The 72,089-nt window shown below is 43.6% G+C and overlaps 2 protein-coding genes across 3 annotated transcripts; one reads left to right on the top strand and one right to left on the bottom strand.

The window, feature by feature from the left end:
- Positions 1 to 19,479: 19,479 nt before the first annotated feature.
- LOC117265412 (teashirt homolog 1-like) lies at positions 19,480 to 57,276 on the bottom strand. Of its 2 annotated transcripts, none has more exons than XM_033639887.2 (3): positions 57,123 to 57,276; positions 54,538 to 55,096; positions 19,480 to 24,321 (listed from the first exon to the last, which is right to left on the bottom strand). In XM_033639887.2, exons 2-3 carry the CDS (start codon positions 54,575 to 54,577, stop codon positions 20,783 to 20,785), a joined length of 3,579 nt encoding a protein of 1,192 aa, XP_033495778.1. In that variant the 5' UTR covers positions 54,578 to 55,096; positions 57,123 to 57,276; the 3' UTR covers positions 19,480 to 20,782. The 2 variants fall into 2 exon arrangements, with proteins under 2 accessions (XP_033495778.1, XP_033495777.1); XM_033639886.2 differs by lacking the exon at positions 57,123 to 57,276 and adding an exon at positions 55,296 to 56,136.
- LOC117265413 (prostaglandin reductase 3-like) lies at positions 56,285 to 60,609 on the top strand. Its single transcript, XM_033639889.2, has 2 exons — positions 56,285 to 56,941; positions 59,346 to 60,609. The coding sequence occupies exons 1-2, from the start codon at positions 56,658 to 56,660 to the stop codon at positions 60,274 to 60,276; spliced, it is 1,215 nt and encodes a 404-aa protein (XP_033495780.1). The 5' UTR covers positions 56,285 to 56,657; the 3' UTR covers positions 60,277 to 60,609.
- The last annotated feature ends 11,480 nt before the right edge of the window (positions 60,610 to 72,089 follow it).

Below are 72,089 nucleotides of genomic sequence, written 5' to 3'. Positions count from 1 at the left end.
TATATGAAGTAGCAGTGTGTGTTCTCACTGGCCATTTAATGGCTTTGTGAAATGAGGGTTGGTGTTCCTCTGTGAGGTCACTGAAAATGACCTGTCACAGCAGAGTGTCAACTTAACAGAAGGTAGGTCTGGACAAAATTGATGTAGTCATAGTGATGAAATATCCATCAAGTACAACTTAGCGATGCTAACTAAAGATGTCATACTGAGAATCTGAGTGTATTTGAATGGCCAAATTAGAGTATAAACTGCCACAGGTGTTGATAGTGTTATTGCTGTGTCGCTGAGGCAAATGAGACAATATCTGGTATTTTCTCCCACAGTGACAACAGGTAGAGTGGGTAATCAGAGCAGTCACACACACACACACACACACGGACTCACACATTCACACTCAGGCATAGAGCATTCATCTCTCACTAATCTAACCGCAGGGATCCCTCACAGTTTTGGCCCCTAATAGCAGGAGCTGTCAATATGGACAAGGTTAGTGAACCCAGGGCCATAACAAGCCAGACCCCCACCACCGGCCACCATAGCACACACACTCCACATCCACACAATAAACACAATAAACACACTGCCTGGCTTTGATCACATACATGAACATCATGAGTGTAATTTCAGAATATAGCGATAAATGTGTGCACTGCACACGCCTTAATACACCTCAGTCTGGTGCTAATTGAATTTTATCCATTATACTCCAGGCTCCACGGTGGTATAAGGCACAACATGGCATATAATTAACCATTCATTTTCAATGGCATAATATTATATGGATGTTATCACCAGGCCTCTATCAGGGGACTTGTATTGATGAGCTCAATACGCTCATCTGGAGTAAAAATCTAAATGTATAGAGGAAGTGCATGTGTTTTTCTCTGCCCATAACTGAGATTAAATTAGAGTAAAAGAAAAAAAAAGTCAAAAGAAGAAGAATCATCACGCCGATAATAGGATTATTGTTTGTTGTTTGTTTGTTATGGATGGCGGATTAAAAAGAAAACCAGGGTTAAACGCAGGGAAGATTAGCACAGGCTGCGTGGTTATCGCCCTGCCGTTTCATAAAATTAGCAAACGCAACAGACTGAGAGCTCATTTGCATGAGGAGATAACGCTGGCATTGTTGTACGAGTGTTGCCGCTAATTAGAGGTTGTGCGAATACTGTTATGATGAATTAAACCCTTCATCATTAACACTGAGAAAACTCACAAATGATTGGACAGAGGGGGGAATAGCTGAAACAGGAGCTTGAGAGAGTATTTACAGGGTGTCAAGTTGACTGACATCCCCCCCAAAAAAGCGTCTAGGGAGGGGCGGCTTTCCCTTTCGAATATTATCAAAGTCAGTAAAGCCCCAGATTGAAATATTATGGGGTTTAATAAGACTTGGGGGGTGTGACCTGCTTCTGTGTGATGGGTTTGTGTGTGTGTGTGTGCCTTCTGGATGTGTGCACGTGTGCTTGTGAGAGTGTGTGTGTGTGTGCGATACGCGTTTCTGTACCATACTGTATGTGTGTTTGCTTTATCTAAAGTGGTTAATTAAATAGGAGAGTGGAATTGTCATTTAGTTTTAATTATGTGCCATAAATGAGGAGAGCAGCCGGCTCGCTCTCCCTCTCTCTATGAACTGGTCCTTCAAAAACATCAGTGAATAAAACCTAATATACGGTTCAGTTCGGAGTTATGCAATATGACGAGGGGAGGGTGGGGGGGTTGGAGAGTGGGGGTGGTGAAAAGAGGGGGGGGGGGGGGGGGGTTAAAAAGAGAGACGGTGCTAATTAAAGTCAGCTCTCTGTCAGTTCTGGTGGATAAACACTTCAAGAAGCTTTGCAGATAGACGAGAGATGCCTTTGTGTCAGGGAAATCTCTCTTACGTGGAAACGTACTCCGCAAAGGGTGACAATCCCAAGGGAGAAAGCGTCTGATAAGGACCTTGTCTCAGTTTTTAAAAAGCCAGAACAGGCCTCATTAAGGACCAAAGTCATATAGATATGCCCTTCGTCTAGTTTCTATAGCCAGCTACCAAAAAACAATGGAGACACTTGGAATGCCAATTGTGCTGCCTACAGATGAATGTTAGGTTTTGCCAGGGGAAAATATAAATTAGTGATATTTTGTTGTGACTAACAAATAGTGATCGCTGACTGATTTGATTAACTGTAACATACAATGTAGACATCTAATTTCTGGCTTCTGTTAATAATAATTAGCATCTACTTAACAGAGAACTGACAAAGTGCTTCCCATTTGCTGGGGATGCCTTCTCTTGTACAATAAATTTGTTTCTAGCAGCACCTTGCAATTGTATAAGATGTACTTTTTGACTAATAACCACATCAAAAAGTTGTACGACACCAACAGTATTTAAGATCTGAGCTCATTTCAAGCTCCGAACTCTCAAGACAAAAACATCTTATTACAAATTTTAGTATTTTGGTTTGCATGTGGGATAATTCTCAGTTTGTTCATGAAGTGTCTAATTCAAGCTTTAGTCTTTTGTTTTGCATAAGTTAATCTTTTCTGACTATCACATTCCACCGGTGACAACAGTGCTTCATGTGGTTCACACCTCATTCAGCTATACAATTAAAAAACAAAACTCTAGTCCCATAACAATCATTAGCCCTAAAACCTTTTGCTAATGATGACAGTCACATCTGCTAGAATAGCACATAGTGTAAATCTTAGGCAATGATTAGATGTGCCAGGCTAAGACAAAATGGTGTAGATGCTTCATCAGAAAGAGGACAAAGTTTGGAGCTACTTTGTTGCTTTGAGCTAAATGCTAACATCAGCATGCTAACATGCTCACAGTGACGGTGCAAGTAATGAACACTAAGTGGAACAAACACTCATTTGTATGTCATTAGTTTTGAAGAGTATTGGACAAATTTAAATTTTGACCTGACCTGGGGAAGATTAATATCTGAACCAAATTTTGTCCCAATTCATCTAGATGTTGACATATTTCACAAGATAAGAAATCTGTTTCCCCTAGCTGGAGAAACATTTTACCATTCAGAGCTGTCTATAAAAGATTCATAGTTCAGGTCATCATCTTAGTACGTAGCTAATTAGCTACCAAGCTACCTTAATGACAGATAGCGTACAATATCTGGCTGAATAAAAGAAGCAAAACAAAATGGTCGTGTTTCTTTCTTTGCGTTTAACTAGAAAATGTTGTTTGTAGAGGGCCACAATGTTACATTAAATTAATTCCAAACTGGTTGTTACTGCAGTTGTGATTTTGTACATGTTTTCAGAAGTGTAACAATGAGAGACACTAGAAGATGTGTTATGCTGTGTTGGGGTCATCGGCAGCAGTGCTCAGTGGTTGGATCGTGCAGCGTTAACTCTCTTTCTAATAATGCTCAAATGAGCACCTCTTAAAGTGTTACCAGATTTTTTTTAAATGTCATAAATGTCTCCTCCACATACCATCAGAGGTTAATGGCAAAGTAACCTCTTTCATGTTGCCAGGCGTTGATCCTGTGCTCATTTGTCTGCTTTGCTTTGCTGATGTTATTGTGTTACTTCCTGGTCAGCAGATACAGCCGGGGCCTCTGTTCTCGTAGATGTTGGTTGAGGGATGAAATGAGCGGCTGCTGCAGCTCCGAGGGGCCCCGTGCCTGCAGGCAAAGCTGACCCCACTGTCCTCCTCCGACTGTCTGTGATGAGGCGGTGATACTCGCTTCAGGCTACAAACGTACAAGGGGGGGTGGATGGAGGGAGGGGAGTGGGAGGGCAAGCCTGCATGGGGCAAAGGCTTAATTTGCCTGTTTTGTCACTAAATTTAAAAAGGGAGCTGCTCAGAAGTGTAACATTTTACACAGTGTTTAATCCCACTCTGTCATGGCAAACAAGGGGCTAATGGGGAAAAATGGGGTGAGGGAGTCGGGGGTGGGGTGGTTGAGAGGTTTTCCCTGAAGTGTGTGGAGCCAGTTGACTGGTGGAGATTTGCATCCTCTGCATAGCCAAATCTGCACCCATTAATGACAGCACCAAATGTATTTAATTTGTAATTTAAACAATGTACTCTGCACTCAAGATAGTAACCTATCAATTTCATAAAGGATGATTTTCAAAACTGATATTTTAAGCATAATTTTTTTTCTAAAACTGTCCCCACTGAAAAATTACAGCAGTAGTTGTTTGCCTTCAAATGATCTGTGTATTTACATTTTTCTCTTGCAGTAAAGAGAAAAGGACAAGAGACATATTGACCTTACATTGCCACAAACCTCTTAAGGAGGACGGATGGTTGGCCTTATAAATATTAGTCTAATATACAAACCGATTCAAATCCGAGCACAGAAATCATCTAACAAAAGGGTTCACGTGTGATTCATGGAACATTCTTATCTTGCCAGGAATGATCGGGCATTGATAAGTGTGGAAGCTGAAAACAACTGTCATTTAAATATACCAGCCCAGTATATTCTCAGTTTAGAGGCTTCACTCATTGAGTTTACAGTATGGAAAGGCGTAACATGGCCAAGAAGAGAAAGTTCTCTGCGCTAGAAATGAAAACGTTGGCGTCCCAGGTCCAGTTGAACTAATTGCTTCTGTTTGGCTGCCTGAAAAGTGGCATCAAAGGAAATTGAACTTGAGGTTGGAATAATTCATGAATACATTATATATACTAACCTATAGATTACATGTATTAATAACATTAGCCCTTACATCTCATAATATTGATATTGTTATAATATTTCAATACATTCTCACTCCGACCTCGTCAGATGTCATTGCCTGGACTTTCGTGGACTTTCCATGTCGACATTTGACATGCAAGGTAGTGTCTGTTGTTGATGTTCTGGGACGTCATGTCAACTTCAGCCTGTTACATGCATTGTCTGTTTTCAAAATACACTTCCCTTTTCACAGGAAATGTACACTTTGCATTCAGTTTCTTTCAAGATAAATGCGCTACCTGGGTACAACACGTCAAAAAATGAAATCATTGTGGTTTTTTTCCTTCGACAACAAACGTATGTGGTTACCTTTAGCCAACACACATGTGATTGGGTTTATGCAACAAAAGCATGTAGTTAGGTTTAGAAAAATATTAGCAGAATTCAGCTTTACATTCATACAGGAAGTGAACACCAAACTCCTGTGTGAAAGTTGATGAATGTTGGACCCATCCACCACTCCTCAGATGTACTATTTGGCCCTTACTTATGCTGTTGTTTGGCCATGTTTACCCCTGATGACCCTTTTAGGTGCCATTACTTGCATTGCAAGTCCACACTGACTCAAACTCTCCCTCACGTCCACACTAATAAATGCTGAGCTTTGTGTAGAAATGACCATACCCCCAGTTTTCTGTCATACGGTCATATCATAAATCGGGGCCAAAGTGTGTAACAACATCAGAAACTGCAGTTTGTATCCTGTTTCCTTCCTGCAGTCAACACTGGTTTCTTGGGGTCATGACATGCTCATATGAGTTGCTTTAGGAATATTCACATGGATCAATTTGAGAGGCAATGGCAACCAACCCATTTTGTTGTCTAAGTAGTCTGTGACAGCTAGTATTTTCTTGTGTTAAAATGATTCCGTTCAAAGCAGAACAAAAATGATGACCCACATTAACTGTGTTTACCCCCTTTCTAAGTTTACTTGAATTATGTCCAGGTGGTATTGGTGAGCTGTATCCTATGTTAAACAAGGATTCTTCATTAATCATTATCCTTCTGATTATTACCAACAGCTGAGTTTACTCACCTTTTTATTTACTACAGTAACACTGTGCATCGCGTCCTAGTGGCTGCAAAAAGGAGAGATAGCAAACAAAAAGGTATTTGGTGAAGGGGTTTTTTGGAACTACACCACATTTCTCTTTGACTGACAGCCAGCAGTATTTTCAAGGCTTTCCTTCCTAGTGTAGCCCGGGCGACAAACTGCACATCACAAGCCGGCCAAGATGGCATCCATCGCACAGCCCTGCCACTGATCTCACCGCCATCGGCCGCCAATCAGACTCATCACATAGCTGCCTTCTGCTTGCTGACAGCAGCCAGGGCCAAGAAAGTTAACTCTTCCTCCACCAGTCTGGACCAAAAAAATACGAGAATAACTGGCTCTGTCTGTGTCTCGCTTTCTCTTTGTTTCTGGTCAGATTGTATCTGCAGAAAACAGGACTGAACCACAGCAAGCGATCACTCTCTCCAGGATCCACCTCAGCCTTCTCACTGTCACCAGGACAGCAATGCAGCTGTTTTTTTTTCCAGTCTTTCTTTTTTTACAGCTAGGCCAGCCTTATCATCTCAGTTTGCATACACAACACTGTGGTGAATTATTGTGTGAATGTGCATAGTGAACATCTCTAACTTAATTGGGAATATTGAATAGCAGATAATTAGATATTTGATGTGACACGTGGCGTCTAATGGGCTTGATGCAGTGGTCTCATGTTGTTCCCATAGCGAGAGAGATTTTTGATGTGTTGTCAGGCCCCAGTGTAAAAATAACTGAAGTGACAGCAGTGACTTGGTTGTCAGTGTTGTCGAGGCTGGTGCGGATTTTCACAGCCGTGGGTCCTGTGTATGTGTGTGTGTGTACGCCTGTGTATATGCGTGTTTGTGTTGTGTGTGTGTGTGTCTGTGTGCATGCCCACACTTGTATACGTGTGTGTGTTTGTGCACGGCAATGTTGTGGGTGACAGTGCTGATCGCTGTGTGATGACAGCCTATCATTGTCGCTGTGCAAGAGTGAGAGTGGCAGGGGGGCCTTTTTGGCATGTGTTTTCTCCACGCCTTCATCTGTGTCTATGGCACTCCGAGCTTGGCTTAACAAAGGAGAAGCAGGGTGGTGAGGTGGGGGGGTGGGGGGGGGGGGGGGGGGTATTGGGTGCCGGATGTCGGAGGCTGGGTGGGGCTAGTCGTGGAGAAAATGTGTTGGTAACGCAGTCACATGGTGTCACTTCCATCCACGGTTCAGGAACAGGAAGCAGAATTCACAAACTCTGGGGGGCAAAAAGTCACCATGGCAACCAGCATCTTTTTTAAACTCTTCTTCTTGTGTGTTTGCATATTACTGCTGCAAAAAACACAGCTTACTGATGTTTGACTATCAGTTACATTTAAGGTGCTCACAGTAGTTGCCTCCATTGCTGCACATTTGTCAGTTTCATGTGGCACATGAGGATCCAGAAACCAGATCAGTTGCATGAATTGGTTCAGCTGTATTTCACGTGGCAAAAAATACCAAGCAAACCTGACATTATCAACAAGTGCCATGCGAGAGCAACCATTTCTTTCTCTGGTCCGAAATTTGGTATGGGGAAGGACTTTTGTAAAAACTTGCCTTAAGCCATTATTCACAGTGTGTTTCAAGCAGACGGATTACATGATTCTCTGTCACAACAAAGCTCTGCAGCACTGGCCTGGAAACACTGTGAAAAGCCTCTTTCTTTGTGCTGTTATTACTGTGCTCATATATGGAAACCTAAACAGCATTCATATTGGAAACGGCTGTTGAAAATACACACACATACACACAACGGGTGAAGTAAAATTATCTTGGTGCAGTGACAAGGAAGTGACAGGCTGTCCATTAAATCAACACCCAGGAACTGCAGCTACCTACCTTCCTACAACTACGGTGATGCATGGCCATTAACTGGACTGTCTGCCCATCTGTACTCTCCACATTCACCAAAGCTTTCACTCATCCGCAGACTCCTCCATGGGGAAAGCGATATAAAATAGATCATATACAGTAATTGTACTCTTTAATTATCTGACCTGTCAATCCTTTTTTTATATTAATAATATAAATAATGTATAATAAATGTGAACATCTTTATATTTGCTATTTTCTAACTTCTCAATCCTCCGCTTTAATTTCTCCACAAGTTCAGGTTGAGTTTACATTTTCTCTCTCAGTTATTTATACCAGGCGTACTGTGACAAAACCTGTCACTTACTCTTTTATCAGAGGAGAGGACAAACTTTTCAGATGCCTCAGAGACAATCCGCTGCATGTTGTAAACTCTGAGGATTGTGAGAAACGTACGCTTGGTAAGTGTGGAGGCAGTTAACCTTTGATAAACAGATGGACAACTCCAACTGGTGCTGTGAAATTAACAGGCTCGAAATAACAACGGGACAATTACATGCAAGCTGCCTACAGTGGCAGTCTGCTTCATTTTCCCTTGATTTTACTTTTTGTTTCTTATAACTGATACTGCAGTGGTCAATGTTCGGACCTGGGGACACCTAAGGGTCCTCAGCAAAGTGAGGACAGTGACATTTTGAGAATATAGAAATGCCTAATGTAGTAAAAGGTTTCACTTTATTACCCTAAAACCTACAGTGGTAAATTTGAAGAAGAAATCTACTGCCATAGTTGTACTGAGTCATATCCAATTTTGCCCGCAAATAAGAATTAATCTTTAATACATGGAATCAGGAATAAAGACCACAGCATTCATGCCACACAAAGTCCGTATGTCAGTTATTTATCTCGGTAACAAAAAGGCCTCTCTTGATAGTCTTCTGTCTTCATTGCAGTCCAAGAAACCCCGTCAGCAACCTCTGACTACAAAAACCAATAATGTTAATGGGGGGTCACAAGGGAGCAGTGATTGAGCTGGTTGGGGGTAATGCAGGGATACTGCTTCCAAACAAACACACTGAAGTTCTTTACAGCAAGGGAATGAATGTACAATACATGCCCGTGAGGTCCAAATCCTCTGGGAAATAATCATTTTATATAAGTCTTAGAAAAAGCATTTAGAGCTTTACAGGACACTAAAACTCTCCATAAAAAAAGCTTTCATTGCAGGTTTTCCCAGACTGTTGAAGAAATCCCCCCACACCACACTGGAGGTATTTCTGTTGCCACATGTCTGATTTTAAAGTAATATTAACAAAAGTGATATTGACTAGTTGTGGTCAGGGGGGAACCACCACGAGGCCCATGGAGATTAGAGCGTCTGTATTCTGTCCAGTGTGAGATAGTGTCTTGTCTGTTGTAATCAGGGTCTGACACTAAATTTATATTATGTCACCACATTTTTGTATTTCAGCACAAGCAAACGTTTATTCTGTTGGCACCAGTTTCAAAGACTTAGTTCGTAGCTTGAAAAGCCTAAAGCAAATTTTTAAAATTCTGGTTCAATCTGGTTTCAATTGATGTGAATGTCGTTGCCTTTGAATCACCATTAGCCAAATATTATAGAAGATTTTCTGTAGAATAATAAAATAGTCCATTTTAAAGGAGCTGTATGCAACACTCGGAGCATATCAGTGTCTGAGCCGGGATGGTCTGTAAACAGATCTCAACATAGAGGTGGCTGAACTGGCTAGCAGCACACAGTGCTAATAGCATGAACAGTGCTAACAAGAGCAGCAGTGCTGACAGAGCTAACAGTGCTAACCTGGGAGGGAACTGGAGGCTAGCGGTTATGTTTTCTGGAAGTCGCTGTCACCATTACCAGAAGTAACTGCCTGTAACTGTTTTATAAGCACAGTGCAGAGTGGCGGTGATTAGCCAGCCAATGGGATACAGACACAGGGTTTTAAATGCACTAACACGCACACGCAGTTGGACCAGCATTAGACATAAGAGCACAGATTACAGCACACAGAGAGGTAGCATGACTTTATTGTCCGCTCAGTAAACCACTACTTCACAATATCTTTATATAGCAATGTAATTGTTGATACTATTTTAATGTTCTGAGTGTCTTATAAAGAACCTTCAAGAATTTATTCTAGATTAAACTCGTTGGAATTCATGGAACTCTTGATGCATCGTTCTGTCAGATGTTGACTGTGTATTACAGTCTGCGTCACATTTACAACCCTTGTATTTTACTTTGCTTGCCTTTTTTCAAATATGCGAATACAATGTAGATAGAAAATAGGTTTGCTTTTGCATATGATCACTTACATGGTAAAAGGTTGTCGTGATTCTAAGGGTCCACTGCTGGAGTGGGTCCGCAAACATTAACACAGTTCCCCATATTCTCACTTAAATCCATGTACAACCCTATTGCCAGTCAGGATCTTGACTCTGCAAAATCCTGTCCAGTAGCAACTTTTGAAATAAGTTTGTCTTTTTTTCTGCAGTATCTGTGCAAGGCCATGGTATGGGTAAGGTATGACAAATAAACTATGATTAAGGGATGGTTAGGATTGGGCATCTAAAACTCTTGGTTACGGTAGGGAATGACTGTAGTTAGGTTAGCAAAAAGAAGTGGTAAACATTCACCGTAGCGTTGTGATGGTCTCCCATATGAAAGTTGGATGGGCTACATGCCAACCCACCACCACGACCTCCACACCTTTCATTTCTGCTTCACTACATTAAGGGCACACATCTTCCTGCAGTAGCACTCACTGTGCATTCCAATACCCGTACTACCATGCTATATGGTATACCAGATGAAGATTGAGTATGTTCCAATACATAATTAGTCAAATGCAGTATGACAAAAATACCAGGATGTTTTACTACATCCAGTCTGATTTTGCTGTTTGCAACCTACCATGCTTTTTTGGCTATTCTGACCCACAATCCTCTGTGCAGTGGACAATAAGTCACATCAACTGAGCCGCAAACAGATGACAGCTTGACAGCTCATTGACAGCTGTTTGACAGCTAATTGACAGCTGTCAGATGTTGCAATGACGGATGACCAGTTGAATAGCAATAATAGGAATATTGATTGTTGAAGTGAACAAAATAATTATAAATATTACAAACAACAACAGGAAATATCTTTAAAAATAATAATGACTGAGACCTGCTGTCGTACTTTCACTGTCGCCAATACAATATGTTAGAATCTGCAATCTGTGCAGTTATAAATTTTAAGTTAAACTACATACATTGTAAAGAAACTACATACATTGTACAGTAACAACAGCAGAGCTGTCTCCGTCTCTGGCAAACTCAGTGAGTGGCATTTGTTTTATCTCCAAGGTAATGGATATACAAGAAAGGGAGTCAAAGTTCAGGGCATAATATTATGAGAACATAGTATGTCTCAATTGTGTGCATACTGCATGCAACAGTACATACTTTCTAAGGGCAGCTGCAGTACCTACTAAAACTAACAAGAAAAAGTATGTGATTGGGGACACAGCCTAAACGTTAGTACTGGACTTAAATGGTGTGTTGCAGATATGTAAACACATTTCATGAACAGAATTCCTAGGGTACAAGGTGGTTATGCTTTATAAAGATGTGTCAGGGCATGGATTTCCATGGAGAACAAGACAAGCAAAACCTTTCTCCACAATCACAGTCCAATCTTACTTCTGAATCCCATGATTGTTACATAAACCTGCACGGCAGAGTGTGGTGAAACACTGAAAATGGCGGTTGGAGATGCTCTACATACTCCATGCTCCTGATTAATGTGAATCAGTTTGGTTGGATCACAGTTATGTGTTTGACACATAAGTGTTTTATAGGTTGAGGGGGCAGAGAGTTGTAGATTGCATCTTTAATGGGGGGTCAAAGAGAAACAGGTCTAACATGGGAATGTGTAAAACATACCTATTAAATCAGGCTTGTTAGTGAACTTTGAAGCCTTGTTTAAACGTTTGATTAATGTGATTATCATATCACAGCAGTCTCAAGAATACAGTTTTAGCAACAACATGTAATGTTGCGCCTTTCTTCCCTCAATGGGGCCCCATAGGTCGTTTGTACAGCAGCTAATTGTTTATGTTTAGTAGCCACAGGCAGCGACCTCGAGGACGTCAGGTGACATAGTATAAGGAGCAACAAAGTCCATGTAGGGACATGGTCAGGGTGGTGGGCGGGTCAAAAAACACAGGACTTTCACCCAGGACACTGCTGTTCATGTCTCCTGTGAAACCAAAAGTCAACTATGACTTATTTTTAAGTCTCTAACTCCATAAACAGTGCTAAACAACGTCAACAGTGCTGATATCCTACAATAAGCAGCCAACAAATCACATTACCTTCTTAATGTACAGTTACATAATTGACGTAAAGTTACTGAGATTAGGTTTAGGAAAGTTCACTCAAAGTTCACATGGTTCCTAACATGCAACTCCAGTGGAAAGTCCCGGGAAAAGGCTGCATTTTATGTGGGAACACATGACCTCATGGTTGTATGGGTTGGAGGACTTGTTGGTAAAAAACCTACACTTGCTACAGGGTGTAACATATCCTTTTATAGCAGCCATGAAGGAAATTGGATCGTGGAACTACTCAAACTGTAAGACAGCCCACCAGTAGTCCAAGACCCAGATAGCTGGTCGTTCAGGTGAGTAATTCGGTGTTGTGAACCCTCTCAAAATGCACGTCAAATAGTGACTGATCAGTACGAATCCATACACTGTCTGACCAGCTTTAGGGTTCGTGGCAACAGACTGAGCTGAGATTAAATTAATATTTCCCATCAAGCACCAGCATCAGTACAGTAATATCAGTGGACAGGTGACCAACAGGCCCTCAAGACCTACACATCCTCAGCCATGCCTGCCCGAGATGAGGCCTGTCCAGAAAAAGGCCCAGAGGGCCCATACTGTACCTCACAGTCATGTCTAATTTTGGTTACTGCGGCAACGGCAGGGATTAGGAGCATGATGAGGGAGGGGCTCCTCTAACAAGACTGGTCATATGCATAATTCATGTAAACGAGCCAGGCAAGAAGGCGGGGGCAGGAGTAGTTGATGCATGATGAGCACTTCCCAAAGACACGCACACATAGCAATTCACAAATAACAGTTAACGCTAACCATAAGTTAACTGATATTACACTGTTAATGTTCATATTAACTAATTTGTAAAACATCAACACACATGCACATCTACCAAGTTTAGTTAAACATGGTCGTTATCTACCCATATGTGCCGTGGCCTTTATAGCCACACCTACTTACTGATTTACCAAAAAGCACCAGTCAGCGCACAAACATGCCAACATATAACATATCTAATTAATGCTTTATTCACTGAAGCAAAAATCATGTGAAGCTGATGAGAAACGGTGTCAGCGGTGCCTTAACACCACGCTGCAGCTGAAGCTTGGAAAACAATCCCATCTAATGAAATGACAGAGGGTCATGTCAACAATATTAGTCATTTTTACTCATGAACAGATGTCTTAAGGGACAAGATTATGGCTGTGATTTCACTGTGACTCAACACGCATATCACCAAAGCGTGAATGTGTGTGTGTGTGTGGGTGCGTGTTAGAGCCTGGGTGTCTGTATTAGTGAATTTGAATGCTCTTGTTTATGTATATGTAGCTTCTCAGTGGACATGACAAATGTGTCGCCCCTTCAGTGTGTGCTACACCAAGATGCCGCCATCCACCGCCCCTCAAACACACACACACACACACACACACACACACACACACACACACACACACACTGCCACCTCTGCGCCCTCGCTCTCCTCTTCCCACCCCCCCCCCCCCCCCCCCCACCCCCCCACCTGCATAATAACCCCCCCTCTGTCTTCACTGCCAGAGCGCCCATGTCCAAACCAAACACAACAGATCAACAACTCGGCATGCAGATCGTGTCACAGGATAAATTATGCGCAGCGTGTCAGCTTCATACGTGGGCTCTCGGCTGGCTGTCCGTGACATGTGTCAGGGTGCCCCTGCATCTCCGCCGTGCAACGCTAATGACGTGATGCCGGGTTAGCCTCCGCTGCACCCCACCCCACCTCTCCGCCTGCCCTCAACCACCCCAACCCTTCTACCCCTTCACCCACTCCCCTACCACCCCCCACCCATCACGCGACGATGAGACAGTGTGTCACCTCCAGGAGGGCGGAAGGGGAAAAAAAACTCAGGTTTTAAGGGGATAAAGATGGACAGCAGTGTCGGGTCCAGTGTGAGAGTGTGGTGGTTGACGACTGAGGGTCCTTAGATAGAAGAGTGGGACCAATATGGTCACTAGTATTACTCGGTATATGTAATACATCAAATATGTTGATTTTTGTGCTTTAAAAAAAATTAAATAATCTTCCCTCCAAATGTTACCTGTTAAAATGAGAAAATTTTCAATTAAACTTTTATTTGAAACCCACATAACATATTTAATTGTCAATAATAACAATGATAATATTACTTTTGCCAATACAAGTACATTTCTTTTAAGAGGTATACAACACTAAACCAAATGCCAAAGGCCAGTATCAGCTCTGTATATCGGTCTAACCCTTTTACATACACAACATGACATGTAAGACCTTTTTAAAACAATTTACCGGTCTCCCCTTCCTCCCTCCCTCCCCTCAAATCTCTAACTTCTCTTCCCGCTCAAGATGGTGCATTTTTTATTTATGCCCTCCTTTTTTTCCCCCCCTTTTTTTTTTGTTTTTAGTCTTTGTATGCAAATCCTGTCTGACTTGTCTGAATTATGTGTGTCTGTCCGGGAGCCTCTGTGATTCGGAGTGACTGAGGATTGCACACACGGTGATTGCATCCACTGGGCCTACTCTGAGCCTTGCATAAGTAATTGAGATGTCAGTATGTGTTCTCATATTCCCACAACAAAACTGTAGGAAAACATGCACTGTTGAAGGTCATTTGAATAATTCCTTAATGGAAGGGAGGCCTTGTTTTTCGGGATGCATGAAAAAGCAAATGTCAATGATCAAAATCAAGCAGCATCATATCTCACGGAGGCAGCACTGATTCCTGGAGCACTTCACCCTCTATCTCCTTCTCTTTCTCACTGAAAAGATAGATAAGGGATAAGTGTCTTTGTGCATATCAAACACAACACAAGCCACTATTTCTCAAGGGTCTTTTTGAAACACAAATTGGTTTTGAGACATTTTCTATGTTGACCTCTTTGATTTGAAATAGGAAATGACAGGGACATGGTAGTTCTCATATTCAGAAAACCACTGGGAGGTCAATGACTGAATCATACATATACACACAGGATAATGGGAAATGTGTCATTAATCTTTCATATGTGGATTGTTATTGTAGCTATAGACACGTCCCCGGGTGATCAGGCAAATAGAGATGGATTAGCTGATATGCAGAGAGAAAAATGTGCATAGAAAAATATGTAACATATATTTAAAGAGGAATCTCAGAGATATCAACATGCATGGTTTATTATTTGTCTAAATACAAGTCAAAGAAATGGAGAAGCAAAGATACAAAAAAGAGGGGGAAAAAAGGATGAAAGAGAAACAAGGAAAAAATTACAGTGCAATGTAAGAGGAGAATGGATAGGCATCACGTCTTGTTTTATAAAACCACATCCCTCATCCACCAAGATGGAGGAAACATTTCATCCCCCCCTGTATTCTTTGTGTTTTGTCCAGGCTTGTGATGGATGAAGGGCCTGGCGACACACACCTGCAGTTCTCATCCACCACCACATCATAACTAAAGGTTTGGCAGACTCAGATGATCTCCTACATCCGTTAGCCTGCTGCTGTCAAACACCATCATTCTCCAAAGACAACTCTGTCACATCAACCCTCCCACCACAAAATGAACCCACCTTGATGAAAGACTGCCGCGTGTCCATCAAAGAAATACAAATACACCGCTACTGACACCAGCTGGAGTGCTGCACTCTCGGTAACAGAGAGGTGAGTATCACACTGTAGTGCCTGAAATGACGTAGTCTTCTTCAGTGTATCTGAATCAAAAAGAGGCAAATGGATAAATTGATGTAAACAAATCAGACAGCTTTTTGTAAAAACAATGTGTGCTGACTGTAATGGACCCCATCAGGTTACCTGTATAGTTAATGCAATGCCCAACAATAGAGGGCCTGGTTTAAGCGATGTAAAAGTACTTAAATCTTTGGTGGAAAAAAGAGTTCAATCTTTTATTGTAGATTCAAAATGTCATTATATCTTAAATGCTTTTACTGAGCCATAAGTGCTATGTAAAGAATGTAAAGAAACATGCATCCATCACCCCTTTGGAGACATTTCCTGTGCAGAACATAAATGCAAAATTATATACACTTATATACACTTGACAGAGCAAAGACGCCCCCGCAGACTGTCTCTTTATGCTTACAATAATCAGAAAATTATTGGGAACAATGTGTCAGCGCAGAGACCTTTATAATGTAAAAAACTAAAATATTAAAATATTTATTATTCAAAATTACCTGATGAAGTTTTTTCCACCAAAATGTAATGATGTTGAATGTGGACATTCGCCTAAATTTCTGATCATTGCAAGTGTAAAACACATTATGCAGGAATTCTTTGCTCTATTATAGTTGGCCCCTCCTATGCACCTGTCATGCTACAGGTGTGCAAAAGTTTTGCTGTAGGGAAATCTTTGATAAAACTACATACTTGGAAATAAGGCTTTAAGGACCCAGGTTTTCCAGTACCCTGACATCTTTAACAGCTAAATTAATAAAAAAGAAATCAGTTGTAATATTGTATACACCCCTTTTCAGTGTCTGTGATTACACTGTCTCCAAATCCAAAAGAAGGTTGCGGCACAAACACAACCTTTATGACACTATGCAGGACATGTTTTGGTTACTGCATATGTAGAGTAGAATTTTGCAGATCCTGTACATCTTACAGTATGAAGCAGAGCAACATAATTGAATCAAGCCTTCAAACTGACTCAAATCAACATAAAAATAGAGGCAGGTATCTTGTGCAAAAACGTGAATACTGATAACTCCTTCCTGAATGGAATTTCCACAATGAGGAGTTTTATCGGGATCCAAACAGATTTCTCCGACTTTAGTTTCTGATCCAGTGCAAAGGCTCTCAGTCGTCGTGGCTTTGTTTGGTGATTCCCTGTCAGACATTGTTTGTTTGGTTTGAGGTATTTTGGAAGGGTATTAAACCATACGTCGGAGTTGTGTGCAAAGTTGGAGGTTTTACAGACGGCAGACGTGCGCACTGGGATCCTCAGCAGGCACTTTGTCTTTGTTTCGCGCTTGACAATGATCTTCATGCCGCTATCATAGACGAACCAGGAACAAGGACCATGAACATATGAAGCCTAACAAAAGACTTGTTTGAAACCACAGGTGTGAGTGTGTGTTTGCACTGAGCATACATACATTGGGGGTAATAAAGCACCTTGAAGATTTAGAGGTGAACATCAAACATCAGAAGCACTGGCATCAATATGCCCTCCCTGTCTGTGACTCCTAACTACAGAGTGGCACCTCTCTGTTATTGCCTCTAACAGATGACACAAATATACACAGTATGCTTGATGTAATGTACAGAATCAGAGCGTGAAGTAGAGTACACATTCCCATGCAAACGCCAATACACCTCTGTTCTATCTCGGCAGAGGCAGATGCGAGTTATGCAGGTTAATACTCCCTCCCCGTGTTCCCACCAGCCCAGGTAATTTTGTTATTCCGTTTGTGCCCTCTGTCTACACCCACCCCTGTCTGCTGTACATAATGGTCCCAGCCCTGAGAGGAAGCAGGCATTTACTTATACAAAACCTTGAGGAAATCCCTACCAATCCTCAGGGCTCACGTTCAGCAGCGCCCAAAACACAAAGGCTATGCAAATCTGCCCAGCCTGCGTTTATCTACCCTCGGTTTCCGTTTGCACCACGGGAACCAGCATTGTGCCGTGCGTGGCGATTATCGCATGTAATTTACATAGAATACGCACAGGAAACAGTGCACTGATCTCTAACAAAGCAGGAAAGAGTCTCTATCGGCTCAGCAGCTATCTGACGGCACAGCAAAATTACAGGTTTAGCTGTGGGGTATTAAACCTACAAGGTGTTTTTTTATTTCTGGTGTGCAGGGAACACTATCTCCTCCAAATGTTGCTTGTTTATCTGCCTTGTTTGTTTTATAACCCAACTCTAGCAGCCCCTTTTCCGAGGAAGCTGCATCTTCAGCCGGGCTAATCTGCCCTCTGCCTGTGTTTCCTTTGTCACTGAATCCATGTATCAACACAGCGAGGTGCAGCCAGATCGAGGAGGTGTGTAATTGCACAAAGACACTCGCGCTAATATAGCCGGGAGAGCGAGTGTGTGTGACTGACTCAGCCGACACGAGACACGTTGTGAGTGTGAGGAATGGAAGTCATAACACTGCAGCATGGCGTCATCCATACAAAGGCTGGCACTGTAAGTACTCTATCAGAAACTTGAGACATGAGGGCGAGATGAGAGATCAAATTCCTGATGCAGACGCTTCACCTGCAGGGCTGCCTGAGGAAGAAAACCCCACAACTTGCTGGGCGGTCATCCAGAGGTCATTGTACACAACGAATCACTTTCAGTTTTCGCTAAAGCTAAATGTTAAGGCCGTGGTATACACTGAAAGGAGTGAGACCTCAAGCTTAAGAACATAAAACAGCACACAAAGCAGAGAGTGCTTGTAAGAAGTGGTGAGAAAAAGCAGTGGCCACAATGCAACAGAAGAGATTGAAGGACTTGGATGATGTACAGTAGAAGCTGCTTGATTAGCCAAAAAGGTGCAGACATCTTCTGTCATGCTCGGCAAGCAACTATGCAAACAATCATTTAGAGGAGACAGGAACAAAGTAAATGAAGTGAGGAGGAAAACGGTAATGGTTTACTGCACATTTTTTCACTGATCTTAGACAATCACAAGCTGGCTGTGGAAATCAAAAAGGTTCAGCCAATAAACCTGTTTGTGCTAACAATGCTGAAGTTACACTTCATCCTGCGAAGTTGTGTTATCTGAAGAAACCTGCTAAAGTACAGACAGGTGTGTTGAAAATGTGGCATGTACTGCACACATGTGCATTATATTCTGGCTCTGATGAATGATGCAAGCAACTTTAAATTTAAGTAATAGCTCTGTTTTGATTACAGTCTCCATCTTGCCAAGATTCACAGTAACACCTCTCCACTGCCCCGTCACGAAAATCAATGTCACTTTTTAAATGCACAGTGTTAAGATACGCAGGGGTTTCTTGCTAGCAGCATTGCAGCTTCCTCCTGTATCAAATGAACAGTTGTGTTAATTATTGGTTGGTACAGTGTGGCCAGTCAGGAGGCTGTATCAAGCAGAACAGACACCCATCTGATTTTGTTCCAAGAAGACAAAAAAGTACAACAGTACACTGCTGTCATTAATATAACACTGATTCTTTCAGAACGGGCCCTCCGAAGGCCAGTCACAAGCCTAGCATGAGTTTCTTACAGTACAATAGGCACCCTTACAGGCTTATCATCCCCGTCATCTTCATCATTATAATAATCATCAGCAGTATGATGTGGCTCAGTCATCAGTTACAAGTATGACACAAGTGACTTTTCTTCTCCTCTTAAAATTTTTGCAAACATAAAAGCAGGCCTGTTGCAGAGTATGTGCTAACAGTGAGACAGGGGCGTTTTGGATCTCACCTCTGCCATTCTTAAGTTTAACCCAAAAAGTAAATCCTATTACACTGAGTTAGGATTTGACATGGGTATGATTGCTTTAATCTGTCGCCATGCTACAGAGTCAAATTTTATGTTGAGTTGGGTGCACCGCCATGACAAATGAACACACAACCACAGATGTATGACTGTTAACAACTGCTTTGGGGTTTATTTTACAATTGAGAAAGAAATGAAACAAACTAATCGGTGCTAAAAAGTTTTTTTTTCTTTTTTTTTTACAATATTGTCGATAAAACATTGAAATGTATAGTCATTGTGCATCGCTTATTTATTTTCCACACCATTTCATGCATCAAATTGGATGCAAGTATAATTAAAATCATTTCTGTAAACCAAGCCAAAGAAGCTAAATTTGTATTTTCTTTAAAAAAAGGACATTTTGTAGCTCTACAGCATATATCTATATACACCATCTGTTTTTATTTTTTATCATTTTTGTATATAAAATGACAATATAAAAGTTAGAGAATGCACACACCTTAAGATACAAAGAATGTTGAGCCGTTTCAAATGGTAAGATATGTCTTATGGAGTACTGACATTTTCACTGGTAATCATTTACATGTAACGGACTGTTCTCTTTACAGTTGAATAAAGCGACACAATTTAGAAAGAGAATGATGTAACAAACCATACAACTGGAAAATTGCTATAAGGTGATACTTCACAACAAGGAAAAGTTTTTTGAGCAAACTTGCATACTGACGGCCATTCATTTTTCACTGATTGACTCGTAACCAGAAGCAGCATTTCAGTTTTTCCAAATGTTCACATGTTCTTTTTTTTCTAATACACTGACAGATTTATGAGCAGGCCATTCATCATCAGAAACATTGCAGTGACAGGAACCCAAAAAGGAGAAGGGGGGAAATGATAATCCTTGATCTTTGAAATCAATCTGATTTTGACAAATGCAAGATATTTCAAAACATGGTCTCTTTACAAATTCAAAATTCAACTGTCTAAGGTGCTACTTCAGTCTTTCAGGGTATTCTTTCATTCTTTTGGTGTATACATTTAATTTTTCACCTTCTTCATATCAAGTATTATACAGTTTTCTCTTCCACTAATTCTTTTTCCACTCACCACTCTTACCATTGAAGCAGTAGTTGTATTTTTGCCATGAAAAGATTAAAATCTTGTGTTTAACCTTGATTCACTAAAATACATGCACAGATCAGACAAATAGCATATAAATATATTACAAAATAAGTGTAAAAAAGCTTGGCAGAACAAAAACAAATCAACATGAAAAGACATGGTCCAGTCAGGCAGTTATCACAACAAAAAAATAATAAGACCGATTTTTTTTTCTGGCGGCTCAGTTCGGCCCAGTGCAGTAACTGTGAACAATGTCATTTTAGTGCAATGAAATTCTAGTCAGTTCCACAGCTGTCAGTCTCTACGCTCAGCTCGAGACCCCGCTTAAACCTTCTCCATCTTGTCTAGCTTCTCCAGTTTCTCCAAAGCAGTGACAAACACCAGGTGGTCCTCCGGAGACTTGCCATGGGTCTTGCTGAGGTGCAGTTTGACTGCGTGTTTGCTGACGAATGTCCGATTGCAAAGTCTGCACTGGTACACAGAGCCTGTGTCGTCCTCTGCCGTGGTCAAGGCTGACAGGGGGCTGCCGAATGTCATTTTGTCTGTGATCACCTTTGAGGCAGCCTGCTGCTCCCGAAGGTGCTCAGCTGACAGCTTGGACAGGTCCTTCAAGCTGAAGCCCAGGTGAGACTCCAGGTGGCTGATGTAGGAGGAGGGAGTCCTGAACTGGGAGGCACAGTCACCACAGAGGAACACGGGCTGGCACGAGTCCATGTTCTTGAGAAACTTGGTGCCCCCAGTCCGTCTCAGCTGGTACTTGACATTAGCCAGCCAGTGGGATATGGTGGTCATGGAGAGGCCTGTGAACTTACAGATGTGGACCCTTTCCTGGGGGCCCAGGTCAGTCATGGCATAGCGGCCCTCTGAGGTCTCCCTCAGGCTGGAGGCAAACTGTGCCTGGAGGATGAGGAGGTGCTGGGGATTCCAGTTGGACTGCCTCCCTTTCCTCTTCTGCACTGGGGAGAGGTCCTCTAGGGCATCCTCAAACGCACTGCCGTCGGCATCCGACTTCTCTGAGATGGAGGAGGGAGTTGAAGATTTGGGCGTCAGTCTCCCAGTGAGGTTTTTTACCATATCGGAAATGTCCATCAGAGCATTCTCTCTCAGAGGAGAGGACACTGAGTCAGGGAGGGAAATAAGGGGTTTGTTACCATTTACATTATTGTTGGTCAACAGCACATTGCTGCTGCTGTTGTTATTGTTATTGTTGCTATTAACAGTGGATTTATTTTTACTCAGGTCTATGGGCTGGTCACTGTTGTCATACAACTGATAGTGGTTGACGGGCTCAGCTGGCTTGCCCTGAGGAGTTGGGTTGAAAGCTGGCTTATCCATCATGCTGTTGCTGATTTTGTAAAGCATAGATAGTGGGTCTGCAGCTGGGCTTACTGGTTTGGAGGCCTTACCCAGGTGTGTGTTCATGATTGACTGGAGTGCACTGAGAGGGTTAATGAAGGGACTTTCTGGTGAGTGATCGGTGATGATGCCAAGACTGTTGCCGTTAGTTACTGGGGATTGGCATGCCTCAGAGCCGTTCTTAGAATGGTTGTTGTGGCCATCTACAAGGCTCTCTTTGGGCTCCTTCTTGCAGATGAGCTCTGAATCTACACTGCCTGGGCTGCTACTTCTCATACCGGATGGTTTACCTACAGAAAGGTCATTTGGAGATGCTAATTGTTCTCTCTGCTCTCTCAGTGCAGGAGAGGGGGATTTTACTAAGGACGGGGGCCGGCATCGTTCCAGGCTCACCATCTTCTCCTCTTTTTCTTTCTTCACAGTGGCAGCTTTCCCTGTCACTTTCTCCACAAGCTCCTCCATGGCAGTGACGTTGCTCCTGAGGGGGGTAGGGGAGGAAGGGCTCCGAGGCGAGTGGATGACTGAGTTGGGGTCATTTACCAGGCCTCGTAGCCCACTGTTAAACATTGGCTGCATCTGGACACTCTGGACCATTGGGGGTAGAACAGTAGCAGGGCTCTTCATGGCACCTTGCAGCTGGTAGGCTGCATGGATGCTAGAGTAGCCACCCCATGTCGGTGTGCCTGTCTGGGCTTTGCTGATGGCACTGGATACCGTGTTCTCAAGAGATTTAAGAATATCTAACCCTCCTTTTGGTGCCTCCTCTAGATCTTCTTCTCTAAGGTATTTATATGATGTGGCATCAGACTCAGATTTCTCACCTGAATCATCTCTCTCCTCCTTGATTTTTCTCTCCACTGGCTCACCTGCTTCAACCTTCTCATCCTCACCTCCTTCCCTCTTTTCCTCTGAGCATGAGGAAAGGGCAGGGGACACCGGCTGGGACTTAACACCACTGGGAACAGGGAGTCTGGTGGTGGTCGGTGGCAGTGGGATAGACTGAATCTTCTCTTCCACCACTGGATCAAAAACCAGCTGTTTGCCCTTCTTGGATGCAGAATTTGTAACCTTCAAAAAGTGACCAGTAACCATCATGTGGGCAGTCAGCTGTTGCAGTGTATCATGAGAGCTCCCACACTCCATGCATTTGAGGATCTGAGCTTTACGAGCTTCAAACTGCCATGTGTAGCTGGCACCATTCTGGTAGCCGTAGCGGTTGTTTGGCGTAACATAGGGGTTAGCTGCAGATTTTGCGTCTTTGCCAACATCCCCTAGGGATACACTACCACCACCACTACTAGCATGGATAGAGTCTGGGGAGCATGGGGAGACTATAGCATCTTGAATCGCTCGTTTTTTAGCTGAAGTGGGCACCAGTTTAGTGGCCAAGGCTGGCACTGGTTCTTTGAGAGGCACTTTCTGGTAATGCTTGGTCTTGATCATATGAACACTGAGATCTTGCAGAGACTCAAATGAGTGGCCACAGTACATGCACTTCAGCACCTTCTGGGCATCCTCTTTCCCCTCCATCTCCATCAGGGAGCGCTTACGTGGTTTGGACCAGCGCTTTCCCTGATCCTCCTCTTTGTCCTTGTTGTCATCTCGATAGTGGCCCGTCTCATTCATGTGGACTGTTAAACCTACCAGTGTGTCATAGGCAGCGCTGCAGTCTTTGCAGCGAAACTTGCTTGCACCAGTGAAAACAGAACCATACAGCTTGTTGTTCTGCCGGTAGAGCTGCACTGTGCTGAAGAGGCTAGGCTCTGGTAAAAGGTGGTAGGGGGTCTGCTGAAGAGTTTTGGCAAGAGCTGCCTGGTGCCAGTCATAGGCTACACCACTACCATTACTAGCCCCACCACTGCTGCTCCCACTGCAGCTGGTTGCACTGTGGCTGCTAACAGAGCTAGCTGCTGTGCCATTAGTGTTGCCACTCGCACTGCTTGTGTGGTTGACAGTGGTGCTGGAGCTCCTGCCGTTATGGTGACTGCCAGCCAAGTTGACCGCACTGCTCTTGTTTGTGGTTGTAGTCGTGGAGACAGAAGCAGTGGGGGCAGGCTCTGGAGTGGTGAGGGCACTGTTGACACTGCCAGCTGCAGCAGGCTTGGATTTCATGATGTCCATTGTGATGCTGGACCAAGAGGCATCTGAGATGAGGTTTGCATAGACGGCTTTCATCTGTGCCAGGCTATCCTGGAAAGAGAGGCCGTTGTTGGGGCGGAAGGGCAAAGCCATGCCTTCCCTCTCCTGACCATCCCTGGAAGAGGTGCTCTTGAAGTCCGTCAGCCGATCGCTGGTATCACTGAGCGGGGACCCGTATCCAGCGTCAGGGTTAGTGCCATTGCTGAGTGGAGAGTCTCTGTAACTAGGCGGCTGGCCTCCATCCACATCTTCCTCTTCCTCATTGCACAGAAACTCAGTGTCCTGGCCATCTAATGAGAGGCCGTCATCCTGCAGGTGCTCTTCCTCATCGTGAACGTCTGCCTTAAGCTCGTCCTCGGGCATGTACGCTGGAGAGAAAGAGAGCAAGACAGAGAAGACAAAAAGGGGGAGGAAAGAGGAAAATAAAAAGAGGTCAGCTCAGTGAAATTAAAGATTTACAGCACACCAACAGGACCACAGTCAAAATAACATGGAATGAATACTCAACGATGGGAAACGTAGGCTTTTACTCTCATCCGTTGTTGGTGTGTCCATGTGTCTGTATGCATGCATGCATGAATTTGTGTGTATTTCACACACATGTGGCTCTGAAAGCCAGTGGTGAAAAAAGCCTCCAAGGGAAAAATAAATCACTGAGCTTCTGACAGTTGTCCTTTTCCTTCCCAACTCCCTATTCCTCTGCACATGCCTCATGTTCCCCAGGAAATGACTGGCTGTTTGGCCTTGTTAGCCAGCTGCATGCTTGCATGTTCAACTCCCCCTTTTCTCTTTTCTTTCTTTCCTCCCCAAGCTTTATTGCCTTTCACTCATCCAGTCAGTGAAGTTCAGCTGCTCACATGTTCAGGTTATGCAACTGATCAGGGAGGGAAAGAAACAAAACGCTAATTTGGAGATATTGCAGCTTTTCCTAAACCCACTCTGACGAGCTGAAGGTCATTTTCATTTGTGCTATTAAGCAGGAACTGGCAAAACAATGGCGCTTGGATGGAGAATGTCACAATGATTGTTGAAGGAAGGAGTCTGGGGCATTCAAAAATACTACAACTGTTCTGTGATCCAAAATGGCATGGACTGTGCTTAACAGAAAGACGGATTAAAAATGGAAAGCAAAAGGGAACTAAAGAAGGCTGAGATGTAACAGGTTTACCAGTAAAATTTATAAAGGCAAATTAGAGAGGAGGCCAGACCATGTGTACGTAATGTATGTGTGTGAGTGTGTTCGCATGCTAGGGAAGACACAGCAAGCATCAGTAAGTAGGAGAGACAGGAGGTGGTTAGGGGAAGATCAAGTGAACGAAAAGATGTGGGGGAGAAAGAAAAAGTGAGCAGGAGGTGGTGGGCTTGGTGGGTGGGGAGACGGGGTGTAAGAGAAAAGGGAGAAAAAAGAGAGAGGGAGAGGGTGAGGGAGGCAGGGAGACAGGAAAGACGGCCCCCTAGCTTCTTCCTTTATCTCCTTCCTGCATGGTGAGATGTGTGTCCTAGATGCCAGTATCAGTCTCTCCTGATGAAACAGATGTGCTGTCAGCTTCAAACGGCACGCTAACCTGTCATATCATAATCTAAGTGGACATAATACCTGATATATATACACTGGCAACATTTACTGCTGCCTGAGAGGAGATGGGTGGAGGAGGTGGGGGAGGTGAGCAGCTGCACCGTCGACTGTGACTGTGCGATGATGTGCATGTGTGTGCGTGTGAGTGCCTCGGTAAGTGCCTGTTTGCCTGCATGCTCACCTCCCCATGCCTACGTGTGTACTTTACGCACTCTGCAGCTCATGCATGTTTGCTCTTACAGTGCAAACCTGAACCCACCGACCATAATATTGCCTATAAGTCTGAGTTCGCTGTGTGCTACTGATACACCCTTCTCCAAATGAGCAACATACTCCCCTAACGCCTGACAGGATTTCAGTGAAATGAGAGCACTACAGGAGAACCTGGCTGCGCTTCAATCCCACTGACAGACTGAGACCGAGACAGTTTCTAAAACTCCTGAAAATCCCTAACACAGCAGATTAGCATTATGTGCTGTACTCTCTACAACACATCTGCAGAGTGTCTTCTGTTACAGTGCCTTCCCCCTCGCTAACCCGTTTCCAGAACAGGATGCTATCAATACATATCAGCCATTTAATATACAAAGCATCCTGCAGGAACGGCTATTCGTTCCTCACGAGCCCACACGAACAGTGCAAACATACAGTAGGAATTACCTATGTGAGTCACTCACAACGGCTGCAGCCAAAAAATAGCTAAACCCCGATAGCTGGCAGTGCTTAATACATACACTCACACTCACACACACACACACACACATACACACACAGACAGCAGGAATGAGAAGCAGCAGATCAGAAATATCACTGGGTGAGTGACAAAACAGACTGCAGCAGGGAGGGGCTTCGAACAATGAGCAGGTCGCCAGGGAACCCTTTGACGATCCCTGTCAATCAATGCCTGTCCTGCCATGTTGTCATGGAAACAACAAAGAGGGAGATATCAAAAGCACACAGACAAAAGACTGGCAGAGACAGACATCTGTAAAAATCACAGGCGGCAAGTGGACGGTTTCGCAAACCATAAATGTACAATATTAGTGATTAAACGTGAGTCTGAAATAAATGATCCCCCTCGTCTCTTTTGAGATGCTGCATCTATTCTGACAGGATGCTAAAAATCTGAAGCATGAGGAAGAGCAAAATATTAAGAGCCACACATCAACTCTATCTGTTCAGTCACTGCAACTTGAAGATGTGTGATTCTGACTGGCGACCAGATTAAGCTCCTTCTCTCGTCCTGGACGCACATATGCAGAGCAACACCAGCAGCAAAGGGGCGGGCTCGGGAAGGGGCAGGGCTGGCGTGCCGTCCCTGGCGGTTTGGTTTGCCGAGCGGGTGATGGCTGTGAGCAGGGCCATCTGCACGGGCGCCAAAGCGCCTGTCACTTTTGCTCGGGGACGTGCCGCCATCAAGGAGACAGGCGGCAGCGTGGCCAGGATAGCACTGCAGACTCACTGTCAGAAGCAGGCAGCGATCAAGCCCGCCACCAGCCATGCCAGATCACCAACAACACACACCAAGGAAGCCAGAATTAGCATTCAAGTGCACTGATCTCACAATACCTACACATATAGTTAATACACTGTTAGCAAAAAGGGATCTCAAATATGTAAAGTACCAAAAAGGGTTGTAGGAGTCCCTTTGGATGTTATAAAGAGCCTTTTTAAAAATGCATAATGCACAAATGGATTGACACTTTACGGTGCTGTAAAGCAGGTGTTATCAAAGATTTTCATGTCTCAGGCTACCAAATACACTTTGGGACAGGCCTTTATTTTATTAGAGATAAGAGCTCAAGTGTGTTTTGTTCTCTTCTGCCTCATTATTATTATTCTTATTTAAATAAGAGAGTTCCCGAAGGACCACCACAATTTAAGTACTCATGAAGCACCCTTGATTCTGTTATGTACCTAATATATGAAGATGGCAGATTTTGCATTTGAAATCTGTGATCAGGTTTGTGCATTTAACATTGTTTCAAGAGACCAGACCAGAGCCTATTCTGCAGAACAGACGTCACTTTGATATGTTTTTTCTGACGAAAAGTCTGTGGTGAACGCCCTGTATCCTGCCTCGACACAACACTGGGCCTCACAACGGGACAACATGATCACCTAAGAACAGATCATCTCTAAAACATTCCCCCTCACACACTGCTCAACTTTGTGTATGGACTTTATTTTTTGTAAACGATACCAAATGAATACAACCAGCAGACACGTCAGGCGTTTTGGCAGCGAGCAAAGCAGAAACATATCACTCCTTTTCAAAACTTTGCTATCTTCCCGCCCTACCCATTTTTTGCCTTCTCCCTTTGCTTTGCTGAGAGTCTGCCGGTTGTTAATCAATAAAACTCTCTGTCAGGCTCGCGGAGCTTCACCATTTGGCCGATGTCAAAGCCAAACAAACCAGATAAGAAAAGGCAGAGAGGCGATTGAACCGAGAGAGAGGAAAAGAAGGGGATGAAACCAGTCAGCCTCCCCTCACCACCACCCTCCACCACCAGCCCCATTTCTCCAACACCCCTCCTTCTATTTATTTACACACATTTCTTTATTTATTTGATGTGAGTTTGGGAAGAGGGGGCAATCACGGCAGTCATTTGCGGCACTAATGTCCAATCACGGGCCCCTTCACTCATGTGATTTAGGCAGTGTAGGAGTGGGTTCGCAGCAGAGAATGCTGGGGGGGTTAGATGGTGGGTGTGGGGGGGCCGAGGCCGTTTAGGCCGGCCCCTAATAGGAAACTGGCAGTCTTATTCCTTCCCCAGATTCTGTTTGTCACCCCGCTCTCCATTACGTGCCTCTCAACCCTGATGGCTTTGGACAGGAGCTGATCAAAAAGCCATCGCTTGACCTACACGCCGTGGCAGAACGAGACTCGCGCCCTGCACAGGGAGAGTGGGAGAGAGGGAGATGAGATAGACGAGGCGAGGGGGAGAAGGAGGGGTGTATGTCAGTGTATGTGTGGAGAGGAGAAAGAGTGTGGTGAGGAGGGAGGGGAGGATGGAGGAGGAATGAGGAGGGAGGAGGGGGGGGTGATAGCTCTCGGACCGGGACAAGAGGGCTGTAAATAAAATGACATTATTATTTCCTCTGTCCCGTCATGTAGAAAAGCCAATTATGGTAATGCTGCTGCTGGCGTGTCAGAGGGAATGCTGGGATGTGCTTCCCGTGAAGCGGCTAACATGAGAGCAATGCCCTGATCAGGAACACAGGCCTCAGTTTGACAAGAGACTGTACAGATAGGGAGAAGAAGAGAGAGAGAGAGGGAGAGAAACAAGAGAGAGAAAGAGATATGAAGCTAACAACAAAGCTGCATCTGGGCCTTGTTTAAGGTAAATATTAAGCTATCAGCAGAAGAAAAGATTTCTTAAAATATGAAGTTTGAGGATCCAAAGTCTGTCTAAAAAGTCTAAAACATTCCAGTTACATGGAGTTGTGGACATCCCTTTTTATTTTTGGAAAAATACAACAAGCAACAAATCAAACACCCATGAGAAGGTGTGCCGTACAGAATCAAGTGCAGCGCCACGATATGAACATGATTGAAAAGGCCTAACCTGAGGAAAAGCTATCAACCTGAAAAGTTCAGGAGTTCATGAATTATACTCTGTCACACCTCAAAATTTGACGAGATGAATTATGCAAAGACGACGGTGAGAGAGCCGGATATTGAGGGTGAAGGCGATCATTTACGTTAGAAGCTAATTCGTTCTCATCTCATCTCAGGCTTCTCCAGGTATCCCGTTCTCAAAAAAATTCCTCCTACGCTTGATAGGAGGGCTCTCCTTAAAATAATACCTCAGCTACCTTTTCTCCTTTCACTCCCCTCCATCACCCCCTCTTTCTCTTTTTCCTCCCACCCTCCTCCTCCTCCTCCTCTCTCCAGCCTTGCTCACATGCCCACATGGGCCCCTCCCAAGCGGAATAATGGGAGCATATGGCCTAGGCAGCACCTACAGGGCCTTAAATAACTGCTGCAGCATTCCAGCTCGCTGTACCAATTTATCTCTCACCCCCCCCCCCCACCCCCCACCCCCCCCACCCCATTTCAAAACACTTCTAGCCTGAGTTGAGCTCAGCAGACAGCAGGCGGATGGGACATGTTGTTCTTGAGACACACAGCTACATTATGGACTGATGTAGAAAGTGGTGTGAATGTGAATAAGTGCTGTGCCAACAGGATTAGTGGTGGAATTCTGTATTATTGATATTCATTGAGTCAACCAGCAGCCTTTCCGGTGATCGTTTGTGCCGGTGGCTCCGTGCAAACACTTCAAGTCACGTTGAGTTACAGTTAGCCCGTAGCATTATGTAAAGTCACAGCACTGATGTTTTAGAGAGCAGTTTGTTAGTGAGTTTTGCCTTGCAAGCAGGATGGCAATGTTGGATTGCCTGCCAGTCTGAAGCCCACATCTCGACAACTAGGGCTGCAACTAGGGATTATTTTGTTGTCGAGCAATCAGTTTATCGATTAATCGATTAGTTGTTTGGTCTATAAAGTGTCCCAAAATCGTGAAAAAATAATAACAATGCATTTTATTTATAGGCGCCTGTCAGAGCACTCAAGAACACCTTACAAGACACAGCTGAAAAAAAGCAAGCACTAGACAGAAATTTTAACTATAAAAATTAGGTATAAAATCATCATCATAAAGTCATCATCAGTGCAGTGTGTCTCCATTAAATCAGACCGAGTAGGCCATCTTGAAAGGATGCCTTTTTAGACGGGATTTGAAAGTAGAAAGGGAGTCAATATTGCGAATGTCGTGGGGATGAGAGTTCCAGAGGCGGGAGGAAGAACGGCTGAAGGCTCTGGAACCCATGGTAGTCAAGAGGGCAGATGGTGATGCAAGTTGGACTGCAGAAGAGGATCTAAGAGTACGTATGTTTTAAAGTGTTTCCCAAAGCTCAAGATCAGGTCCTCATTTTCTTGTTTCATCCACAAACCAAACATATTCAGTCTACTGTCATAGAGGAGTTAAGAACCAGGAAATATTCACATTGAAGAAGCTGGAATCAGAGAATTTTGACCCTTTTTTTTAACTAAAAGAATTATTAACACCAATTGAATATCAAATGAGTTGGCGATTAAGTTAATAGTTGACAACTAATTGATTAATTGTGCAACCATTGCAGCTCTGTTGACAACTACTGGCCAGGCAGAGATGGGAGAGAATTCTTCCTGAACTCAGAGGGACTGTTCTGTTACTGAACGGGTTCAGGTTCAATGTCTTTATCGGCTAATGCTGTTTTATCACCACTTTGGGGAGAATATCGATCGTCTACTTGCTAATGTTACTTTGAATAAAGTATCAGCTAAATACCAAAACAAGCACACTTTTGTAAAGTAAGGTGAGGTCAGAGGTCAGGCAGGGAGTCAGCGCTAAGCTTGTTCAGGTCATGCTCTCATGAAAATATGTCAATACGACCCACAGACATCCTTCTATCTGACCCCCACAGAGTGATGTATGAATTGATGGGAGGTCTAGGTGAGTATTTATGCATACTATGATTGTGTACGGGCAGGTGATACAAGAGGCATGTGGGCAGGTTTGAATGTGTGTGTGTGTGTGTGTGTGGTAAGTGAGAGAGAGTGAGTGTGAAAGGTGCTGCTGTTTTATTTATAGAGCAAGCGCTATTTATACCCAACTCAAAGATCAGTTCAGAGAAGCAGCTTGTGGGCCACAGCCAAGATCACTCTCCATTACTGTGCATGCACAAAACCAAGTCTCACACACACATACACACACACACACTTACGCATACTGGAAGCTGGAGCTGCAAGCTCAATTGTCTCCGCTTTTTACACATGCATGCAGTAACAACACAGGGAGACATTTACAGTATATCCAGCCGTGTGTTAGTTGGTGAAGGGGTGGAGGAGGGTGGGGAGATGGTGGTTGAGGGGGGGGGGGGGGGGGGGGGGGGGGGGGGGGGGTGAGCCCACACTGACTGACTGAGTGTTCTTCATGGAGTACAGCAGGCTTTAACATGCTGGGGGATCAATACAGTGAACCAGCGCCAATCGATTGCAATTCATCTGGCTCTTTTTTTTTTTTTTAAATTTCATTCTCACCCACTCACACGGCGCACTGAGCTGCTGCTGCTGTCCTGCGAGGCAATACATAAATAAACATGCACACACACATATGCATACACATGAACACATAAACACAATAGCACGCGCACACACCTGAGTGGCTGGAACGATTGCACCCTCCGTGCAAACGCGGGTTCAATAAACCCCGTATGGAATTTATTTATTTTTATTGAGCATATCAGCCCATCCTGGTCTTCTCTGCATAACAAGGCCTGTATAATTAAACCATAAATTTCAGTGCGCTCCTTTAATTACCACAGACAATGTCAGGAGGCAGCAGAGTAAACAAATGGCTTTGAAGTGAGCAAGAAAAAAAAATGCTTCGACACAGCAATGGAGAAGCTGTTCATTTTGGTGGGGATGTTGTTGCACTTGAAAAGGATGAAATGTTCAAAAGAGTGTACGTGCATGGGGAGTACAGTATGTATTTTTTCCCCCTCCTGCCTTTTCTAAGAATGCTTTTGAGGGATGCAGGTTTGCTGTGGAGGGAAGGGAGGAATAATCAGTGGAAGTGTATCGCTGCGAGCATGACGATGTGTAAATATGTATATTTGGATGAGCATGGCACGCTTACGACAACTAATAAAGTATGTTAGGAAGTGTGTGTGTGTGTGTGTGTGTGTGTGTGTGTGTGTTTAAGCATTTGTTTTTCCTGAACACACAGAAGGCACTGGTTTGTTTTTGTATGTAATTTATTGGGAGCCACGGGTTCTTGTCCCTCTTGACCACGACTGGAGACATCTGCAGATCGGTGTGTCTTAACAGTATATATATGGCAGTGTGAGTGTGTGTGCGTGTGTGTGTGTGTGTGTGTACGCTTTGGGTCAATGTCAACACACAGACCTGCTTCCCAGCAGCTTAGCTAATTACACAAGAGCCCTGAAGGCCACTTAGAACAGGTTAGCTAATTAACAAACAGGCTGATTGCAGATTAATTGAGAGGTGTTCCTAATCTTCACCCCTAAACGCAATGACAAATGCTAACTGGCGCTAATTAGGCCGGTATGGAGAGCCGAGAGTGGAGGTTGTATTTACAGTTACCGTCGCTCATATGGACGTGTGGCTTATATCCAGCTGGCTTTTACAGATCTGCCAAGCAAATAAAACTTCAGTGAAACTACTCAGATGCTAAAGTGTGTACGAGACAGTCTCATCAGCTCACAGTCTAAACACTCCAGGTGTAATTTTAAATGATCTTTTTAATGAGTTTGTAAATTAGCTCTTTGATATTATTAAAGTTGTTCTTATTATTTTCAATTTTGGTGATAAAAGTAGCGATTTATTTTAATTATTGCTTGAAATTTTATTTATTCAGGTGGTTTATTTTTACGTAAGTAAGTTTACACTAGTGTTATCAAATATGTCAAATACACATCGAATCTGAATGTTTTATTAGTTTCAATACTCATTTTTCCCAGTATCATTACTATCATTATTAATTTCTTGATGAATTAATGATTTATATCTTTCTTTTTTTTTCTTTAGGTCGGTGCATATGCAGGCAAATGGAAGTTTCAGGTGTCCTTTCCCAGAAAATTTTGAGCACTGAATACTGAATTTCCTGCATTCTGGTGAATTTGTATGCACCATTTTGTGCATTTTATGCATCGATTTACAGTGCAAGTCTCTTTAATTAAGTCAAAATAAAAGTCCTCTTCTACTTTCATGCTGTTGTTTTTTTTTTGTTATAAATATTTAGTGGGACATGACTCCTGTGTCCCACCTGGACCGTGCTGCTGGACACATTATTCACATTATCCCGATAATGGAAATTTGCCAGGATCAGCTTATTGTGAGTGATTTTTATTGCAAACCTTAATAAAATAGTGTAACGTCCCACCCCTACTTCTTATACTGAGATAATGTTTTATGATGAGTGGTATACTGTAACTACTTTTATAGTGTTCCATAGCTGTGGATCTTAATTACATCACATATACGTACATATTTCTGCAATCTCTGTCTAAGCTCTACATTCCAATTTACCTGTGATCATAATCTCCTGCACTTCCTTTGAAAACTCCCCCTCATATGTTCACTGAATGCAGTGTTAAGACTATAATGTTTGACCTTTCTGTGTGTGTGTGTGTGTGTGTGTGTGTGTGTGTGTAGGATTTGGGTGCATTAAAGTCTGCTCCAACATGAATGGCGTGCGTAGATCATGAAACCTGAAACGGCTGCTACACAAAGGGCTGCGGTGGATTACAACGGCAAAATGAAGAGAAATAGGCCCCTCAGCAGGGATCTGAACCAGCACCCATCTGTGTGACGATCACCTGCCAATAGAAAATAGGCTCCCTCACCACCCCCCTCCACACATACACACACTCAATCTTGCAATTTTCACAGCCACTAAAACTACTCCCCAAGGCCCGACTTCTTCCAACTTCCATCTGCCTGGATACATTTATCATACAGCTCCCTTGTCTATCACACACACACCTGTGCCTTTTAAGCTGCCCACTCTCCCCCAAACACACACACACACTCTCAAATTCCACCTGGCCTTTTTCAACCTCTGACCCCACCCTCACCCAAGTCTCCCTCCCTCCTATAATCCTTCCCTCCATTCGTCGACGCCTTCGCTTCCTTCTGTCTTCTACACCACCTGCGCTTTTTAAATCCCCACATCAGGATGGACCACTTTACCTGCACACACACACAGTCATGATTGTCAGTAAATACACACACATAAGCACATGCAAGCACCCTCACCTAAATCCCAGGAAGCACACACCAACACACACAAGTATGTACAAACACACACACACATGCACTGTCCCTGACAAGACAACAGCCAGCAGCAGCTGCTTCCATCTCCTAGCAACGGCCGGCCTGATAGATGACCCAACGATGGATAATTACCGTAAATCACCACAGCTCACACACGAAAGGAGAGAGAGGGGCAAGAGAGCTCGAGAAAGACTGAGAAAGAAATGGAGAGAGCGAGAGAGTAGGGACTGAAAGGGATCAGAAATAGAGGGCTGGGACTGGTCATGTGTGCACTAATGCACCTTGATGAGCTCAAATTCGTCTGCCTTTTAAAGCACACACACGATGTAGAAATGTAGACTCTTGTGTACCAACACATACGCACAATTCATGCACAGTGGCAAACAAAATAAACCTGTATATCTGCACAAACGCTCATAAAAATGCACATCTACATATATATATATATATAAGTGCATGTTCACTTTGTTTACAACACACAAACACACACACACACACATACACACACATACACGTTGTCAGCATTGTCGCTGTAATCTGAAACCACAGGCCCCGCCTCCCTACAGAGGCACATGTCTGTCACAGATTCACCTCTTTTACACAGAGGCGCCAATCACAGGCCAAGCGGTGCTGCAGGGTGAGTGTAAGTGCTTCTCTGTAGAGCAGGGACTGTGATATACTGGACAAAATTAATACAAAACTGACGCCTGACAGAATGGATTTTCTTTGTTAGTCTAATATATGATGTTGTTACACGAGCTGCACCTATAAGTCTCCCCTGTATATGACTTTTAGTTAACCTGATTTCTAATAACTTATCTTTTAACCCTCCAATAATGATGATAAACATTTGCAAGGCATGACAACTGTTTGTATTTCACGTGTTCTAAATTTAGCAACCCAATAAACTACCTTCAGAAGTTTTAATAATTGCACTCCGGTAAAAGTTTACTCCAAATTATCAACAGATCTCCGATATGCACACGCAGCTGCTCCATTTACTTCCCTTTCATTTTCTGCTCTCTCAGACATGCAATCTGTCCCTCTCTTTCCCTTCTTTCTTTCCTTGCTCCCCCCTTCCCACCCTCCCTCCCTCCTACCCTCCCTGCGCGAGTCCTGGCTGCTGCAGACATTTGATCTGGCTGCCTTGTGATAGATTGACAGGTAATGAGGAGGTTGAAGGGGCGTTGGAGACAGGAGCAGGTGTTCAGCACAGTCTTTTTGGCCAGCGCTAAGCTGCCATGTCCTTCACTGCTGCACCGCACCACTCCGCTTCCTCCCTCTCTCATTCTTTCCCTCCTTCTCTCCTTCCTCCTTTCCACCATCCCCCTCTTTCTCTTCCTGAGAGAAGAGGACTATGCAATCCATCACGCGGTGACACTGTCGGACATAGACTGTCTTTATATGGGGAAAAACGCATGGGCTGTGGAAATAAATAGAGAAACGAACATCGAGTCCCATGCTGGCAGCAGCAAACTAGGCCTCGGACTGATCAGTCAAACTGTGTCGAGGAGAGGATGAGACTGATTTGGAGCATCCTGCGTAGAGGAGACCGATATGGGTTTTTGAGATGCTGATACTGGTACCGACATGACATCCATCATGCTGAAAAGATTTCATTATCATGCGTAGCCACTCAAAATGCACTCTAGTTAGATTAGAAAAGCATCTGAAATAGCATTTCAACCATCATACCATTCCAAAAGTCTTGTGAAAGCCAAACTAATGACATTCCTTTAGATTTAGCAGCTCTGCAAAGTGGGGAGCGCAGGTTTCATTGCAGGATTTACACACTTCAGTTGGTGAATAAATCCTCCCACACCACACTGAGGTGCATTTTTCCGGTCAGACACCTGAAATAAAAACATTACTAACACAGTCATCTTCACCTACTGTAGTCAGGCAGAAGGCTTCACTACACCACATCAGAGGTGGGCAGCCATGTCTGGCCGAGCTCCAACAAGAAGCCAATATCAGCAAACATACAGTATACAGTATATCGGTGTGACGCTACACCTATCTGAGTCACTCTACACTTTGACCTGTTTGAATCCTGCTGACATAGCGAAGCACCGCTGTGCATCATACCTCACAAACTAAGGAGGAGGAAAGAGCAGAGAAGAGGAGGAGGATGAGTGGGAAGAAAAAGCAGAAATCTGAGGATGTGGAGAAGTAGGGACGAGCTGAATCGAAACATGGGCTGCAAGCATTTTTTAAATGTGCAGTTAAGATTATTTGCTTTGTTTCTGAGGGTGAATTGCTGCATTAAGGCATTGTTTTGGTTGCATTGCACAACTTAAAATGTCAAGCAAAGCTAAATCACAATGATATACATCTCCTTCATTGGTCAGGAATTTAGTGCAGGAAATACATTTGTTCTGGGGTTGAACTTGTCTTTAACTTGTACTTCATGGCAGGTTTGATCCAAAATGACTAGAGCTGCTTGGTAACTATTCCCCAGCAGGGCTGTAATCACCTATTGACATTAGGAGGGACCATTTTCAATCTAAACCTTCTGCAACCCAACCCTTCACAGGGGTCTGGGAGGGAATACACCCAGGAGACATTTTTAGAAACTGAAAAGCTAAAGTGACAATTTTAGAGCGTTTAGTAACAAAATTTTTGGATCACGAGTCCTCCAAGTTTTCATGACTCAGTGCCATTTTAGGAGCCAGCATATGACTGAAGGCCACACAGGAAAAGTGCACACACTATGGCTTTTTTATGACCGTTTTATGACATACTAACACTTAACCAAAATTACAGCAGTCGACAGTGATATTGCCTACGCAACACAAATATCATATTCTAGTTTTTCACTTAAGATTTGACAGTAATGAAATAGAGAGACAGTGTTTTAAACTGTTTGTACCTACACATGGCAGTTTAGCAATGGCTTCTGCTGGTGTATGGCAACACCACTTGGACAAACCACATGCAGAGCTGCAGCACACCGTAATATTAGAACTCATTCATACCGAAATCTGTTGAGTTTATTTAGGATTATGATTACATTTGCTAATGATTATTTAGGACAGCGGTGTGCGGTTGCCTGTTGTAGCACTAGATACCCAGTGTACCGGAAAACTTTCTCTGTCAAATTTCTGCGTGACATATGACTAACAGCTAAGATGGAAACCAACAGCTCTGCTAAAGCTACTGTAGCTTTGAAAACACCTTAAATGCTTTGAGGGTGGAGCTTGCATTGTCGTCATAGGAGCCAGAGGACAGAGACAGTGGGGGGAAAACAAGGCCTGAGCCTATAAATCCACCCCTCCAGTTTATTACCCAACATTAAAGGACATGTCACCCTCCTAAATCAGCAGGCCGAGAGGAGACAGCAGGGCTAAAACAGGGAGCATTTGCATGTTCCCTCAAACATTCCTGAGAGGTGAACAAACCGCTCGACCACCTACCTCCACTTATATCAACATCACCGTTCAAACAATTTGGGATTACGCACTGCGTGATGGATGCCATTCGGTTGCTGTCATGATGGATCTTTCTGAAGCAAAGTGAGCATCTGGATACAAGGAGAAACTTATGTGTCCTGTTATCAAGGTTTTTGTTTTTAGCTTTTTCCTGCAAATGGATTTAAACATCCAGCACCTGGTCAGGCGTCTGACCAGCTTTCCTACTTATTCATAGCTCCAAAAACAGCTTCACCTGGACAGTCGTACAGACAGTTTAATTATTTCAAATAACGCTAGATAAGAGTGTGTAGAATTAAAGAGGAAGCCACCAAGCTTAAAATTAGCCTTTCCCAATTGTCACCCTACTCAAAGAGAACCTGTTTTCTGGAAAAAAAAAAAAAAAAAAAAATGTCATTGACGTGCAATCACATTCAAACACACTCGCCTGTCAGTTTATAACTCTCCTACTCACACACACACACACACACAGTGACACACTCGCACCCGCACACACAGACCAAACGTTGTCCAACACACAAATAGACACCCACACATACACACTTTTTAAGCCCTCGCCTGGCATCAGCTGTCACACAACCTGTCTCGGAGAACTAAGCAGAGACAGACGCTGTCAACTTAGAGTGCCTCAAATGCCCACATCCAGCCAGGCAGAGGAGAAATCAAGCCTGTCTCCCAGTATAATTTGCGCTAATCCTTCATGGGAGATAGTAAAGTCTATGGCATATCTGCCTAATAGCATCAGTCACCGGCAGGTTCTAATCTCATATTTAGACCCATTTCCATCACGGACTGACGACAAAAGCACCAGCACAAAGTGTGATTACCTTCTTATTTTTTACATTTCTGCATGACTTGACTCCTGATAATGGTGGGGTGGGGGGGATTTTAAAAACATGAGAAGCGAAAACTTTGAGGTTCTTTTCTTAGTGGAGGAAGAAGAAAGTCATTTCAGGCAACTACAGACGACAGGTAGACAGAAAAGAAAAGAGGAGTAAAGTAAGTGGCGGACTGTATCGGGAGAGAAAAAGTGGAGGTAAAGAGAGTGAAAACCTTTCAGTCAAGAGCCTGCACACACTCAAACACTCACATTTACACATCCTCGCGCACACACACACACTCCCTCACACACTCTCATACACACTCTCCTTTTCAAAGCGTTTACAACCTGTGGTGTTTGTCCTGCTCTGCTGGCTGCTTTACCACGTGCATTTGAATGCCGACTGGAGTGCATCCCTCTTTTTCAGACAGCGCCATAAAAGACGACACACACAATGAGAGCTCTTTTCAGCCGAGTGGGGCTGCCTGGGGGTAGGGAAGCACCTCCAAAAACCGCCACAGCACTTCACAACTCTCAGGGCACAATGAGGTGCCGAGCCTTGATGAATAATAAGAGATTATTCATAAAGATGACAAACAGAACAGAAACAAACTATACAAGGTGCTGGGATGAAAAGTCCTTTAGCTGTAGCTTTTTCTTCTACAGAGTGTGTGTTGTCTGTGAGTGTGTGTCTCCAAGAGTGACCTGGCGAAAGCAGAGAGACAAAAAGAAGGGGAGGTAGCGCAGGGATCCTAATGAAGCCGTAAATCAGAGTCCGATGAGAACGGGCTCTGAAGGAGGATCACATCACTGGAGATCAATGCAGACAGCTCCACACACACACACACACACACACACACACACACACACAGACACTGACGAGAATAAAGACAAGAAACAGTCAGACGCAAGCACATGCCAGAATTCCCAAGCGAGGCCGACTTATGAAGGTACAAGCGAGTACATGAACATAAGCACACACATTCTACACACACACACACACTCTCATCTACAATCTATTAAAGTTCCTCCACGCTGTCCCCCGCAGAACCCACCCATGGGCTCAGGAGTCCCACCTCCTTGTTCAATCCCGCTCGTCTGAATAATATCGGCCGTGATGAATGGCGCCATAACTCTGATATCCACAATCAATCTCTGCTTTAAAGACACATCCATCTTCTGTAATGCTGAAGGTGGGGGGATGGAGGGTGGTGGGGTGCTCGCCTGACCTCCTAGTGGGCGGGTGGGGTATGGGGAAAAGGGGCTCAAGGGTGCCGACGGGGGAAGAAGGGGGGGGGGCACTGAGTGATGTCTGTCAGCTCACATCTGGCTGCAAAAATAAATGAGGCTTATGAAGACAAATGAAAAAGGGGCCGTCTTCCCGGTCCCCCACCTCCCTGACACACACTCAAACACACACACAGACACAGACACAGACACACCATGCACAGAGAGGATAGGACAAAGAGAGAGGAAGAAGCCGAATAAGAGCGAAGCCTAGGTTTTTTTCTACGTCTCAAAGCTACTTCTCTCATTCTTGATCTCCTTATAAACACTGAAGTTGTTGAATACACACTTAGCATCAACAAGAGCTGAGTAGCCCGTAGGTGCCAAAATGTGCTTCAGAACTGTAGCAGAACTGTGTGAATAAGACTGTTTTGTCGTGCTTTAGCTAAACTTGGCTGCACGTTACAATCAATGAAAAGCTTTTACTGCTCAAGACGATTTTCTCGACGAGAAAAAAGGAAAACAAAGATATCAAAATGGCCACTGTAACTGAACCCTGAGTTCATACTTATAGCTGTGTGTTCAGAGGAGGGGGGACGGGAGGGTACTTAGTGGGCTGGGGAGGGGTTTAAAGAGTGAACTATCAATGACCTGTTAGAGAGGTCATCCCTCAGTGACACCGCCACTGAATATTCTTCTTAATGATGTACCATGTCTTTTAACCCCCGCAGACAAAGCAAGGAAACATTACACTGTCAGGAGGGCTCCCCCACAACTTTGTCTTTTCTTTCTCTTTTCCCCTCACTCACTCACTCACTCACTCACTCTCTCTCTCTCTCTCTGTCAGCTCGCCACCTCATGCTGCCCTGAGTTGGATTTTTAATTATTAAACAGAGAACTTCACCCAAAGTTTTTCAGCCGTGTTGCCTGCTACAAGTAGAAATACACTCTGTTTAAGCTGGTATTAGAAAGCGAAAGTGAGCAAGTGGGCACAGTTTTCAAAGAAGACGCATGCTTGGAAGACAGATCAAAATTTTATGTATCTGAAATCCCTAGAATGCCTGGAGAAAAAGATGTCCCTCTACATACATTTTTATACATCCTGACCTGTGGAAAGGTCCTTGCCAGGTTGCGTTGACTTCATTTTAAAAGACATAAAACTTTTATTTATTCACTGTGATATGGTAAGCCGATCTAGCTACTCAATGGTAACACTGGTTGGGAATTATATGATTTAATTCAATATATTTCAAAATAAACTGAAGCTGATTTTACCTCTACTCTGGTCGCACTTACTCACAAGAAATGTTCAACCAAATAAGATGTCGCTTGGTGGTGGACAAATGCTGCAAGAAGGCATTCTACAACCAAACAGGTCAAGGGGCAGATTACAGTGTTCTTAAAAGTCTAATCTGGCCATGGTGGAGGAAGGCAAGGGCACCCAGGTGAGATAGTTTATTGATTCTGCAAGCGGCTGCGATGGAGTTAACCCCAGCAGGGGCCAACAATGGGGGTGGACGAAGGGTTGGGATGAAAGGTGAGCCGATGATGGATGAGAGGAAGCTGGAAATGGAGTGCGTGCGGTGAGGTAAGACATTAACACAAAAAAAGTTGTAGATAGGCATGCCATGACTGGACTGACACCGCTTGCTATTGTAACTGACACGTTGGTTACAACAGACGTTCCTGTGTACAAGCTGTTCTGCAACGTAATGCGTTCTTAAACGGGCCCCGAGCGTTCAGTGCCGTGACCCTGCAGACCTCCGACTGGGGCCCGACCAGCCGGGAAAGCTGTAATCTCTCTGTCAAACAACTCTTCAGTAGCAGGTATGAAGAGTGTGTGTGTGCATGTGTGTGCATATAAATGTTTCCAGACCACGAGGAGATAAAATGAATAAAAATGATGGCAAAGTAAGAGAGGAATGATACGGGGAGAGAGTTAACAGCTATGTTCTATTACGGCTATAATAATAATCAGACAGATAAAGACTGTCTTTAGCCAGATCAGAAACAGGAAGACAAACAAGTTCCTATCCAGGAGGAGCATGACACACACACAGACACACACATTTCATTAATCCAAGTTGTCGCATTAAATACCTCTCTGTACCAAAACGTTAGGACTAAAGTATCATTTATTATATCATCATATGGTGATAATTTTATGAATGACTTTAACAAATCCGTCCAGGTTGTTGAACTGTTAGCTTGAAGGTTTAGGCTTTTTAAATGTGATTTATTATTTCAGATTTTCAGAAGTTGGACTGACACTGGCTTTAAGGTAAAGCAAGTGCCTGTATTCAGTGGAGCAACCCTACGTTCACAAACACACACTCACACTTACATACGTACACACTCGGCAGCAGTGTGTGAGTACAGGGAAGACAGAAAACATTACAGAGCCCTTTTTTTTGGCACCAGGCAAAGTGAGCAGGGAGGGTGGAGGTGGTCGGAGCGGGTGGGGGCAGAGAGGAGAGAAAACGAGGAGGAGAGTGAACGGCTGGGGCGGGCTGAGGGAGTAGAGATGAGGGAGGGAGGGAGGGAAGGAGGGAGGGTTGAGCGTTGGAATGAACTCTCTCAGGCTTTGTGGTGCACGTTTCCCAAGGCCCCCGCCTGGCCCCTTTGATAAATGACACATGTCATTCTGTCAGCTTGTGACACTGCAGCTGGGAGGCCCTGTGATGTATGGCTCTGCTGAAAAAGGAAATCAACTTTTTTCCCTTCTCTCTCTCTCTCTCTCCCCCCTGCTTCTGTCTCCCTCACTCTTCCCTTCTTTCTCCCTCCCCTCTTCCTTCGGCCCAGGCTGAGTGCATGGCCTTTTTATATGAGGATTTAGGTTTCCTCTGGTCCAGTAAGCTCCCACCTCCTCCTCCTCCTTGCACCCCCCTACAGCGATAGACAGGCATGCATGCAGCCAGGTTGCGGCTGGTTTGTTCTCCCGTACACACACACTCGCAGTGATGCAGCTATTATGATCGTGTACAAAGCCGTAACCCGAGGAAAAGGGGGCAACGCCACCTTGGAGATGGATCCAGGATTTATGGCGAAAAGCCGAGGAAGTAAACAAAGTATGCACTCTTTAGTAGGCGGGGGGGGGGGGGGGGGAATAGGTGGAGAGGGAGGGGGGAAAGATTCCGGTTGGGCAGGATGGCTGGTGTCTCCCACTGGGTCATCTGTCATCCATGTGTCTGACTGGAGGACGAGCACACACAGCTCTGGAAACATCGAGCATACACACACACACTCCCACAGGAACTGGGATGAACTAAGAAAAGTATGCCACACACACGCACACACACACACACACACACACACACACACACACACACACACACAAACACTTACGCGGGCACATACTGTACAGATGCAGGCAGATAAATATTCACACTCCAAAAGAGATTTCAGAGCAAATACCCGCACTATCAATCTTCAAACAGTGGGAAAAAAAATGAAAACAAAGACGCGATGAGATTTTATTTCACAGGGCAAATGAGTCTAGCCAATGAGCTGCTCCCGTGAGGCCTGCCCTAACCCTCCCTTCCTGGCAGATTAGCCTATCACGGCATCCCATTGACCCCTCCACTCCATGCACCGCCCACGCAATGGGTGAGCCAGCATAAAGAAGACCAATCTCTCTCTTTCCCGTTTTTTTTTTTTTCTCGTCTGCACACACACTTTCTTACTCTCTCTCTAATCATATCCTGGTTCTTTCACTTCCTCACTCGACCCCCCCACCTCCCTCTGTCTCTCCCTACATCCCTCCTCCCTCTAGTTTCTCTCTCAACGGCTGACCTGTTATCAGCGCTCTGGAGATTTAACGGCCAAAAAAAAAAAAAAAAAAAAAACAGCCGAGCGTGAGTCAGGCGTGACGGAGGGACGTTTCCCAGTGTCGCCTCTCAATCTTCATGTGATCTCACACACACACATATTCACTCACCACTACAAGACAAACACATTGATTTAGAATCAAGCAAATGTCCAAATATCATCACCGGCAGTTACTCAGTTCCGGTCGGGTTAAATCACGGTGAGGTGATGGATGTGTTGGTATGAAATCACAGGAATGAGGAACAGGATTTCAGGCCATTCAGCAGGGCTGCATACACACTAATGAGTAAGAGTTCACTATGTGTTGCTATGGGGACCAGGGCTACTTTGACTAAAGGAGAGCAAAAGAGCGAGAGACACAGAAAGACACAGGGAGCAGAGAAAAAAGAAAACAGCATGAAAAGGAAGGAGAAGTTGGTGAGGATCCAAAAGACAAAGATGGAAAAAAGGAGTCGGGTCAGAAATATTAATACATTTGTTTATCAATATTTAGCATTTATTAAATATGACCCACAGGTCCATTATGATGGATATATTTCATCACCTTTATTACTAAAAGGTTACACAACTCTGTTGTCTAAGATAAGCTATTTTAACTGTATTTAATAGTGATGCGGTAAACAAATATTTTTAGTGCTATTATTATTATCATTGCTATTATTATTATTGGCTTATTGGCTTAGAGCATTTTAGCATCATATAATTCTGGTTGAAACAGAAACTATTTGGAATTTTTGGTGGCATGAAAATTGTCAAATTAATACCATGCAGCATTACAAATATCAGCTATCTGCACCTTCCAGCACCGAAACATTGATACCCGCTGTAAAGGGCTTGTGTCTGTTTGAACCTAAAAGGAATATAATGTCAGGCGAGGAGGAGAGAAACTGAGCCAGAGAGAGGGAGAGAGATCAAACCAAACCCGCAAAGAAGTGCAGCAATCGTCCAGACTGCGGCCACCTGGGGGTCACGACCTGCCTTCGACCCCTTCAGATGTGCACTCACGGTGGTGTGTGTGTGTGTGCATGGGAGTGGGGGGGTGCACAAGGCATCATTAGGGCTGAGTGATGAGCGGTGGCCATGTCTGACGACTGCAGGGTAGAGCTCCACTGCAGGAGCGACACTGCATTTATAAATGCCAGAAGGCCTTCACAATGCTGTCAACAGCACCAGTACAACTGTGTGTACGTGTGTGTGGTTAGAGGAGGGGGGTGGAGGGCAGGGGGGGTGAACCACCACTGGTATGAGCCCCCCCCCCTGTTAACAAGCTGCCTCTGTGACCCACAGGATATTGCTATACACATGTAGACAACAAACACATTGAAGACACACAGCGCTGCCGCCACTGGAAGAGCATTCCTCCCGCTAATGTCCATCTACATGAATAGTGTAGCCACTGTAGCCATTTTGTTTTTGTTTAGTCTCCTTCTTGCCCAAAGTTTGAGCAGTTTGATTTTCTCTTTTAATCACAGCTGGAGGAGAGGAAGAAAGAGGCATGAGGAAATGAAGGAAGTGATTTGACAAGAAGGGCAGTGTGTGTGTGGAGACGGGTTCCTGGGAGTGTGTTGCTGTATGTGTGCGCGAGAAGGCAGCAGTGTTGGACTCCAAGGTCAGCTGATAAACACCACATTCACAAGTCAAGAGCGGAGGAAGGTGCAGAAACCCGCAACCTCCCATCTACCCCAACTCCTCCGATCCTAGCCGAGCATTCGCCTCAATTAATCACTGGAATTGTTACACCATGGTAATACCAAAAACAATCTCCATGATCACACGCACAAACAAAATTTCAAATTGCTATCATCCATCTCACCTGCCCCCGTTAAAGGCACGGGGAGGGGAGGGGCAGTGGTGGATGGGTGAACCATTCATTGGCCTCCCTCTCGCTCTCCGTTCTAAAGGCCTGGCCAGTGAAATGATGGTGAAAAATTAACGGCAGGCAGCCAAACAAGTAAAGGCGCCAGGGCGAGGGGATCAATGCGCGGCATCCGCGGCGGGAGCAGCTATGTAAAACACTTGCCTTAAGTCAGCCGCATCCGGTTAATATTTAATCCCTCCATCCATCTCCACAAAGAGCGTTTCCCTTTTAGCTTTAGCTGCCGTTTACTTTGATTACACACAACCGTTTGGGGTGGCTGGGGTAGGGTGGGGTGGAGGGGCAAAGCAGGAACGATAAGAGAGCATGGTGGGTGATTTGCATGGGGATGGAAAATATTCTCAGGTTTGATAATCGCTCGGAGCAGTCTAGTGCCAGTGTGAGACAGAAGAGAGGAGCTAGGCCTGAAGAAAGAATTAAATGGAGAAAGAGGGAGAGAGGTTGAGAAGTAAAAAAAAAAAAAAAAAAAAAGGTGATGCAGAATGAAGCTCCGAAAAAACAAACCGAATTTCACTCCGAGGGGGTTGCCTTATTTAAAACAAGAGATATGCAAATAAAGCAGGAGTAGCGAAATAACACTGATATTATCTTCCCCGGTTATTTTCTGTGGCAAATGATTTCTAGGGAGGAAATCCAAAACTGTAACTCCCAAGTGAACATGCAAATCCATCTGTGTATTCCTGGGGAGCCTTCTGCGCTCACTCTCATGTTGCTTTTTCGCGTTGCTGTTTTTGCTTCCTCCTTCCGATTGAAGCTTCTCATGTTTATTCTGCGCCGGCACTGAAAACTGCATTTATTACAGACACCAAGTAATAACTGCACAGTGTCAACAGCGTGGCACACAACCGGATAATAACTTTAAAATTCATAGAACACATGTGCATGTGAGGGTAAATTATATGGTGTATAATTAGAAATAAAGGTATGTAACACTAAACTTTATGTCTCCCTCTTTATGACTAACACACATACACACTGGCCAATGAAATCGCAGTCTCACACACATGATGCTTTCTATTACATTTTAATAATTAAAGGGAAATTAAACTGCATGCCACCGCACTGATTTAAACCCCTCAAAATTGAGAAAATATGGCAAATGGAGAACACACACGCTTGAATTTCCTTTTTTTTTTTTTTTTTTTGCTGAAAAGCCAGAAGCCTGCCGACCCCAAAATGTGTTTGTCAGCCAGCGGGTTTACTGGAAGGCAGCCTTCGAGATGGGCAATGGCAACTGTTCATTTTCTCACTCATTGACCTCAACTCCCCACTTTACAATGTGGAATAAAAGCCGCCCTGTATTAGCCAACACAGTGAGTAACAAGGGAACCAGAATCTAGGTTACTGTGGTGCCGCTGCTGAGCAAAAGGTGAACACACCACACACTGTGTTCAAATGCACCCAGACACAAACACAGAGCAGGGACGTAATGAAGGGGCCATTTAACCTGTAGAATGGAGTTAAACACTGTACTGCGTCCTGATCTAAATCTTTAGAAATGAGCGTTATTAAATGTCACAATGAAATGAAGTTAAATCATCAGTTTTTGGATGCGTGCGTCATCGCATTTTTCTGATCATTTTTAGTTACCTGACAGCAGAGCAAGATCCAACAGCAGATCACAGTTACTACAAATGGACAAAACTGGAAACTCATCCACCTACAGACACATCACCATGATCGCCCAGCTATTGATCAGTGAGCCTCTGCCACTGGCCGCCGTTTCAAAAGGGGGAAGAGAACCGGGGCTGCAGGGCCTGTGACAACACTGACAAGGGTAAAGTGTTATTTCGAACGCGCGCCGACAGCTGGACAAGGGGGTGGGAGGGTTGGAGAGGGGGGTGGTGTTGTAGGGAGGCAGGGAGGGAGGGGGGCATTCGGCCGGCCGGGCAGTAATTCTTAATTGACACCTGTCAGGATAATGGCGGCAGTCACAGCTGTTGCAGGAGAATTTGTCCATCGTCCCGTTCATCTGTCAGCTCTAATACCCATCCTAAAAGCTGCCCCCCCCTCCCTTCCCTCCCTCCAACAACATCCCACCACCTTGCCATCCATCCACCCACATAGACCCCCACCCACTAACACCATCTTCTTTGATACTGCTGCTGGACTAAACACTGGTGCCCGCTGCCATCATCGAACATCTACTCTTCCCATCTTCCTCAATTGCCAGACCTGTTTCATTACGTTGCTCTACGCGCTCAAACCATGTTGAGATGATTAAGGATTTGGCGAAAAGCAGCTCCAAAAAATCAAGAATGCACAGTTAAAGTCTTTCGCTCCTTCCCCTCATTTGTTTCCTTTCCCTCAGCTTTTCATTTCCCAGACGATCTCCTTTCTAACTTTGTCTGATGAGGTACAACCAGCGGGGGGAAAAAAGGAGCACAGTTTAAAAAAGAAAAAAACAAACATTTTTTTCATCCACCGTTTTTCATTCCCCCCCACCACCACCACCACCACCACCAGCACTTCTCTCTCTTTTCTCTTTGCTTTTGAGTGGCAAAGAACGAGTATTTATCCAGAAGAGAGGGGGATGTGAGATGAGAAACATGCTGGAGAGGGGAAAAGAGCAAGAAATAAAGGGAGAGGGAGTGCCGAGAAATGAGAGGAGAGATGAGAGGTACGTGAAAGAGACGGAGAGAGAGAAAGAGAGAGAGGTAGAGAGGCATAAAGGAAGAAGAGACGGAGGAGAGGGAGGAGTGCGCAGGGGTTGGGTGTCCCTGGATAGGGCTTTTGCTCTTCTGTAGTGGGCCCATCTCGTTTGTCTTGTTTGTTTGTTGGCATCAAAGAGCTGCCTCTCACTCCCCCTGCTAACTGATGTAATGAGTGGGTAAGCTACATGTTTTTTTTTTTCCTGCGCCGAGGAATTCAAATACTTATTAGACAAAATATTCTGTAATTGCTCATCTTTTATTGATAGAAGTAACATGTTAAATTTGGCTCTAGCAGACTTTCCCATAGCCTCTCGAGGAGGCACGGCACTGATCAAGAGAGCAAATTTACCCTCGGCAAATGTAATACTTTACTTAAGAAAATTTGAGATGTCAATTTTTGTGCCTTAAATGTTGCACGACTACTTCTCTTGAACGCTTCCCCTCTTATCTTCCTCATGTCTTAAATTATGTGCCGGAGAAGAAGCAAAAACAAAAAAAATAAAAACACAACATACGAACAAATTTTCATTAATGAGCTCTTAAGCCGTACATCCCCACTGTGGAGCCTTAACAAAATGTAATTACTCAGCACAACACAAATATTACATAGTAATTAAGCACACTTAACAAAGAGCTGGTAACAGCAGCAGCACGCCATTTATCAAAGCTTTGAGTCCAATCTGAATTTCACGAAAGTAACAAAAAAAAACGAGTTTGTTATGCTGCTGCAACATTGAAAAATGAGAACAAAAATTCTTTATTTGGGGGAAATTGTTTTTCTATGGCAGTCAGGAGTAAGACTGCTTGTCAGCCCAGTCCCAGAGGGCTGCTTTCTATCTGTTTCAGACTTGATTTTCTCAGACTTGGGATTTTTCTTTTTTTTCTTTTTTGGATCCCATGACTTGCTGCTGTTTTTATGTGCTGCAAGGCAGGCAACAAAGCACATCTGGCTGCTTTAATGATATGATTTCCCATCATACTAAGCCACCTCCATTATGACCTCCCACAGAGACATGCTGGCTGCACTTAAGCATTAGGTGTAGGTGTGTGTGTGTATGTATCTGTCTGTCTGTCAGTCTGACTGTCTGTGTTTATGGTTGACGGTGTGTGTGAGTGTGTGTGTGTGTGTGTGTGTGTGTGTGTGTGTGTGTCTAAAGTGCAGCGGGGCTACACACTGCTAGTGATGGTAGCAGCGTGCCCTGAGGGCAGCTTTTGTTGAGAATGCCCCGGAAAGAATTAGAAAGAAAGAAAGAAAGAGAAAGAGACAAGGAGGGGTGTTATTGCTATGGTGTGAAATATATTCTTATCTTTGTGAGCAGAAAAAGCTTAACACACGCTGCTTAAACCTTGCTAATACCTTCCATTTGATTATATTAGAAATTCACTGATAATCAATACTAAGAAGAAACCTTTCATGTTGATCTTGGAACTGTGATGTAAATGGGAATGTAAGAATTTTCTGTGTGCAAAAGGACTGTGTCTGCACGGATAATAAACATAGCTAATGCATGTAACTAAGAAACAACTACCACACACACAGACACACACACACAAACACAGGGGCACTTGTGGTGACTTGAGGCATTAGAAGAGCGAGCTGAGCATGTTTGACCTTTGACTGCCTCAAATCCCTGATGTAAATTTAACTAATAGTTTCGGAGGGTGGCGCAGGAGCAAAAGTGGCTATCGACGAGGTCGATCGATGCCACCTGCTAACGACACCACCGCTCCAATTAGCGTAACCTCTAGCCGAGTCCGACCGCCAAACACACACACGCTAAAGGGAATGCCCAGGAAACATACAGCACAACTGAACGGGTGGAGGGAATAAAACTGGCCACTGTGGATCAATACGTGTTCCTGCTCTGTGCGATATCCCTCGTTTTGATTGGGAATAGGGAACAGATATGACAGTCAGAAGTGAGAAATATGTGGAGCTGCTGTTAGAGGTTGTTTTTGTGCTCCGGTGGGGGAACTGAGAGGGGATCTGAAGGCAGGCCCTGCTAAAGAGGATGACTAACACGGCGTGGTTACCGTTACACTCGTTCAAGTTATTCATTCCAGGAAAACTAACACCGGTCAGTGCTAAGCTACAAACACACACGCTCTCTTCGCCTCTGTCTCTCTCCCCCTCTCTAACTCTCAAACACACACAAACACACACACTTTTTTCATTGAATTCTAACATAAACTCCTCATTTCTCAGAAGCTGTGGAGCCTTTAAGCCATCGGATGTAATAAGCCGCTCCAACTTTCAGGCCACAGACACTAGTTCCTTTGCTGAAAAGCAACTTTTTTTTTATCAAAACAGGACTGTTCTAATTCTCAGGAAGGAGGGTGGTTGCAGATCTGGCAACATTAAAAGTAAAAATAAAAAAAACACACCTAGAGGCTATACACTGCTGCACTCCTCAGGACGTTGGTGTAGACAGAAGGGGTGGGGGGGGCCACATAAATCTCAGCATGCTGATTATTTCGAGGGGAGAATATCACATAACAGCATCGTCAAGTAAGAGCACAAAGGTCGCTGTGTAATCTTAGCTACCCCGGGCATGCAAAATCATTAATCCCTGGGCACTGTGATTCTCCAGCTCGGAAATAAACTGGAGGCCTTCAGCAAGGCAGCTCCAGCACCGAGCTGGGAGGACGCTCAGCCAAAGTACGTGGAGACCGTGTTATGATGTGTTGGTGATTTACTAGCAGGGGCTGCAACACATGCAAAAGTGTAAAAACATCAACTGGTTGTCTGCATTTTAAAAAACGGTCCCTGGGATTAGTTTGGAGTGCTGATACATCAAGTGGTTAGAACAGGCCTGAGCTGTGACATTAATATAAAAATAAATAAATCTCTCGCAACAGTTTGAAAAATTTCCAGCCTCACATTCCAGCCGAAAACAAGGGGAAACTTTAAGAAAGTGCGCCGCTACTTCGACATGAAAATTAAGCCCGGTAATTGAAGGGGTTGGAATGAAAACAAAGGAACGAGACAGTCGAAAATAAAAAGAGAGGGAAAGGTTGCGATGTGCTGTAGCTGGTCTGACTTGCTTATTACAAGGTTATAAGAGTGGCAGGGGCGGGGGTGGGGTGAGGGCTTACCGAGGTCATTAACTGGCATTGTCTCCTGACGTGATTAGTCAGGTAGCAAAGTCCATTTGTCACCTGCACAGGCAAATTGAGTTGGTGCTGCACTAGGGGCTATGGGGACTGTATAATATCAACTTGATTACATCAAGGCAGCTGCGGACTTGACACCTTACTGAATTTGTCAGCATTAATCGTTAGGGCCTGTCACAAATCCATCAGCTCCACAGATAATTAGGGCTCTCTCTAATGAAGCCAACGGGAAGCAACCTTACCCCCACCGCCACCCTCCCATACCCACACACACACACACACACACACACACACACACACACACACACACAGTCTTTCTTATAATTAACCATCGTGGCTCCACAGAAACAAGAGCGACTATCTTATGTGCTCTTCCTCCACGTCTTCCTCCTGTAAGACTATCTAAGCCTGCCTTGGATGAAAGACGGCGTCACTCTGTTTTATTGTTCCAGCCTTCCCTCCTGTCCCCCCCTCACCCTTAAATCCAGTCGTTTAATGACGAGGTGAGGCTACAAGTGTAATAACACACACAGGATTGTGCATCTGTGCACAATAAAATGCATATTGGAAAGAGGAAAATATACATGTACTTTTTTTACACACTCTGTACTGCAGGTTTTCAGGCTTTCTTTCCATCTCAGCTTTACCACTTGGATTTCTAACTATACATGGATTCTTAAATAAAACTATGAGAAGATAACAAGTGTAATGAAAGCTATATATTGTCTGAAAAAATCCTTTTGTCCTTGTGGCCATTTTCTGTGAATGTTAACCCTACACACACACACACACACACGTACACACACACACACACACACACACTTTGAAATATTACTTGAGAAAAGCGTGTTTAAAAAATGACTCTTTGAAAATCTAAATGTAATTTTGTGTCAGAATCAGAATTGTCTTTATGTATATGTAAGATCTGTTTTAAAATGAATCAGAATTTTTAAGAAATTTTAAAATTTAAGGAATGCAAAAATTCAGTTGTTGCTACACGACCATGACAGACATTTAATTAGAACCTGCCCTCATTATCTAAAAATAAAATTTGTACAACTGATTGTTCAACTCAAAGACATCCACAATTATGGCTTTCGCCATCTTTGGTGTTGTGGAAAATTTTGTGCCAGATTTGTGGCCTTCAAACACTAAAATAAACATTACATAACAAATAATATTCTCCCAAAAAAAGGGTACAAGGTGAGAAAAAAAAGAAACCTGTCGAGACAAGTCTGCTATTGTTGTTTTAATTGTCTGAGCTCTTATTTCCATGCTCCATGTCCCACCATGAGCAATTTCCTCTCTGAGTAGCAGCACAGAGAGGAAGCCACAGGTCAGTACCAGCTCCCAGTGGAGCATCAGGCTAGCCTAGTGTGTGTGTGTGTGTGTGTGTGTGTGTGTGTGTGTGTGTGTGTTGGTTATTTGTTGCTACTGGGAGCATGGAGTGGAGGGCGTTATCTCTGACCGACTGTCATGTTCATGGAAGAATGGAAAACATCCCGTCTGCCAAGCTGTGATTGACCATTACAACCCATGATGCGCATGGCACTCAGTGGACAGTGTAATGGATCAATGGTGTGTGTGTGTGTGTGTGAGAGAAAGAGTGTGTGAGCGTGGTGGGAGAAGGGGAGGGAAGGGAGGGGTCACAGCGATGTCATGTTTTCATGCCTCCATCTACATGCAGAAACCTAACAGAAGTCACTCTGCTCCCACTATGGCCGACTCTTTCCAGTAGGCTATTTCGCCAAAACATAAACCAAAACACACACACACACACACACACACACACACACACACACTGAGGAAAGTAAAGTGAGGCTCGATATCTAAATCTGAATCCTGTTTTGCAGCGTAGGCCACGTGAAAAGCGCTTTGCTAGAAAAGGCAAGGAAGAAAGAGAGAATTCGACAGCAAGCACCGGTTGAATGTTCTCCATCCTACACTCCTTCTCATCCTCCTCCTCATCCTCATCACCACCACAACCACCACCATCATCACCAGCTCCCTGCTTAAAATGATAAAACCTGCTGAGTTCAAAGTCTTCGTCGGCTGGCCCTCCTGTTCGACCCGCTTTGCACCTCATATTTCAAAATCTCTTTAAAATTCTGTAACTGTCTTTTGTTCACTCCAGTTGTTAATGCCTAACTTCAAAGGCTCGGCCTCATTAGCACAGAGGTAGAAACCCCTGTCACTCATTTACATTTGTTTAAAGGCTGCAGGGAGACGAGAGGAAAAAGGGGGGAGTCCAAATCCAAACCACTAGAAGTCAACCTTGTCGGTCCTCTGCCAAGACCTGGTTTTATCAGTTGGTCACATTGCAAACATTATACTCCCCTCCAGCAGTGGATATTGATTTCATTACTGGACTGATTCTTACAGTGAATGTGGGGTGAATTTGGATGGGAACGTGTGAAAAAAACTCAACGTATGTCTCTGAAGAAAAAGCATTCAAACACCTGATTAAAAAAAGGAGTGTTTGGGCTGATTTTCCCTGTGATCTATCCAACACACACGCCGTGCTTTCATCTGCTTTTAGTACCTTCCCCTGGAAATAAAACGAGTTGAATTTCCACCCTATTTTACAACTTTTTATGCGTTTCAGTTTCTGGTTAAGACAACAGGAGGGTGGTGTGTTCGAGTGGCTAAAGCTACCAGAGGCATGCCTGTCTTCATGGAAGGATTTATTGATGTTTATCAGGGATGAATAGATCAAAGACTGCCACATGACAGGCGATCAATCACGCATCAAATCAAGGATGGCAATCCTCTAATAAAACTGAAAGAAAGGGAAAAACCGGCTCTCACCAGTTTTCTCCCCCTTCTTTCCCAGTCAATTATTCATCATTACTCACTCTTGAACCTCAAAAGCTCCCTTTTATCCCCATAACATGCCATTTAGTTTATCTCACCATTCTTAAGAGAACTTTCCTGGCAAAGGAGGGATAAAAAAATCTCAAAGTGGCATTGCGCAGATATGTGCGTCATTTGCGCAATTAGACACATTTAAAACACAAGTGTGGGCCAGGGGTTGAGCTGCGCGCTGTGTTAATAACACAACAAATTAAATTTAAACAGTTGTAAAATAATTCTCAGCATGCAGCACAGCTAAACAATGTGATGTGAGAGGCGATATTTTCTTTTTGCAGTTGTAAATAAAAACTAGTTGGCTACTGGGATGGGAAATGGTCGTTATGGAGGGGCGGGTTATACCTGCTGATCGCCGCGGCTCTTGCTGCTTTCTCCTCGGCATAGTGACCGTCACTTTCCACGGTGCTTCTCATGCAGGAATTACAAACAAATCAAGTCTATCAGTTTTGGAAAATCATCCCGTTTTTCGGGGGAAGGGGGTTTGATCTCGGAGCTGTCTTCTTTTCAAACTGGCTGCTCTTTTTTGGACTTAATAGCTGGGTCGGCTTCGACAATGAGCACGAATATTACGAAGGGATTCGGCCAGCTCCTGACACCTTCATGTCCATCAAAGATCATCTTCCTTCATGTCTTTTATGGCAGGGTAAAAAAAGAAGCAGCAGCAGCGACAAAGCACCTTGAAACCCAAGTTTTCAGTTCACTCCCCCTGGAAAAAAAAATCTCCCTAATCTCCAGTGCTGTTTGGAGGGGGACGATACTTTGCTGCGCCTTTTACGCACACCAAAACTAAAAAATAAATAAACTCTGGCGGTAACAAAACAAATAAGTCCCGTGTGAGCGCAGCGCACAGCTCTGATAAGTAATGTATCCTTGTGTTTCCTTCTCTTCTTCTGCCAGAGACCTGAAAGAGAGAAAGGGGAGAGGAGAAAATAGATAGACAGGCATTAGATGGGTTAATGTCAGTCCCGTCACCACCACGCCACCTCAGCCCGGATCCAGCCTCACCAGTCCGGCGGAGACTTTTTCCTCCCTCCCCTCCTTCCCTCTTTCTCTCCCATTGAAAAAAAAACACAATAAACGGGGCTTTCTCTCTTACTTACGTTTTTAAGAGTCGTGGAAATAATTTCCACCGCTCATCTCATCGCATCTTGGACATAGTCGGGTTTTTTGGAGGGGTGGCTGATGCGGTGGAGAGGATATCACTTGAGAGAGAGGGGAAACAAACAAGACGCAGGCGCATCCAAGCTTCGCCAACAACAGATCAGATCGACATGGACTAAAATATTTGTCTCTTAGAAAAGCAAAAAGAGGGGGGAAAAACTCCAGGGACTGATCCGAGGTCTCCCAAAAAAGAAAAAATGGAAACGCGGTGGATCCAGAAGCTGTTTCAGACAGTCTCAACTGATAGACAGACGCATCGAGTGGCTTTTCCTGCTACATTTTTACTCCTCCCCTCTCCACAAGCGTCACCCCTGACAGAGGAGCCTACCTGTCAATCTTTTTAATTGTCTTGTTTTCCCCTCTCTCTCTCTCCTTCTCCCTTTGCTTTAAAAAATCCCAAACCTCCGACAAAGGAAAGGATCCTTTCGGAACTTACCGGGAGATCAACTGAAAGCAAACTTATAAACATGCATCGCAAACCACAACAAGTCCCACTGTGTTAGTATGAGCCTCTTACAACTTAAATGTCATCTTTAGCGCATAAAAGCGTGGCAACTGACACAGCACGAGTTAGAGGTCTCCCACAGGGGGTGGGACGAGGGTTCAATGGTCCAATATGTTGTGATAATAGTGATACATGATTTTTGAATGGCCAGAAAATGACAGTCAGATGATCACACATAAATGAAACGTGCATGCAGACAGGAATGCAAACAACACACTCCTAAATTTCGCTGATCCACGCTTTGGTTACAGGTGTACATGTGGGTACAAACATGTTTCGGCAGCAGCCCCCCCTCCGAGTCAAAACGCGAATTAAACTGGATCGTAATGGCACAACACGCGGTGTGATTTATATGTGTACATGTTTGAAAGGATCCGACGGGGTTGGTGTTTGTTTTCGTGGGAGGAAAACGGGTTGAGGATACGTTAGGAGACGAGGATTGATTTGTTTCACCTTACTAGGAAGTGAGTGTTGTGTCCGGGAAGGGGAGGGACTCCGACAACAAGTCTGGGGCGCTGCTGTGCTACTTACAAGGCTGCACCAGTGCAACGTTTTAATCCTAAATACTCGATTCTAGTGCTTGTTGTTTTTGTGCGTAACAAACAGAGGCGTGCTGCAAAGCATCGCGGCTTTTATTTTTGTTTCAAGGCGCGTTTAGCGCGGCGCTGCCCGGCCCGGCCTGCACGCTTTGCAGAGGGGGGGATAAGCCTATAGCGCAGGCTAATGGCAGCCGGGCTCATTGCTGCCATAAAACGTACGTCAAGTTTGTCCGTGAACTTTGTCACATTTCGGAGCCATGTCCAGCCTGCTGCTAGTGAGACACGGAAGAAGAGCGGTGTCGGTAATCGGCAAGGGGCGCAGAGGCACCGACGCACTTTCAGGAGTTCATCCGGTTGCGCGGCGCTTCATCATAGATATGTCCTACTCAGCGCACTTCATGGATTTTAAAGGATCCTCCATACCGAGCAGTATGAGAAAGCTGGTCGTGAACAAGCTTAGTCCTAATTTCAGAGAGGCCGCTTCTCTGCAAACCGTCGCGGTTCCGACACCCGGAGACGCGGACTTGCTCGTCAGAAATCGGTAAGTTGTTGTTTTTGAAAGGTGAGGCACAAACAGACACCGGGCTGCTGCTGCTCTCTCCCTGCGCGCTCGGAATAGCAATAGGTGACCCAAAGCGTGTCATGAGTCTATCAGTGGAGCATTATTTGATGCCGATCTATCACAGTAATGTTGAGAAGTTGTATAAAGGGGCTGCGCTTACCTCGATTTACCCATGTCCAGCACCTGCGATCATCATCATCATCATCACAAGATGGCAAAATACGTGAGGAATAAGCGCTGTACTGTAATTCCAAGTTCCGCCCTCTCTGCATTTGTCTATCAATCCATCTCGGCATCTCTCTCTCCCTCTCCCTCTCTCTCTCTCTCTCTCTCTCTCTCTCTCTCTCTTTCTCTCTCTCTCTCTGTCCTCCTGTCTCTCTACGTCACCAAACTGCAAACAGAAAGTCATGGGGGGTGGGTGGGGGGGATCAGACTGGCATCAGGAGATGGAGATGATGGAGAAGGAGATGCAGTGTTACATGGCGCGGGAATTGCAGCATCATTTCTCTCATTCTCTCTCAGCAGCAGAGAGTGTGTTCACAGTTAGGGGAGAATAAAGGCACCTAAAGTCAGTTTCCATGCCTCCTGTACCATCACACTCACTACATGATTATTATATAAACTGATAAACTACACGCAAGGTGGAAAAAAGCATAAGTTAATGCTCTTTTGGAACATTTCTGTTTCTATTTCTGATTCCAGCCGGAGGTAATATCTTACCCTAATTTTGATTTACTACTATATAACCGACTGTATGTGTTCCTGATCTGATTTCAAATGTTATATTAGCATCACACAAATACACCTCAGGGTTTGCTGTGCTATTTACTGCCAATAAAATATATATTTTTCATCAGACTGGGTGCAACACATAGTGCATTAGTGTCTTATTGCCTTGACAGAGATCGGTTGCGTAAGACCTTTGACTGTTAGGTTGCCTGTACTAGTGATGCGTCACAGTCCTGGGATCAGTGAAGATGTTTTAACTTAAAGAAAAATAAATATATTTGTTTGTCGTATTGTCCAAATTGAGAACCACTTATTCCATATTGCACAGCATCAGTGCAATTCTAATGAAACATGGCGTGAGAAAGTGTGAAATGATGAATTTAGAGTGAGAAACTGATCATTGCAAAGATCACGACTGCAGTGAAAGAGGTGGACTGCTTTGTATGAAAGAAATAAAACAATTTCATTAGTAGATGTTACTGATGATATCAGTGATGCTGGTCTTTGCAACATACAGTCCTGTGTGCTCCAGAGTGCTTGGCACCTCCACACCTCCATGTCATTTTGAGTAAGTCTATACAAATACGTGACCTACACATGAAAGACAGAGGTGGTATCAAATTGCATGAAGTGCTTTTTGATCTGGATTATCATGAGTCCAGTATTCCACATTTTCTTTTAATTATTTTTGATCAGAATGCACCTAAAACAAATAATTTGTATACGTTTGATTGTCAGCTATGCTAGAAATAAATAATACAGGCCTTGAAACGGTGAAATTTCATTTAGTATTTCTTCCAAGTGTTACATATGTGTATCAATAATACCTATCATGTTTTAATATTTGATGGTAGTGTTGGTTTTTACAGTTTGCTGTGCACTATGTCATTTTATCGTATTGGCGAATGCTGTGTTATTAGATTTAAACAAAGGTGCATATGTGAACAGACTTTGCTGCTACAATTATCAGCTCATTTTAATTATTAAACTCACATGGCTCAGTGTTTTTGCAATCGTATCTTTGATGTTCACATATTTCCTGTGAGGACACTGATTCTATAGATGTAAAGTAGTCAAATGAAGGTGTTTTATTCTATCACTGTGACCCATCTTTAAGCCACAGAAGCATTATCTACAAGCTCAAAGTACACGTGTGACATGCACAGTAATGAGGCACAGCATGCGTGCCGCTCTAAAAGACAGTAAATGATTTATTTATACATTCCCCTCTCACATATTTGTTCCCAACATGTTACCAAAGTAAGATGAAAACGGCCGTCTTCGTGTTGAGGCAAGAAGCAACTATCTAAGATTTTAAAAGTGCAGTTTGTTGTGGGTGTCTCTGAAGACAATGAATCATGACATCATGCAATGTGTTTTGTGATACAAGCCTTTCCCTGTCAACGCAGGACTGTTCTCCTCCAAAGAAAAGGGAATCATTGCCAAAACAAACCAGAGTGTTTGTGCCCCGTGCAGACATGTCTAGAGAAGGAAGTTGAAGTTTTGACCTTCAGAGAGAATTCAGTAAATGTGCGCTCGCACTAATGACCGCATAAAAGCTTTTGTACATGATTGTGAATACATGTGCATTTTATTCACAACTAACTGCTTTATTTTCTCACCTTTAATCCACTTTTTTCTGGTTGTGTTTCAGTTTTGTGGGAATCAACGCTTCTGATATTAATTACTCAGCAGGCCGTTACGACCCCTCAGTGAAGCCCCCCTTTGATGTTGGTTTTGAAGGTATTGGTGAGGTTGTCGGCCTCGGCCTTAGTGCCAGCTCCCGTTTCACCGTCGGGGACACCGTGGCCTACTTCAGCAGTGGTGCGTTTGCCGAGTACACAGTGGTGCCAGCCAAGGAAAGTGTGCCTGTCCCTGCAGTGAAGCCAGAGTTCCTCACCCTGCTGGTCAGTGGCTCCACGGCCTACATCGCCTTGAAACGTCTGGGCGACCTGGCCAAAGGTGAGACAGTCCTGGTCACGGCAGCTGCGGGGGGAACAGGACAGTTTGCCGTGCAGTTTGCCAAACAGGCCGGTTGCCATGTGATCGGAACCTGTTCATCCAACGAGAAAGCGGGCTTCCTCAAATCCATCGGCTGCGACCGGCCGATCAACTACACCAAAGAAGACCTGGCTAAGACGCTGAGGAAGGAGTACCCACAAGGCGTAGACGTGGTGTACGAGTCAGTTGGAGGCAGCCTCTTAGAACTGGCAGTGAACTGTTTGGCCAACAAGGGCCGGCTGATAGTGATCGGCTTCATCTCAGGGTACCAGACTGCATCAGGGATCCCACCCTTCAAAGGGGGAACACTTCCGGTCAAGCTGCTCCAGAAGTCGGCCAGCATGCGAGGTTTCTTCCTGCCCCACTTTCTCAGTGACTACAGGGAGGCTCTGGGTAGCATGATGCAGATGTTTGCAAAGGGGAAGCTAGTGTGTGAAGTGGATTTGGGGGATTTGGCACAGGAGGGGAGGTTCATAGGCTTGGAGTCAATCTTCCGGGCTGTGGACTACATGTATGCTGGCAAAAACCTGGGCAAGGTGGTGGTGGAAGTGGCACCACCCCCTGTTAGCAACAGTAAGCTGTGATTTCACTGATTGTTAATGCACTAAAAAAATCATACTTGAACATCTGAGCTTTAATTATTTTTTATAGAGATTATGTTCTTTATTTTTGTCAGATGATCTATACAACACTCTTAAGTCTACACGCTGCTTCTACAAATAAACAAAATGAGCCACTTATTTTCTGTTATCATGATTTTGGAAATGATGCAGTACAAAGGTATTTTTTATTATTTGTGTGAGGCTGTACATCATTTGTAATTATTGATTTAATATGAATAAATATTAACATTAACTAATGACTACGTACTGATGATCATATTGGAGAAATATTCTGATTAAAACTCAGAAACAGTACACTCTGTTTCCACCCAGAAACTATTTTTTCCTAATCTTGTGTGCCCACCTTCTGGTACAAGTCCACCTCCAAAATTAATTTAGACCAGCTGCCATAATGTGCTTGCTTTTAGCACTCTTGGGCACTTTATCTACCATAAATGTTTTATGATAGACTTCATTGTTTTTCTAATGGGGGCTTACATTGGTATGTGCTTGTCAAAAGTGAGTGCTGCTCCAGGTGTGCTTGGTATTTTACCGCCTGTTTGTGGCTGACAGAAACGGCATTCACACAATCAATCTTTTCATTCACATGCCCCGAAGCTGCACATAATAAAAAAAATTAGCCCAGCTAACCAGGAGTTGGACTAGAAAATGCCATTACTTTTCCACACTGCGAGTGAAAAAAAAAAACACTCATAGTGAATGTATTGTGAAATGCCCTTTGACATTTTTTTTTTCATTTCCATTTTGTTTTGTATTTAATTAAGTTTCGGGAAACAAGAAACGAAACAGCACAGCGTAGGTTGGGAAGTTTACTCACATGGCAGATAATTTCTACATAAAGAAATACAGATTAATATTGTCATATAAAAGATAGGACTTGAAAGATAAGTATTTACCACGACTTGAAAAGCCTTAATAGGTGAAAAGTTTCCAAGATTTCTTAAAAAGCAAGAAGCAGAAACGAGCTCCCGTATGTCGAAGCAGTCCATGTTGTATTAATGTACAGTATGTAGTCTAAAACAAACACCTGTTCCTACCTGGCAGGGAGGGCTGTAGTGTTCATGCACTGTGAACATGTTATTTCCTCATCCAGGTGGCCACTCAAAATATAACCCAGTGTGAAATACGTTACAGGTGTGACCCCAGCATGCAAAGCTGCTACCTTCACCAGACGGTGCAGGAAATCAGAAACACACCAGGCCAAGGCCATTTTACATCCATAGTGGAGGAAGTGAGAACAGCACTGTTACTCTTAGACATAGACAGCTAACAGTTTCAGGTTTAGTTACAGTGATTACTGATGTTTGATGTCATATAATACCTGTCTTGTACAGATTTTTTTTTTTTTTTTTTTTTTTTTTTTTTTGATTGGGGATAGTTATCAAAATAGAACAAATTGTGGTGGGCATTAATTACAAACAATAAAAATATTAAAGTACCATTTTTGAGTTTTGACTTGATCACAAAAACAAGAAAATAATGTTTTTGTTAAAAAAAAATATATCATTAGAAAGAAACAACACTGGGTATTGAATTCTCCCAGATGTCACGTCTTCTCTTAAGTTCCTTTTCTTGGCTGGCTTTGTCTTTATTAAAAGCTACAACATAAAATTTGGACTCATTCAGGTAGAAGTTTTGCACGTTTTGCACATACCCATGACCTTTAGCTTGACACATGAGATTTAGAATTTATGCCTGCAGAAGGTTTTTAGACTTAAAGTGACCTGCTTTGATCTAAATTCATATCACCCTCAAAGAACAAATGAAACTGCTGTGAAATGCATTGAATTCATCTCACAAGCAGAACAAACAGTAATCATTTAATAATTGCAATCACCTCTGTAATGCTACTGTTTGGTCAGGCGTTATGATGCAAAAGCAAGCTTGTACATGCCAGCCACATAAGGGGTGAGAGAGGTGACGATGCACATGGATGTCTAGATGAAGTTAGCACGCCCGAGCACTGTGTGCATCCATGCTGCACGGCGAGGAGGAGGCCAGGTTTAGCATCTCTTCAATTAACAGGAGAGGCCTCGTCTCGGCGTCCTCCAGGGCCTACCTGTACCTCCGCTGATTAGTGAGCAGTCACAGCCCCAATTAGAGAACATAGGAACCTGGAGAGACAACACTCTTTATTTAATTGGATTGTGTTGCAGTCGGAGGCTGCTAACTGGCAACGTATTGAAGCAACCTGGAACTGCGGAGCGTAAACAAGACATTAAAGATAGAGAAGGGTCTTTTAGAGAAGAGTTTTGTGTGATGGTGAAAGTTTGGAAACATTTCTCTATTTGAGGCATTATGCTAAGTGTCGCTCTCATTTTAGTCAAGGGTTACTGTGGTGCTTCTCTGCAGAAAGGGTCATTAACACACCATTTAAATTTAAATTGTTATGTACATTGAAGCAATGGAGGGTGATCTATGTAAATTAAGATATGCTTTGTTTTGTGAATGGCTATTTTATGGTTAATGCAACTTTATAATAACCAGTGAATCAGTGTTTTTAAGAAAAGACACTTAACTGATGGATTTCTGAGATTTATTGATGTTGGTGAACTTAAAGTTTCTGTATGTGACATTCAGAGCATTACCAGTGCAGTAAACCATTATTCACTATGTAAAGATATAGTGGAGTAATGGCGTCCCGAGCAGAGAGTGAAGTCACTCTCCCTCTGTGTGTGTTTTTATCTGAGCTTCTCTGTCTGCAGTTGTGGTAGACAGTCCGGCCCACTTGTTCCACTGGCTAGCTTGTCCTGCTGCTCTGCACTGTTTTCACAGTGGTTACAGCTGATCACACCTTCTGTCAACACTGTTGCCATTGTTAGGGCTGTGTATTGAGTTAGCACTGTTAACTGCTAGCTGCCACCTCTGCCATCTCCATGTTTAAAACCATATCCAGGATGTATAAAGATGACCTGGATACAGCATTGGAGGCAGGGCCCCATTCATTCCTATGAAAGTTGCGCAGTGGTGCATGAAGCCAAAATGGTTCAACTGCTATATATAAAGAACAGAAAGATCAGAATGATCCGCGCTGCTTCCACAATGTGCAGTCTAAGAGCAGGTGCACTCGAATCTTCGCCAGCTGAGCTAGCTAACTTCCAGTTTAGTGCTTCGTTTAACTTGAATGGGGATAAAATAACTCAACTGTACCACTCTTCTAGACTTTCTAAATGTTATTGGACCGAATGGATTAGGTTGTGACACTCAAAAAATATGTTCACTGATTTACAGATGTCTCTTTCACCATGTTAATAAATAGGAATAAGTCTTTGGGCCCCACATCAATTGATGGACCCAGAAGTTGTAATTCCACCATCTGGCCACTACGAAAATAGGCTTCAAACCCCGGCACACTTCCTGGGGGCCTTATCCCGCCCTACACTCTGAATCTAAAGCCCTTTTTCAACAGAAAATCCGCTATAGGATGCAACAAAGACCCTCATAATGTTGCTTTTTTACACAAAACCAAACAGCAGTAGCATAACGCAGCCCTAACGTATGATTTTAGATAGCATGCTGGTGTTAGGGAAATAAAAGAGGCATGGCGGGTGTGACGTGTAACACAACAGCATTGGCCTTTAGTGTGATATACAACATAGGCATCTGGCAGCGCTTTCTAAACAATTACAATCATTTTTACCATCTCTATGAGAGGGCAGTCTATGTCATCCTCTGCTTGTGGTTTGGGGAGCTCCCGGACCTCATTGTTTACCCATTTGTGGCCATCATGGTCGATGATCTTCTTCTCTGAGTTCGCCACTTGCTGCTTTTTAAATCTCTGTGCTCATTCCTTCCATGTAGAATGTTGAGGCGGAATATTGGCACAACATTCCCGCCTTGAACAGCCTGTGTAAAAGGGGTTTGGATATACTCTGAATGTCGCATACAGCTACTGCAACTTTTGAAAAAAAGTGATAAAAAATTCCTCCTCGTACAAATGGAATTACACCATTGTTAACTCCAGCGCACTCAGGGGTTTTGCTGTTTCAGCTTACTGTATACTGGCTGATGCTAGCTAATGTTAGCAAACTATGCAGGTATTTCCGTATAACTGACATTGCTTAGTCAGTTTGCTGTCCTCTTGTGTATTTGTGCTTCTCTTCCACTATGTTTTAGCATCTACCATTATGTAGTAATTGTCACTTGTGGCCACAGTGGCCGCTGCTCAGCAAAGGTCACATACTCTTGTTTTAAAAGAAGAGGTTTTCATTTTTCACCATTATATTACTGTTTTGTTGAATCACAAAAAAATCCCTACGCTGAAATCAAACTTCTTGACATAACAACTTCTTGTAGCTTTTAATCCATTTAAATTTTCAATCCAAGACCAGAGCACGGAGCTGGTTTTTATTGTTGCACGTTGACATTCAGAGTAGCAAAAATTCTCAAAGGTCTCTCTCTCTCTTCCTTTTTTCACTAAACCCTCTTTTTCCACAGTTTCCCATCGCTGGAACATGTGGCACGTAACAAAGACATCACCCTCATATTGTGGGATGGTAGTCTACCTCCAGGCGCCTAAGGGACACACTGGCTGGCTGCTTAGTGCTGCCAGGATCCAGACAGTCCAGTTTCTTTCTGTGCAAGTCAGTCAGACCCCCTCAACTCCCTGAGCCCCCGTCACTCCTACCTCCGCCTAATTACCAAACCTAAAACCCCACTCGACTAATTAGCCACAGCAGACCCAGGAACTGTGAGTAAAGGTAAAGAGATGGCTTCATTCAGGAGTGTGTGTGTGTGTGTGTGTGTGTGTGTGTGTGTTAAAGAGAGGGAGAGTGAAAGAAAGAGACAAGAAGAAAGGGGAATGGAATATTCAAACCTCCTTTAGCGAGCACATCTCTACAGCCAATTAAAGTCATTTATTAAACTCTTTGCGAAACCTGAGTTGTGCATGACAGAATGATTGGGGAATGTGTTTGTTTGTGTCTGTGCATGTGTTTCTGGATATGTCGATGTGCGCGGGGGTTGCACGCAGACACACACACATAAACCACCCTCACACACACGTCCACATGTGTCTCAGTATGGCTGGCAATCTGTCGGCTTTTCTGTCTATCAGCGGCGTGAGAGCTCAGTGGGACATAAATTACAATATGCAGCAGAGCCACTTGTGTAAGTCTCAATGAAGGGGAGGAATAACTTTCTTAATCAAGTTCCCCTGATTAATTGTAATAAAGGTGTCATCCGTAAATGTGTCCTCCTGATTGAGTAATTCGAGGCCGGAGACAGTAAGCACATCCCTGGTGATTGGGGGGTTGGACAGAGTGGGGGGAGGAGGGAGAGGGAGGAAGGTGTGTGGAGGACATACTGAGACACAAATAGCTCCTGGGCACACTGGCAGCCTTCGCACAACTGACAGTTATGAAATACAATTATCAGTGTGATCTGCTTAAGAATTCATCAGCGGCTTCACCGGCCAGTAAAGACGTTCATAGAGAGACGGAGAGGGAGGGAGGGAGGAAGGAAGGAGGGAGGGTGACACAAGAGGAGAGAAGGCCTCACTGATTAAATGAGATTTTTATTTTGTCCAGCAGATTGTTCACATTATGTTACACTATTGTGAGAGGATTATCTTTTCTGCTGTTTTCCTCTGTTAGAATCACCTGTGTTGTTTCATATTTTTCGTCAGACTTGAGTCAAAACCAACAGATTTTTTTTAAAAAAGGATGACCTTTTTGAAACATTGTAGTGATTCTCAAGGTCATAGGTTCTGTTTAAACATTAGTGGGGGTGGGGTGGGGTGGGGTGGCACTTATGAAATGGAGGATTTGGGGATCTTCTACCAGAACATTTTCAGCATCAAACACTTGATTTTCTGAATTCTGGTGAACTTTTATACACCAGTCTGTGCATCAATTTGGTGCCAATGTCTTTAACTTTATCAAAGTAAAAGTGCTCTGCTACTTCCATGTTTTTATTGGTGGGGACAAATGCACATGTTCAAAATACTCAGGTGGATGTGTCCCCCGCGTTCCCCCTGAAATCTACACATTTGGTGACTCAGTAGGCATTGATTTGGTGATTTGCAGGTCAATAGATGTTTAGATATGTATGTTAAAAGTTGAAAACTAAAAGGTTTTTAGACATTTAGGTCAGCGGTTCCTAACCTTTTTGAGATGTGGCCCTTCAACATGAAGGAATATCTTATTGTGACCCCCTTATAGAATTTATTGATATAATCTTTGGAGGCCTGAAGATATTAAATTATCCAGTGTTTTATAGTAAAAGGCAAAGATAAGAGTAAAAAAATAAAGAGAAAAAAAGAAAAATAATTTGGCACTAGAATCCAACTATGAACATAGGTACAGGTGTATTCTTGGAATCGTTTTCCATGCCTCAAATATTACAAAAAATGTTAGATGAAGAGCCCCCTGATGATATAGCATAGTAGGTCCATTTTTCTGTTGTAGAGACTATTATATGTGTTCAAAGGTCAAGAATACTGGTCCCTAATAGCAGTATACCTGAAAGAGGAATGGGTGAGTAATAAGTGCTGGGGTAACAAATATAACAATAATGATAATAATAATTATACAAACCATATCTGGTTGTGGCTACTGCTATTGCTGATCTTTTGTTTGTTTTTTGTTTTGTTTTGTTTTTGGTTCTTATTTTATCATTTTTATTACATCTTGTCTTAACGGTCTTTGTATTGTATAATTTTGTCATTGTTGAAAATAGAAAATATTGAAAGATAAAAAAAAAAAACACTTATTTAATGGTTGTATCTCATGACCCCTCTGAGTTTTCACTTACCAAGGAAGACTGTGAACTTTTCTTTTTTTTTTTTTTTTTTTGGTGTTTCTTTTTTTTGGTCATGTTTTTCTTTTTTTTTTGTGTGTGTTTTTTTGTTTTTTGTTTGTTTGTTTGTTTGTTTGTTTTTTTGCAAATTGCTTTTCTTTTCTTACCTATCTTTTTTTTTTTTTAAATCTCATGACGCCTCTGATTTTTCCGGCAACCCCGTAATGGGGTCTTGAGATTTGGTTTGGGGACTACTAATCTTGTTTGCATCCTACAGGTGTTTCACCATCATCTTTTTGAGTCTATTAAAACTAGAAAACATGTTATAAAAGAAACATTAAGCTTGCTTAAAACAATATTTAGATGTAATCTAGACATCTCTGATTCATCAGCCAAATTCAGCCTGGTTTTAACAGAAACACTGAGACACCCTTTGACCTGCAGATCACAGAATTAGTCTTGTAGTAGAAAACATCCAGGCATGTAGATCAAACTATTGTAAATAACAATATTTGACAGATCATAATTTGCAGGTAAATGTAGCCAAGTTCAACAGCAACCCAAATAAGCCCGTAATTTAGAAATCATGCTTCAGCATTAAGAACAGTTTATACTTGCCACTAACAACACAGTTTAATGTGACTTTATTTTAGCTCGCTGCACTACCTGCAAACCTAGTGAATAAAAGATCAAAACAAGCACTAACATTTCTATTTGACAGATAAAATCACACTTGGCAACATTCATCATCTCGTTCTACCTACATTAACCCTTTAGGGCACCTTCTGTAGCCTCTGGAGGGGAGCGAGGGTCCCTCACTGTGTCTGTTCAGATGTAGATATATATTCAGGTGAAAGGCAAGGGCGCTATTCACCACCTCAGGATTAATGACAACATCATCGCCATTGCCATGCTGACCAGCCCTATATTTCCATTGGCTGGATAAAGAGGAGAGGAAAGACAGTGGGGGAATATGAGCATCCTGTCGGCAGGATGACGGACAGGTCCTCAGTCCAGCTCCCCCAGGTCTCCCCTGTCCTCATTCTTTACTGGCCCGGGCTGGCTAGCGAGGCAGCGTCTCTGCGGCCAAGGACACAGGGGTGTCAGCAATGCGTCTGGGTAACATCGTTCATCAGGCCGCATCGGTAATGGGTAGCTCTCTGTGACAGTGGTCATCAGGACACAAAAGCAAAAGGGCCCATAAACATCACATGACAGATGGCTGGGAGGACAGCTTCGGACAGGGAGGAGGGATGGAGAGCGAGAGATAAAGTGAGATAGAGAAAGAGAGAGAAGGACAGAGGTGGAAGAGAGATCTCAGGCTGGATTGTTAAGTCTTATGAAAAGTCTCGAGCGCCGGATGGTTTATGAATGCCCATGTTCAATGTCAGCTGTGAAGGGAAAAACTGGAAATCACGGGGGAAATAGTTTGCAACTGACGTCCATTAAGAGACCAAAAGTGAGGGTAGTCAGTGCAAAATAGCTAGAGTAAATCAGCAGGTACGCTGAAATAAATACAAAACATTTTGTGCTGTTATTGCAGTAAAAACATACTGACTCTAACCTTTTGGCTGCATAAAATAAATCACTTTCAACCACGCATTTTGTTGAAAACATGACGAGAGATTGTTCAAGATTCTCAATTGAGTGATCTTACTTTACGTCCTTTTCTACTTCCTCTAGTTCAAGGGTGTGAGTTTCATTTCAACATTGGGGTGGACACATATGAAGTGGGGAGTTTTGGGGTCCTTCTAGGAATTTTTGAGCGTCAAACCCTTAATATCCTGCATTTTGGTCATTTTCATGCAGCAATTTATGGTGGAAATGTTTTTGTTTTTGACAAAGTAAAGGTCCTCTGTCACCTTAATGTTTTAATTGGGGGGACAAAAACCCATGTTCTAAATACTAAGGATGATGTGTCCCCTGCGTTCCCCCAAAATCTACACTTACACTCTAGTTGGTTTGCCTCTATGTCACTGATGACTTCAACCAGTTAGTGGGGTGAGACTATTTAATGGAAGGACCATTATGAAAGAGGTGTTTGCCTAACAGCCTAACATAGAGGGAAAGTTCTGCTTGAAAAGAAAGGATAAGAGATTGTTGAGGAGATGTCTTCACAGATTCAAGCCTGCAGCGCCAATATGTCAAAAGATTCTATCAAAAGGATGTTTGGCACAACTCTGGCTTTGAAGAGTTTGACAGATAAGCGCACTGTGCCGAAAGAGTTGGCCTGAGGAAGAGGGGGATGTTTTTAAATAAATTACGGTCTAAGCAGTCTGAGGTGGGGTGAAAGTTAAGGAATAATTATGGAGGTGATAGCAATGACAGAACGCGAGAAACAGGTTGTGTGAAAATGAGGTGAGGTGAGGGTGTCGAGGGCTGTCAGAGAAGTGACTGCGGAACCTGTTGTAGGTCCCCACAGAGGGAAGACAATTGTTGTGTTAGCAACACCTTTGTCACCTCAGGATGTATACTTTGTTTCCATGTGTTTACAGGGAAATCAGGTCCCAAATGTGAGGTATCATCATCAAAAACACGGGGAAATTGTAGCTCCCTGCCCTCCAAAGTGACGCTGCAGGCCATGCTGCGTCTTTCTTTGTTTTGTGGAAACAGCCTTGCCCGTCCATTAATCGTCATCCATCCATCCTGTGCACCTGTATATAAAAGGGAAATTAGAATATCCATCACTTGAGCACAACGTCAGCGTGATTGATGGGTTAGTCACAGGATCCCCTTCGTTCCTTACCCCAAGTCTGTGTTTCAGGAGTGAGAAGTGAACATTATCTAGCGCCATGATCAGATTTAGTCCGCGCATTTCCATCTAGAAGAGCATTTTGAGTGGATGATACACAATCCCTACGAGGAGGCAGCCAGCAGAAGGTTTATGGAAATCTAATATCATAAGGCCTTTTGGTTTGTTAGACTTGTTATTCATGGAGTGGGCTGGTGACACTTTTGATGTAACAGTATGAGACAATGTAACGAGGCAGAATCTCATTTTGTTGAAGTGTTTCTGTCAAACTATGGTCTGAAGGATGATTGGGAAAATCTGTGCAAACAGGTTTTGAGTGGGGTGTGCTAAGACTAAAATACCAACTGTTCTCAGAGAAAAGCCTTTGGTAAATAACAGGAAACGTCTTCTCAGAAGGCGATATGAATGCCAGCGAGCGCGGGATGCACGTTTGCCTTTTAAGTTGAGCAGGCAGTATTTAAACAAAAGGCATAAATAGACTCAGTGCAAACAGACGATGAGAATTAATTTGATGTTTCACACCAGTGTTGGGCTTTTATTAATAAAACTGCAGGCTTTAGTGTGATGTGATGGTGTAATGCTCTATTGCAAAAATATTCTCAGTCTTTGCATTTATTTTGGACTCAAAATCAGCAATGTCAATCCCAAAATATTGGCGTTTTAAAACCTATATCGGTAAACTTTCTGTCTCTCCTTCTCTGTCTGTCTCTCTCCCTCCATGTGTGTGTGTGTGTGTGTATGTGTGTGTGCTTTGACGAGGTGGAGACAGGAGCCCTAACGCTGCAGGATGGAGAAAGGTGAACAGGAAACAGAAGGTGCCCATGGAGGAGGTATATGACATCTGTCAGGATCCAGGGTGGGTGGAGGATTCAGCGCCCCCCCTCCGCCGGCCGAGGGTCACCCATCGCACCGCAGTCGCTGAAGTTGTCACGACACCATGACACTTCCTTGGCAATGGTGGCCGGGAGCCGGACAGCCTCGGACGTTCAAGACACACACATATTTTTGAGTAAATTTGTCTGGGGGGGGGGGGGGGGGGGGGGGCGTTTTGTATGTGCTGTTTGTTCTTTCTCTGTGCAGAAATGTCAGCGTCCTTCTTATTGTTGTGTTTTTTTTCCTTCCCCTCTCTTCAGGGTCCTGGATGGAGGAAGGTCAGCTGACACGGCAAGGTCGACAAACAAACAAACAAACAGAAGGAATTAAAATAGAGAAAAACAGAGCAGATGAAACGTGGCGGTGTGTTTTTATCGCTGTGAGGTTGATTGCATGTAGCAGCCATTACTCTTTGTTGTGTCCTCTGCCCCCCATTGGCTGCAACAACACCGCCTGGCAGGGCTGCCAGTGTCACGTCATCTCATACTTCTGCTTAACTACGCAGACGACAAAGGCCACTTCACACCTGCATCGTTTTGCTGTTTCTTACTTCTCAGGTGGTTTTGTTTTTCTCAAAGTGGCAAAGGTCGTTCATATTTAATTTGATAAAAATCCTTTCTAAGTCAGCGTGAGTTCAAATTATATCTTGTAGTTTTTATCATCTTCACAGAGGGAAAAAGTAAAAGAAAATCCCAACAAATAGTCCTTATAATAGCCTGGTTCCAGACCTCTGACTCATTATCACCTCTCAGATTTTTTTGTTAACAGGAAATTCAGTCTGATTATCCCGCTAATTGGAGCATTCCCAATGTTCTCTCCAAACTAATGATGTCTGCTGACTATTTCCTAATTTATCACATAAACCAAATCATAATTATTGTCAGCCACAGATCATTGCTTCAATTCCGCCGCAGAAGTTTTGGTTTGTAAGTTGTGAAAAGCAAAACTTTAGCACACCTGATGGTCGGCAGGTGTGTAGGAGAAGACCATTGGCTGGCTATTATAGAACAAAGAACTCCCGCACACCGTCTGCTACACCTACAATAACAGGAAATTTATTGGTAACAAGAGCAGCATTTTGGTACGGAGACCCTACCATTGTTTTTGGTTTGGTAGTTTTAATTGGGAATAATTTCTGATGAAGGGATACTGAGAAAGAGAATAAGGCTTTGCACACTTACTAGGTCCGGTGCAAGCATTTAATGATAAAGCCAAGCTCTCAGTCACTACACGTTTAGGAAACGTAATCCTTTATTATTTTTCAGTGAATTCATGCACTGGACCCAAGCCTTATTTTCTCTATATTTAATCTGATTGTAGTCTTGCATCTTAGTATTGTGCTGTGAGTGTGGTGAACTTCTCAGAAAGATTTGAAATGACAGCTTTGTTTAGAATTCTGTTACATTTCTGT

This window comes from Epinephelus lanceolatus, chromosome 10 (assembly GCF_041903045.1).
Source record: "Epinephelus lanceolatus isolate andai-2023 chromosome 10, ASM4190304v1, whole genome shotgun sequence".
In the NCBI taxonomy this organism is placed as follows: domain Eukaryota; kingdom Metazoa; phylum Chordata; class Actinopteri; order Perciformes; family Serranidae; genus Epinephelus; species Epinephelus lanceolatus.
This window is presented reverse-complemented; position numbering and strand designations above follow the sequence as displayed.

Coding starts and splice junctions, on each gene's coding strand:
- LOC117265413 (XM_033639889.2), top strand. CDS start 56,658: ATGTCCAGCCTGCTGCTAGTGAGACACGGAAGAAGAGCGGTGTCGGTA. Junction 56,942..59,345: donor GACTTGCTCGTCAGAAATCG/GTAAGTTGTTGT, acceptor GTTGTGTTTCAG/TTTTGTGGGAATCAACGCTT.
- LOC117265412 (XM_033639887.2), bottom strand. CDS start 54,577: ATGCCGAGGAGAAAGCAGCAAGAGCCGCGGCGATCAGCAG. Junction 24,322..54,537: donor AGAGCCGCGGCGATCAGCAG/GTATAACCCGCC, acceptor CTTTCTCTCCAG/CGTACATGCCCGAGGACGAG.